Here is a 72,089-nt window from a genome sequence, read left to right as displayed (position 1 = left end):
AAGATAAAACACCTCCATGGGCTCATGGCCCACACGGCTACCCTATTGTGGGAGTATCACTGCTGTCGCTATTATCACCCTGTGCAGCTGCATCCGGAGGTGGTTGCACTATGGGAGGCAGCCCACGCAAGGCCCTAGTCTGCTCCTCCATGGCTGCAAGCATGCGGGTGTGGTAGGTCTGGTTCTGGAGGATGAGTGTGCGGAGGTCCCCATGCAACAACTCACGGGATGCCCGGACCTCCGCCCTCGTTGCCTGCATCTCAGCTGAGAGCGTACGGGTGAGACGCTCCAGCTGCTGTTCTGTCCTTTGGTGTGTTGAAGCCTCAAGCTCAACAAGAGTCGTCCTGAGGTGAAGGAGCTCCTGCCTCAGGGCTTCCCTGTGGCCCTGGGACTCAATGAAGATGGCCTCCTGCAGAGTCGCCAGTGCCGCCCGCCTGTCCCTGTTGGACCCCAACATGTCCTCCCTGTGTGACTGGCAGATGGAGTCGGTTGCCTGCTCTAGTCGCTCCATCAGCCTTTCTGGGGGGACAATGGAAGTGGCCACCCTAACAATGGCCTGAGCCATCATCTCGGATGATGCAGCCTGTTGGGTTGCCATACCGTAAATGGATTGCTCCCATGCGGTATTGCCGGGTGGCGTACGGCCACCACGTCGGCGGGCACCACACCTGTCTGGGGCAAGGCGAACTGCGCCTTGCTGTGCCGGCACTGCCTGAGGCTGCAGGACTGCATTCCCCCTCTGATCTGCTGGCCCAGGAACAGGATCAGATGTCGCGGAGTGTGACCCTGCATCCGTAACCACCGAAGGCGTAGCTGCCAACACTGACATCCCCATGGAGGGTTCTCACCCTGGTGCAGGTGGGTGAGACAGAACAGAATCCCTCCCTGGAACACTCACCTGCGACGGCACGTAGGTCTCATCCGAATCAACACCTGAGTACAGCTCGGGGGAGGTGCAGCCAGAGACACCCCTTGAGAGCACGACCTGCAGCACTTGTGGGTTCTCCCCCACCACCACACCACGTCCCTCACTGGTGGTTGGTCGGCCCTCGGACCCCTCCTGGGTCTGCACCATCTCCACAACCCCAGCAGTATCAGGTGCGTCTTCCCCTGCAAAGACATGAAAACAAAGAAATGGAAACAGGCATTAGCACCATGGCACACATTGAGGGCTGAGAAGCAAGAGAACCAGTACTTGATTGACACATGTCCCACATGACTAAAACCCTCCCATGCATGCACCCTCACTGCGTATGAAGTGCAGGCAAATGGCACACACTGATGACACCAAGATGGAAGATGAACACATTTTCTGCATGCTGCCTGGCAGTGGCATCACACATTGGCCTGTGATTGGCAGGTGAAAAACACATGCCATCACACAGATGGCATGTACCATTGCTATTGATTGAAGATGGAGAGGAGGGCAGCACCTATTCATTCAGTCCAGTTCCCGCATGTAATTGCTTTTCTAATTCTAACAGGTCAGATTTTTCACCTGGAGCTGCCAGTCTGAAATGGTCCAATTGCACAGGGACATGTGTGTACAAATGATATCCAGGTAACAAAGTCACTCCACTTTACCATACCCATGTCAGACATGTGACTAGTGGACAGCGACATGCCTAGTGAAAGTGGTGGAATGCAAACAAACTGACTGAATGAACAGTGAAAAAGAAGCAAATATGTTGTGGCAAGGTGACACTTCAAGGGCAACTGGCGTGCAGTTGGGCTAGATGTCTACTGTTGGCAGAAGGGATACTGCTATGGCCAAATGCAGCTGTGCAGGAAGGATTGCATGAAGCACATGGCTGACCCATACGACTCAGGCGCACACACTCTCACCTGGCACCCGAACAGAAGCCCTCACACACACACCATGCACATGGATGACACACACATGCATGTGCACTCACCGGACAATGCCTCGTAATCAGCCAGATCTCCCACGCCTTGGATCTGTTCCTCCGTGACGTAGGTCCCAGCGACTGACTCATGTGGAGTGAGTTCCATGTCTACTACTGGAGACCAACCTCCAGTCACTAGAGTTGCGGCATGACTTGAGGCCAGCTTACTCTTTGCCCTGCGCTTTAGGTCATTCCAGCGCTTATAGCAATCATTGGCTGTGCGCCTCACGATTCCAAGGGCACTTACGATGTCCGCAACGGTCTGCCAGTGTGCCTGGCGTTGTGCAGGTGTGGTCTTGGATCCTGCAACAATGACCATCTCGTTGTCATGTCCGGACACATACTCGACAAGTGCATTCAGTTCGTCATCCGTGAAGCTGGGCTTCCTGGACGGGCCGGACTGTGTAGCCGTGTCTGGGGCATCAGCCTGTGCCGGACGAGCACTCTTCCTCTTCCGCTTGGAAGGTGATGGTGATCCTGAGTGTCCTGCGCCGCTCTGGACACTAGGGGCAGGAGCCCTGGTGGACTCTGTATCAGGAGTGTGGGATTGCACACTCAGCATGGGAGTTGGTGCAGGCATTGGCTCTAGTGTGATGGTGTCAGGGGGAATGTCAGCAGCATGGACTAGGACCGACACTGTCCTGGCTGGGTGTGTGAGGGCTGGGGTGGATGGAGCCGCAGCTGCCCCTGCAGCCTCTCCGCCCTGCCTCCTTGGTGCAGCAGATGACCTTGCTGCCCCAGATCCACGTGGCATGATGGCATCAACGTGCACCAGCGCACGTGTCGTAGCCCTGCTGACCTGGAAGTCAGCCATGGAGTCAGCCAGGTCTGGTGCCACAATGGGCTGGTCCAACAAGGGCTGAGCATGGATGGTGTCAGCCACATCAGCCTCAATGGGAGGGGGGGAGTGGGGGGGGGATTATGGGTGCCCGTGACTGGTCCTCCACACATGGGGGGACAGGCTCACCCTGCAAGTTACGACCACGTCCCCTACCGGATCCACCACGGCCACCACTTGTGGCTCTTCCACCTTTGCCACCCTTACGGAATCCTCGCCTCCCAGCCATGGCACTGATGTTAATGTGCATATGGGAGTGGATGTAGACTATTGTCCTGGGCAATTGGGGGTCAAAGGGGTTGGGTACCAGATGGTAATTGTACCCTAGTGCTCTAGCAAGGCTGAATGTAACCCCTGGGGAAAGATGACGGGTCACGCAACGCACAGTAGGCCCAAAAAAGGGAGATGACGTGCACGCAACCCCTCCTAGACCACATGTGCAGAAAGAAAAACCTGCACTACGCTGTGGCACCCAGAAACACAAGAATGAACGTATGCGTGTCACACGCAGCCTAGAATGACCTCTGAAGGGGTAGGCTACACACGGTGCAAGCACAGATGTTAGATACGTGCGTGACTCACCGTCTGCCTGGTAAACGAGCGTGTAAAAGGAGCACGTTTGGTTGGCAACACCCCCGCCAAAAGAAGATTTGTCCGCTGTCTGAGGAGACAGGACAACAGTAGAAGGGAACACTGTTTGAGGGAACAGGCCCAGGTAAACCAGTAAAAGAGAAAAAAGAGAAAAAGCTGTCAGAGGTAACAGGGAATACGAACTTGAAACGCCGTGAAGTAAATCGCGTGTGAAACGACAAGAAGTACAGAATTCACCCACTCGCTCTCCACGAAAAGCACGTACAAGGAAAACGTGTTCTACACGTACCTTTTATACAGGCCCACACGTCCAGCGTCACTTACGCGGCGTGTACGCGCTAGGGCCATTTCCACCTATTACATGCTTTGTCACTTCTGCGTGTAGGGCCGTTTCCACCAATTACACGCTTTGTCACTTCTGCGTGTAGGGCCATTTCCACCAATCACACGCGATTACACTCTGACGTGCAGTCTTTCCACGTGTGCTCTGTCATCACGTGCTGTGTGGGAAACACCTGTGCGGGTCACGTCACAGACGCGCTTACGCGCTGAGGGCCTTTCCTCAGTTTTCACGCTGACGTGCAGGATTTTCACGTGCAAAATCACTCCGTACCAAGCTGGCCACCCGTACGCACACGGAACACCACGCTCCTGCCCGGAAGGCCGAACTACTGCCCCCCAGAGCCCGAGCACGCTCCCACCTGCTGCTGCCTGACTGCCTGCTGCCCCTGCACTGCTGGGGGGTGGGGGTGATAGGGGACATGAGTGGGGGCCTGGTGGGGGCTGCCCCTGGTGACTGGGGGGGTGGGGGTGATAGGGGACATGAGTGGGGGCCTGGTGGGGGCTTCCCCTGGTGACTGGGGGGGTGGGGGTGATAGGGGACATGAGTGGGGGCCTGGTGGGGTCTGCCCCTGCACTGCTGGGGGGTGGGGGTGGTGGGAGACATGGGTGGGGGCCTGGTGGAGGCTGCCCCTGCACTGCTGGGGGGTGGGGGTGGTGGGTGACATGGGTTGGGGCCTGCTGGCAGGTGCCCCACAGTGCTGGGGGGTGGGGGTGGTGGGAGACATGAGTCGGGCATGAGTGGGGGCCTGGTGGAGGGTGCCCCTGGATGGTGGGGGGTGGGGGTGGTAGGTGACATGAGCAGGTGTGCAGGGTAGTCCCCTGTTTTGTGGGCTGCCTGCAGGGGCCGTGGAGGGTGTACAGGGAACACCTGTGAGGACCCACCCAGCCTAATCGCGTGTGTAACTTCCCACGCACCCCTGTAATACACGTACCAAGCTAAATCGCGTGTGAGAATTCCCGCGCATACCTGAAATACACGTACCCTGCTGAAGTCGCGTGTAAAACTTCCCGCGCACCCCTGAAATGCATGCGCCCAGGCTATTCGCGTGTGGAACTTCCCGCGCACCCCTGAAATACACCCGCGCACCCCTGAAATACACGTAGCACGCTGGGAGACATGAGTGGGGGCCTGGTGGAGGGTGCCCCTGGTGGCTGGGGGGTGGGGGTGGTGGTAGACATGAGTGGGGGCCTGGTGGAGGCTGCCCCTGCACTGCTGGGGGGTGGGGGTGGTGGGAGACATGGGTGGGGGCCTGGTGGAGGGTGCCCCTGGTGGCTGGGGGGTGGGGGTGGTGGTAGACATGAGTGGGGGCCTGGTGGAGGGTGCCCCTGCACTGCTGGGGGGTGGGAGGGGTGGTAGACATGGGTGGGGGCCTGGTGGAGGCTTCCCCTGGTGACTGGGGGGTGGGGTGGTGGTAGACATGGGTGGGGGCCTGGTGGAGGTTGCCCCTGCACTGCTGGGGGGTGGGGTGGTGGGAGACATGAGTGGGGGCCTGGTGGAGGCTGCCCCTGCACTGCTGGGGGGTGGGGGTGCTGGGAGACATGGGTGGGGGCCTGGTGGAGGGTGCCCCTGGTGGCTGGGGGGTGGGGGTGATAGGGGACATGAGTGGGGGCCTGGTGGAGGTTGCCCCTGCACTGCTGGGGGGTGGGGGTGATAGGGGACATGAGTGGGGGCCTGGTGGAGGCTGCCCCTGCACTGCTGGGGGTGGGGGTGGTGGGAGACATGAGTGGGGGCCTGGTGGAGGCTGCCCCTGGTGGCTGGGGGTTGGGGGTGATAGGGGACATGAGTGGGGGCCTGGTGGAGGCTGCCCCTGCACTGCTGGGGGGTGGGGGTGGTGGGAGACACTGGTGGGGGCCTGGTGGAGGCTGCCCCTGGTGGCTGGGGGGTGGGGATGCAGGGGGACATGAGTGGGGGCCTGGTGGAGGCTGCCCCTGGTGGCTGGGGGATGGGGGTGCAGGGAGACATGAGTGGGGGCCTGGTGGAGGCTGCCCCTGGTGGCTGGGGGGTGGGGGTGCAGGGGGACATGAGTGGGGGCCTGGTGGGGGCTGCCCCTGGTGACTGGGGGGGTGGGGGTGATAGGGGACATGAGTGGGGGCCTGGTGGGGGCTGCCCCTGCACTGCTGGGGGGTGGGGGTGATAGGGGACATGAGTGGGGGCCTGGTGGAGGTTGCCCCTGCACTGCTGGGGGGTGGGGGTGATAGGGGACATGCGTGGGGGCCTGGTGGAGGCTGCCCCTGCACTGCTGGGGGGTGGGGTGGTGGGAGACATGAGTGGGGGCCTGGTGGAGGCTGCCCCTGGTGGCTGGGGGGGTGGGGGTGATAGGGGACATGAGTGGGGGCCTGGTGGGGGCTGCCCCTGGTGACTGGGGGGTGGGGGTGATAGGGGACATGAGTGGAGGCCTGGTGGGGGCTGCCCCTGCACTGCTGGGGGGTGGGGGTGGTGGGAGACATGGGTGGGGGCCTGGTGGAGGCTGCCCCTGCACTGCTGGGGGGTGGGGGGGGGTGACATGGGTTGGGGCCTGCTGGCAGGTGCCCCACAGTGCTGGGGGGTGGGGGTGGTGGGAGACATGAGTCAGGCATGAGTGGGGGCCTGGTGGAGGGTGCCCCTGGATGGTGGGTGGTGGGGGTGGTGGGTGACATGAGCAGGTGTGCAGGGTAGTCCCCTGTTTCGTGGGCTGCCTGCAGGGGCCGTGGAGGGTGTACAGGGAACACCTGTGAGGACCCACCCAGCCTAATCGCGTGTGTAACTTCCCACGCACCCCTGTAATACACGTACCAAGCCAAATCGCGTGTGAGAATTCCCGCGCATACCTGAAATACACGTACCCTGCTGAAGTCGCGTGTAAAACTTCCCGCGCACCCCTGAAATGCATGCGCCCAGGCTATTCGCGTGTGGAACTTCCCGCGCACCCCTGAAATACACCCGCGCACCCCTGAAATACACGTAGCACGCTGGGAGACATGAGTGGGGGCCTGGTGGAGGGTGCCCCTGCACTGCTGGGGGGTGGGAAGGGTGGTAGACATGGGTGGGGGCCTGGTGGAGGCTTCCCCTGGTGGCTGGGGGGTGGGGGTGCAGGGGGACATGGGTGGGCGCCTGGTGGAGGCTTCCCCTGGTGGCTGGGGGGTGGGGGTGATAGGGGACATGAGTGGGGGCCTGGTGGAGGGTGCCCCTGCACTGCTGGGGGGTGGGGTGATAGGGGACATGAGTGGGGGCCTGGTGGAGGGTGCCCCTGCACTGCTGGGGGGTGGGGGTGGTGGGAGACATGAGTGGGGGCCTGGTGGAGGCTGCCCCTGTTGGCTGGGGGGTGGTGGTAGACATGAGTGGGGGCCTGGTGGAGGGTGCCCCTGCACTGCTGGGGGGTGGGAGGGGTGGTAGACATGGGTGGGGGCCTGGTGGAGGCTTCCCCTGGTGACTGGGGGGTGGGGGTGGTGGTAGACATGGGTGGGGGCCTGGTGGAGGCTGCCCCTGGTGGCTGGGGGGGTGGGGGTGGTGGGAGACATGAGTGGGGGCCTGGTGGAGGCTGCGCCTGGTGGCTGGGGGTGGGGGTGGTGGGAGACATGAGTGGGGGCCTGGTGGAGGCTGCCCCTGCACTGCTGGGGGGTGGGGGTGGTGGGAGACATGGGTGGGGTCCTGGTTGAGGGTGCCCTTGGTGGCTGAGGGGTGGGGGTGGTGGTAGACATGAGTGGGGGCCTGGTGGAGGGTGCCCCTGCACTGCTGGGGGGTGGGAGGGGTGGTAGACATGGGTGGGGGCCTGGTGGAGGCTTCCCATGGTGACTGGGGGGTGGGGGTGGTGGTAGACATGGGTGGGGGCCTGGTGGAGGCTGCCCCTGGTGGCTGGGGGGGTGGGGGTGGTGGGAGACATGAGTGGGGGCCTGGTGGAGGCTGCGCCTGGTGGCTGGGGGTGGGGGTGGTGGGAGACATGAGTGGGGGCCTGGTGGAGGCTGCCCCTGCACTGCTGGGGGGGTGGGGGTGGTGGGAGACATGGGTGGGGGCCTGGTGGAGGCTGCCCCTGGTGGCTGGGGGGTGGGGGTGGTGGGAGACATGAGTGGGGGCCTGGTGGAGGGTGCCCCTGCACTGCTGGGGGGTGGGGGTGGGGTGGTAGACATGAGTGGGGGCCTGGTGGAGGCTGCCCCTGTTGGCTGGGGGATGGGGGTGCAGGGAGACATGAGTGGGGGCCTGGTGGAGGCTGCCCCTGGTGGCTGGGGGGTGGGGGTGCAGGGGACATGGGTGGGGGCCTGGTGGAGGCTGCCCCTGGTGGCTGGGGGGCGGGGGTGGTGGTAGACATGGGTGGGGGCCTGGTGGAGGCTGCCCCTGGTGGCTGGGGGGTGGGGGTGGTGGTAGACATGGGTGGGGGCCTGGTGGAGGGTGCCCCTGGTGGCTGGGGGGTGGGGGTGCAGGGGGACATGAGCAGGTGTGCAGGGTAGTCCCCTGTTTGTGGGCTGCCTGCAGGGGCCGTGGAGGGTGTACAGGGAACACCTGTGAGGACCCACCCAGCCTAATCGCGTGTGTAACTTCCCACGCACCCCTGTAATACACGCACCCAGCCAAATCGCGTGTGATAATTCCCGCGCACCCCTGTAATACACGTACCTGGCCAAATCGCGTGTGATAATTCCAGCGCACCCCTGTAATACACGTACCCAGCCAAATCGCGTGTAAAACTTCCCGTGTACCCCTGTAATACACCTACCCAGCCAAATCGCGTGTGATAATTCCCGCGTACCCCTGTAATACACGTGCCCTGGCTAATCGCGTGTAAAACTTCACGCGTACCCCTCTAATACACGTACCCTGGCCAATCGCGTGTTAAACTTCCCGCGTACCCCTGTAATACACCTACCCTGGCTAATCGCGTGTAAAACTTCCCGCGTACCCCTGATATGAACGTTACCCACTTTGCGTTCCTTGTTTGGCAGCCCTGTAAACTGGTCCAGGGTTAGCGCAGCCCTTTGCGATGATTTAGCGATTTTGATGGCTTTTCCTTGCGCGAGGGCGTTCTTGGGGGCGTTACTGGCACTGCTGCAGGGTCGCTGCGATACTCTGCGCCACGGCTGGTTTGGGAGCCTAAAATCCATGAATACGCTGTGCACGGAAATCGGTTTTAGCGCACGTGCCTGGCGCAGACAATCGCACGCGGACACTCTGCGCCAGCCGCTTGCGACACTTTTCTGCGAAATTCTATGAATTACCCTGCATATATGTTGGATATTTTGTCTTTGGAGCAAATTTCAGATTTGGTGGTAATTCAGCACCATGATATTTTGGCGGTATTTTTGGTGGTACATTAGCCTTACCATTATTGGTAGTTCAGTATTACCCTATTTTGGTAATAGTCTAGCACTATCATATTTTGGTGGTAATTTAGTGTCAGCTTATCTTGGCAGTATTTTAGAGGTATCTTATTTTTGTGGTATAGTGGTGAGCATGTCTTTTCTAATACCGCCCCATAGCACTACACACTTTCCCTCTTTATAATTATGATAGACCTTGGACTGACGATAAGCAAACCCTGGATTTAGCACACTTTTAGGGAACCCAGTAAAATTACATAGAATGTAATTTATTGCATGTAGCTCATGTTACTTATTTATTTACATACAGTAACCTACGTGCCTTAGAAAACACTGCTACCTATCCAGTATGCAGAGGAAAGCCCATCCACACACATACACTCTACCTGGCTCATCTGCATGTATTTACTCTTGTTCCTAACATTGTCCCAGGTGGTAAATGAGGTAACACATTTTTATCACAGTGGTATAACACTAGGATCACCCCCTGACTTTCCCACTGACACAGTGATCATCAGAGGCAGAAAATAAAACACAAAAACCAAGCAATAGCCTCGTTCTGTTTTCTCTTTTTTTATGCTGTTACTGTTTGATTACCACTATTAAGTTGCACTAAAAGAAAAATAAGAAAAATACATTACATGATATCACAGTTACATATTCTTACCAACAGCGAGCCCAGCTCCGACTCTCTGAGAGATAAAAAGGAAACAACACATGGCAACATGGGAGAGATCGCGGCAGGGAGTCAGAAACCAGACCGCTCGCCGTAGCCCAGCAGACTGGATTTAGAGGATTCTATACCTTACCTCTACAAGGCTCGTTCGTCCAGGAAAAAGAAACCCGCAAACTCCAAGAAGAGATCCACAAGAAACAAACAGGTGAGTCACGAATCCGAAGACTGTTTGAGATGCTGCTCAATTACTACCATTTCCACTATGGAGGCAGCCATGCAAGACCTAATGAGAGGTATGCAGGAATTTACTACAGAAGTACAGAACCTCAAGGCTGAAAATGCGGCCTTAAAACAGCCTGTTTTGTCCAGGGATTTGGCATATCAAGAAAGTGCGTCGGTAGGAGGCATTGTGGATAAATACGATGGTAACCCAAAGACCTTACACCCCTTCCTGGACTCATGCCTGTTTCATTTCACCTTCAAACCTTACTACTTCTCCACACCCAGAGCTAAGGTGGGGTTTATGATCTCTCATGTATCCGGCAATGCGCTGGCCTGGGCTACCCCTTTAGCGTCTGCTGGGGTGTCAAATGAGAAAGTATATCGTGCCTCCTATTGCAATGAATATATGTATATTGGGCTACGCCAAGCTGCTTATAAGTCACTTGCGAAAAGTGCGTGTTGCAAGGTCCTGACCTTAAAATCAATGTAAGCCGCCATTCTAGGTCAAATCCGCTATTTTAGGTTTGCGTTGTAAAGTCACCCTATGAGTTAAAATGGTGGACGATGTCATTCCAGAATACAACATGGCTGTCTTGACCTCTGCATGTAGCTAATATGTAACTTGCCTGCAGCCCACTTGTTGAGGTCGTGAACTGAGACCTTGTCCTTCGTTGACCTGTGTGTAAAGGATTACTTGTGCAATGAAACTAATCCACAAGCATATGTTAAGAACAATGTATTCAAATATTGAACTAAGAACACTTGTTTAACTACATTGTATTAATGTTTGAGAAGATTTGTATGAAGAATCTAGGAACACACAGTTCCCGTGTAGGCTTGTTGATATATGTATTAAAAGCAAACCAGTTACATGTGGATATGCGGACTCGGCATGAACCCTAGATCAGTAACGGATTAGAGGAATATTAACCTGAAGTAGGGTTGGACATCGTGTTCACAAATAGTATAAAAGAGCAATGAATTCTAATGTACAGCATCTCTTACTGAATACACCGCACCACGCTGCAGTTCGCTGTGTTGCACTGAGGGCCGATAGCTATCTGATTTTGTTCTGTTCTTTGTAACTGAATTCAGTATAGATTCAAGTACTTTGTATGTTCCTTTGTAACCCGTGTCCGGCGTATTTCTTTTGGGGTACTCAGCCTCGATATTTTGATTTTGTTTTCACAGTTGGCGCCCGAATAGGGACCCTCAAGATTGAGGCCGGATTGTCGAAGGTTGACGCAGGCTATCGGACCGGGATCGGATGGTGTGACAAAAAGGAGCCCCACTGAACGAGACGCAACACCTCAGCAGCGCTGCACGACCCGATCCCTGGACGATTAGCTTGTGGTCTGAGACGGCATCTTGACGAGGGTCCACTTATCGAGGCGGGCAGATTTGCCGAAATCACCATACACGAGGTAAGATTAGTTAGGTAAGATTCTTTGAAATCCGATCGGACCTCCTTAGGCTTGATCAGGTGAGTCTTGACCCGACTCTAAATATAATCCTGATAATTTGATTTTGGCGTATTGTATCTGCATACACAATTATTGACCAGGTAACACCAATAATTTGATATGCCTGGGAAATTGTCTACCTGCTTCAGGGTGTTGTTCGGCAGCGATAGACAATCTTTGGAATTTAGCCGTCCCGCACCACAGGAGGGGTCGCCGGCGTGTACTATGTACTGTAAGCATGGCATTGGAAGTATAGTATTTAATGATATTTGGCACAGACAGACCAGACATGCCTCTGAACTTCAGTGGCCAATCAATGGTAGTTTTGAAATCCCTCATATTGAGTATTTAGAGTCAATTCCATTAAAGAAAAAGGCTAGACCTGCAGCATTCGATGTTTTGCAGAATTGGAAAAAAGAAGCGGTACAGCAACTTAAAAGTAGAGAAAAACATGCGCGCCGTCATAAGACGAACGCCGAAAAAGCATTATTGTATGACCAAGATAAACATTCTGAATTGACTAGGAATATGGATAGGGCTTTCTCACTTGGAATTCAGAAAATCTATCTTTCCAGAGACCTCCATGCTTCCGAAAAATTCATAGACAAATTGTTAAATGAACGAAGGCCTGGTGCCTCTGCGCCACCTCCGTATGTTCCTCTTCCTGCTGCTTTGCCTCTTCCTCCTGCTATTCCTGCTCTACCTGCTGTTGTTTCCGTTGTTCCTGCTCCTCCTAATGTTCCTCTTCCTCCAGCTCCTCCACCTCTTCTTATCGCACCAGTAACAGTATCTCTACTGAATTTGCCTGCTTCCTCTCTTCCAAGTGGTCCTGAGCCGCTTGTAGTTGATCGAGGTGCAGGGTCGAAGGTTGTCACTCGCAATACTGTACCACCAGAGAAGAAACGTGATTTGATTGCATGGGCTAAGCATTGTGTGGAGAGGGATGATCAAGCTAATGTTTTTGCCACACTTAATAATATGGATAATTTTCCTGAGAAAAATGTTTTTATTGAAGGTTTAGGGATTCATTTATGTGTAATGTGGGGAAAATTAAATAATACAGATCTCCCGCAAGGGTTAAGGGATCTAAATACTTTAGCGTTTTCTAGAGACACTGTTGAGAAAGTAAATGAGCGTGTCGATAGGTTATTTGGGTACAGAAAGGAGTTGGAAAGGTTACAGAATGAGGATGACGAGGGGAAAGTATGTATGTACAAAAACGGTTCCTTCCTTGTCGTAAATCGATATCTGAGGAAGCATGAATTTGTATGAAGGACGCGCTTAGATGGATTTCAGATATGTCGATAACTCCAGCTGAAGTATATGACACATATAGTCAGTATACGCCAGAAATGCAGAGGAAAGTGATACAGATAATGATAGAGTACCTACAGGATGATTGTGTAAAAAGAAAGATTAGTTGTCCCACAGAGTTATTGAGTATTTATAAGAGAGCTTTTTCACTTGACACTTCTTCGACTGCTTTAGCGCTCTGCTTAGCTCTGTTGCTTAGGAAGCGTTCGGAGTTGCCTACTTTTCAGTTGCCTATGAGAGAGGTTCCTCCGACATTTGTCCCGAAGGTTGAGATTGCGACTGATCCTGCAACGAATGCAGTTGCTGTGAACATTCCCGCACATTATGCATCGCAGTTTGTTCACGTCCCGTTCTCGAGACAGGAAGTGAACACTATTAGACAATCTATTCCTGATATTAGGAAAAATCCGACAGGATTCTATAAAGAAATAGAGTCCGTCTTGCAGTCCTCAGTGTTCACCTTAGGGGATATTGATTTGTTATTTCCTGTACTCCTGCCCGTAGATTTGTGGAAACAAGTTAGAACTATAGACGACGTGCCAGGGTTGGGAGGTACATGGGCGAATATAACTAGACTCGATGGAGAAAGGCCAGCTGGTGAAAGACCGCCTCAGGTGATACTAACTTTGCCTGATAGAATCATTGCAAAATTGAAAACCATAATTCCAGAGAAAAGAATTATTTGGGACAAATTACGGCCTGTGTCCAAGGGAAGTCTGAGGGTGCTACCGAGTTTTTTAATCGGTTCGAACAGGTATTCTCTAATTTCAGCGGACAAGACCTAGGCACAGAGTCTGGGAAAAGGTTATTTGTGGACAAATTTGTGCGTGGATTGCTGCCTGACATCCAGTCACAAATTATGTCTTCTGAGAGCGCTTGGCAGGCGAAGTCCCAATCAGAAGTGCTGCATATGGCTCAGTACTACGAGAACCGTGTCAATAATGAAAAAGATAGAGTCGAGAAACAAAAAGGTAATTTAAAGACTAAAGTGCTATTACAGCAAATTGTTAGAGGCCCCAGAGGGTTAGTTCGCAGATTAGAGGTCAGTATGTCCCACAAGGGAATGTGCCCTTGGGTCCTGTGAACAATAACCAGTGCGCCTATTGTCGTCAAGAGGGTCATTGGCGTGCACAATGCCCCGTCCTTCGACAAAGGTCGAATAACACATTTGGGAATATGGGTAGACGATCCAGAGGTCGCCCGGGTGTAGGGGGCCCTGGTAGAGGTCACTTTACACAGGATCCTCAGCAACCTTTTTCACAGGATAATCAGACTCTGAGTGTGGATAATAGGAACATATTTGATCATCCTTCTGCTGCATATTTATCTGAAGAGCTTCCTTTTGATGACATTCTGTTTCGTTAGGATTGCCCGAAGCAGGGTTTGGAACCTACACCTATTCCCGTCAATCAGAAAGGTCCCTACGTTGAAATGGTGGTGGGAAATAGGAAACATCAATTGTTGATAGATACTGGAGCACAGAACTGTTCCATTGATCATTCACGGGTTCCAAACATTACACTGTCAGGGCAAACCAATGTTTCTGTAGGGTTTTCTGGCACACCACTTGTTTGTCCGGTTTCTTCGCCGGTACCTATTTCTTTGGGTCCCTTTACAGACCACTGTCCATTTCTGTTCACTTCGAATTATGGAGCGAACTAGCTGGGGTTGAATCTGTTAAAAGAATTAAATGCAGTAATTTATTGTTCTTCTGATGGAGTGCGCTTGACGATTTCACCACAGCAATTTTCTGTCTCGCAATTCTTGACTAGACCTTTGCCGCCAGAATTCATTAATGTACCAGAGAGCTTATGGGCTGTTGACGACAATGATGTCGGTGTTTTACAGATTGAGCCTGTTAAGATAGTTTTGAAACATGGAATTGAGCTGCCACGCATTCCCCAGTAAAAGATTTCAGTTGAGGGCGAGCGAGCTTTGAAATGCATTGTTTCCGATTTTGTGCATCGCGGGGTGATTGGAGAAATTTCAGGAAGTTTGTGCAATAGTGTGATTTTACCCGTGTACAAGAAAGGCGAGAATGCAATTCCATTCCGTTTCATAATTGATCTACGTGCCATTAATAAAGTCGTCGCTCCACAATTTCCAATTGAGCCTGATGTGACAACAATCTTAACCATGATTCCAGCTACAGCTACTTACTTTAGTGTTGTGGATCTAAAGAATGCTTTCGTTAGTATTCCTATACACAAGGATAATAGATACTTGTTTGCATACGGCCTGGAAGTTGGGTGCTCATCAAGGCATTTGAGCGCTCTTCCTGCCTTGCACTTCGCTGGCGGGGCCCGTTCCAAGTGCTGCTGGTCACCCAAACAGCAGTGCGAATTTCTGGAAGAAAGAATTGGATCCACATGTCCCACGTCAATAAACTTCCTCACCCTGTGCCACACGATACAGAAGAAACAGAACCCCTCGCTAACGCTGCAACCAATGATCCCAAAGCAGTAAATAGTGCCGAGAGTGTGTCAGAGAATCTTTCTGAGCTCGTGAGTCTTGGGGAAGCAGCCATTTTTTCTCCACACTCTCCGAAGGTTTTGCATCCGGAAACTGTTGTTTCAAATTCGGCATTGTCACTTGTTTCTGATACGTTGCTTCCAACAGGTAGTGATGACACATTGTTTCCGCATCAATCAGTACCGGGAAAAGCAAGGTACAATCTGCGTCCAAGAAAATAGAATTAAGGCACGGTTTTGCTGTGCATCTGATAGACTTACAGCACGGTTCGGCTGTGCATTTGGACAAGGAGAAAATCATCGAGGGCTTCTTTTTGCCCAAATTTGAGAAAGGGGATTCTGTTGGCTAGGGTTGTGGAAGGACTACGAAGTCGCGCGGCTGGGAGGTCACCAGCAACGAACATTGGGGTTTCCGTTTGAAGACTACAATGCCTGCCACCGCTACCGCTCGTATGGGACTTGTAAATGATGGGGTGACCAACCGGGACAATAGACAATGCACCGGGGCCCCAAAAACATATTGCTGTATTTTTTTAATAATATTTGGGTTTATAATAGTCACTATCTTAGGTTTGTGGTACCTTGAGGAAACTCATCCTTTAGAGTCCTTGTTACCTACTGAAAGTGTACCTACTGTTCCTACTCCATTTGTACATTTGCATACTCTGTCCCCTAGGGACTCTCAGCATAGACAAAGGTACCGCAATAATACTCTGCTGCTTATCATGAATGCTACACATGCCATTTTTAATAAGTCTAACTGTTGGGTCTGCTCACATTTACCTTAACACAGGGATAAGGGGCTAGGTTGGTATATTCATCCTTTACCTTTGACAACCGCTTGTTATGCTTCTCTTAGAGCACTGTTCTTTGGCCGTTGGAATGATAGCATCTCAGGGAACTTTGACGGCACTAATTTGAATAGTTTTGAGAAACGTGTTTTGACTCCCCTGGGATGCTCGCTTTCGCAAACAGGAGTAAACCTAACGTTGCTTCTATTAGGCCTTCCGACAGACTATCCTGTCCTTTCCAATCTTTGATTTCCTTTAAGATAGCTCCGATAGGCAATAAGGATGCCATGCCTCCTTCTTACACTGTTAACCATAGCCCCGATTCAGTTTCTTTTTGCATACAGAGGAATGGTACTCAGTCAATGGGAGATTTTCTCGGTTGTGCCAACGTTGCAGATTTGACTGGGGAAAACAGACCTATGTATGTAGGCGAACCTGTCTACTTAGTCTGCGGTAATGTAGCATTCCCATGGTTGCCCACGGATTGGCAGGGAACCTGTTATTTAGGTGTTTATAGCTAATACAATAGAAGTTTTAAAGGCTCGTCCACGGTGGGACGAGAATGGTTACACTCCAGAACCACCAACTGGACCACGGACATACTCTATAATATGACATTAGAACAGAAGGCGATAAGACTAGTAGCGCTTCAAAACCGGATGGCATTAGATGTCATTCTGGCTGAACGCGGTGGAGCGTGTAAATTAGTGGGGTCCGCTTGCTGTGTTTTCGTACCAGATTCCTCCCCAACCATCTTCAAGGCAATACAGAATCTGCACGTCCTTAGTTCAGAAGTGCATGTTCCCGAGGGAAACTGGGATCTTAGCGCTTGGTTCTGGGACTTCTTGTGATCTTGGGGTTGGAAGGTACTTTCGGTCTGACTGATCATTTTGGGAATTCTGTTGTTCCTTTGTTGTTGTATTCAGTGTCTACCTAGTATATGTTCGATGCTAGGCGGTTGTTGCGCACAAACGATAGGTACGATAGGACATAAAGTGTATGCCTCAGATAAAACTTCCAAAGAATATGTGTTAAAAGAAATTTTAGCGAATGACCTAATGGCAGTACATATTTCTGACAGTCATTCAGGATGCATGGACGATGATGCATGGAGTTATTTGCAAAGAGATCCAAAGTAGTTTAGCACTTGGCATAGGCCAAAAGGAGGGTTTGTCAAATGAGAAAGTATATTGTGCCTCGTATTGCAATGAATATATGTATATTGGCCTACGCCAAGCTGCTTTTAAGTCACTTGCGAAAAGTCTGTGTTGCAAAGTCCTGACCTTAAAATCAATGTAAGCCACCATTTTAGGTCAAATCCGCCATTTTAGGTTTGCGTTGTAAAGTCACCCTATGAGTTAAAATGGTGGACGATGTCATTCCAGAATACAACACGGCCGTCTTGACCTTTGCATGTAGCTAATATGTAACTTGCCTGCAGGTCACTTGTTGAGGTCGTGAATTGAGACCTTGTCCTTCTTTGACCTGTGTTTAAAGGATTACTTGTGCAATGAAACTAATCCACGAGCATATGTTAAGAACAATGTATTCAAATGCTGAACTAAGAACACTTGTTTAACTTCATTGTATTAATGTTTGAGAAGATTTGTATGAAGAATCCCAGAACACACAGTTGCCGTGTAGGCTTGTTGATATATGTATTAAAAGCAAACCAGTTACATGTGGATATGCGGACTCTGCATGAACCCTAGATCAGTAACGTATTAGAGGAATATTAACCTGAAGTAGGGTTGGACATTGTGTTCGCAAATAGTATAAAAGAGCAATGAATTCTAATGTACAGCGTCTCTCACTGAATACACCGAACCAGGCTGGAGTTCGCTGTGTTGCACTGAGGGCAGATAGCTATCTGATTTTGTTCTGTTCTTTGTAACTGAAATCAGTATAAATTAAAATACTTTGCATGTTCCTTTGTAATCTATGTCCGGTGTATTTCCTTTTGGGGTACTCAGCCTCGATATTTTGATTTTGTTTTCACAGGGGATCCGGTACTCGACAATTACGATTAATTTGTTTCTGCCTTCACGGCCATGTTCGACTGTCCTGAACAGGTGTATTCCGCCCAGGAAAAGATTCTGGAATTCCAGCAGGAAAACCAGGACATGCTAATATATGTTACACGTTTCAAACAATTAGCTAAAGACGCTAACTGGAACCCATAAGCCTGCTTTACCTTGTTTAGACGCGGATTAAGCAAAGAAGTCAAGGATGAATTGCCCACATCCTTCCAGGCCTTCTTAGACCTGTCCCTACAGTTCAATTTCAGGATACAAGAGAGAAAGGCAGAGAAGAAGAAGACATGGAACCCGCCACCCAAATCTCCACCTGAATATATCAGTCCCAGGGAAAAAGAAACACCAACCCAAGGTCCGTCTGAGCCAGAACCCATGCAGCTTGGTTCCTTGAGAGGCCCCATCACTTTCCAGGAAAGGACTCGACGGATCAATAGCAGTCTCTGTATGTATTGTGCTTCAGACAAACATTTAGTGTGTAATTGCCCGATAGCCCCTCCACGATGCTCGGGAAACACCAGCTCCCGATCCTGAACGGAGCCCAGTTTTGGGAAAAAGAATCACACTCCGACGTTTCACTTACACTGGACTGTTCTCCAAAAGATACCTTAGTGCTACTCCAAGTGAATCTTTCAACACCCAACAAGGAAATATCTTCCACCCTGGCCTTGGTGGATTGCGGGGCCATGGATCTTTTCCTCGATGACGAATGGGCACAGAGACATCATATTCCTCAAGAAGTCAAGGAGGTCTTCCAGGCAGTGGAAGGAATTGACGGAAGACCCTTATCTTACGGAACCATAACTCAACAAACCTCTGAGCTCATGCTCACTATTCACAACCATCAAGAGTTTTTGCGTTTTGACATAATCAAGGCAGCTCACTACCCCATAGTGCTTGGCATGCGATGGTTGCGAAAACACAATCCATATATCAACTGGGTGGCAGGCTCTTTGTTCTTGGGTTCTGAATTTTGTTTCACAAATTGTCTATCCGGGAAACCTAAACAGTCCTCCGGAGACAAGCTTCCTCATCCGCAACACATCACTGTTTCTGCCATCACACAGGTACCCAAGGTGTACCATAAATCTCCAGATGTATTCTCTTTTGTCATTTTTCAGTCACTTCCTCCTGTTCGCCCAGAAGATTGTGCTATTGACACAGAAGAGAATGCAGTCATTGACTTCGGAAGGATGTTCATTCTGTCTGAGCCTGAGAAAGCTGCCCTACGTGAGTATCTAGATACCAACCTATCCAATGGGACAAATCATCCATCCAACTCCCCTGTTGGAGATTCTCTCTTTTTCGTACCAAAAAAGGATACAAAGGAACTCCGTCCATGCCTGGACTACCAGGGCCTGAACAAATGCACCTTAAAAGAAAGATATCCCTTGCCACTCATTTAAGACATCCTGGAGGCGTTAGGTGGAGCAGTGATCATCACCAACCTGGATTTGAGAGGAGCTTACCACCTGATTCGCATCAAAGAGGGCGATGAATGGAAGACGGCTTTTCGGTCCCCCTTTGGCCACTATGAATATCTGATTGGATAAGCAAACGCTCCTGCTGTATTCCAACATTTTATGGACCAAGTTTTTTCTGACATGCTGTTTCTATTCGTTATTGTCTACCTAGATGACATATTGATTTACTCACAAGACCCGACCATGCATCAGAAATACATCTCTTTGGTCTTACAACGACAATGCAAACAACAGCTGCTGGCCAAACCTGAGAAGTGTATCTTTCACGTATCCACAGTCAAATACTTAGGATTCGTTCTGAGCCCTGAAGGGGTGGCCATGGATCCAACCAAAGTCAAAGCAATCCTCTCTTGGCCGGCTCCAACCTGAGTGAAACAAGTGCAGTCATTCATAGGACTCACTAATTCTTACAGGAAATTCATCCCTACGTTCTCAGCTATTGTACAACCCATTGTTCGTTTGCCAAAGAAAGATACCCCCTTTCAATGGACAGCAATCCAGGAAGCTGCTTTTCAGAAACTCAAACATCAGTTTATTATTGAACCCATCCTGGCTCAACCGGACACCACTAAACCCTTCCTGGTAGAAACTTATGCTTCAGAATATGCAATTGGGGCAGTCCTCAAACAAGAAGCTGAAGACGGACAGGAGCACCCCATTGCTTATCTGTCATGAACACTACATCCTAGCGAAACTCATTACTCTGTCCTGGAGAAGGAACTACTCGCCATCAGACAAGCCTTCACAGATTGGCGTCATCTCCTTTTGGGCGCAAGTTATCCGGTTGTAGTAAGGACCGATCACCGGAACCTCCAGGTTCTACAGTCTATGGAGTGCCGAAACCGTCACCAAGCATGATGGGCCTATTTTGTGCCCAATATCAGTTCAGCATTCAACCCGTTCCTGGTCCATCTAATGTAATAGCAGATGTTCTCTCCAGAAGACCGGATTACATGAAAGGAGAAACACTAACCTTTCCCAAAATGTTTCCTGACAAGGTGTTCATAGCCCAGGCCAACTCACTCTTAGAAACGATACGAGAAGAGACTGCAACTTCGGACATTTGGAGGGAGTACACTAAGGACAATATTTGGGCTCTTTCTACCAATAATGGATATCTTTTTAAGGACAGGAGTTTGGTGATCCCTACCCAGAATATTCAAACTAAGGTCATGAGTCTCTGCCATGACACATTTCATTCCGGGCACCGTGGAATCAAGGCCACCCACCAGACGATTAGAAGGAACTTCTGGTGGCCTAAAATGCGCTCTGACATACGCGCATATATACAAGCCTGCTCAGTTTGCAACCAGAACAAGACCGACAACAGAAAGCCAGTGGGTCTGCTTCATCAACCCGAATTACCATCTCGACCCTGGTAAATCATTGCCACTGATTTCATTGTGGACCTTTCTCCCTCCAAAGGATTTACCACCACAATGGTCACTATAGACCCCTTTTCTCACGTGGCCCACTTTACTCCTCTAACTAAATTACCTTCAGCACCTGAAATGGCTGGGATCTTTGTTACCCACATATTTCGTTGCATGGGCTGCCCTCTAAAATCATATCTGACCGTGGGCCACAATACATTTCCAGGTTCTGGAAGCACCTCTGCCAACAGTTAGGTATTCAACATGCCTTGTCATCGGGTTATCATCCACAAACAAATGGCATCGCTGAAAGGGTAAATCAAACCCTTGAGCAGTATCTACGGTGTTTCGCCTCAAGGGTACAGGATGATTGGTCACTCCTGATTCCTGTGGCTGAATTTTCCTACAACAATTCAGACCATTCCATGACAAAGACCAGTCCCTTTTCATGTAACCAAGGGTTCCATCCATCAGTATTGCCCACACTCTTACCACAAACCACGTTAACTCCTTCAGTGGATGCTTGGATTGCACAGCTGGTCTCCATTCACAAGCAAGTGAAGGAACACCTAGAAAAGGGCAGGATGGACATGAAAAGGTTTGCGGATACCAAAAGGTGACCCGGGCCTTCCTATGTTGTTGGAGATAAAGTTTGTCTCTCATCTCGATATCTACCCAGGCACCTGAGACCCAACAAGCTGGCACCTCTTTTTTACGGACCCTTCACAGTGATTAAAATCATCAATCCGGTTGCCTTCCGACTCCAATTACAAGCCACCTGGAACAAGATCCACCCAGTTTCTCATATGTCACTGTTGAAACCCTTCCACTACTCAACAAAGTCTATTCCTCGACCTCCCCCACTTATTGTCGATAACCAAATCGAATTTGAGGTTTCTAGGATCTGCGATTCCAGCTACAGAAGAGGTTGTCTCCAATATTTGGTGGAATGAAAGGGCTATCCACCAAGTGAACGGACATTGGAACCAGTCTCCAACATGAATGCCCCCCTCCTATTGCAATGTTTTCATCGGACTCATCCAGGCAAGCCGGGTGGACTGGGGTTTAGGAGGAGGCAAGCTGTCATGAATCGGCGATATTGACCCTTCTGGTCTGCCTGGTCCCTCAGTCAATAACCATTTACTCCGCTCCCTTTCAACATGGCCGACACCAAGAAACGGCACGGTCTAGTCTTTCTGTTTTCATGCACATGTTTCCTTGAAAACAGACACGCCCCTGTGCTTCTGCACATCTCAACGCTCCGCTTGCCTCCACCTTCTTTCCGGCAAGTTTTGTGCTAAGTTCCCAGTCCTTTATCTTCATGACCCCTGGTGCCCGTCCTCTTATTCCTTCCCGGTCTCCCTTCCTCTTCCCTTTGCGACCTCCATATTTGGCGACTTGTTACCTTTTCCTTCCAGTGCTGGTTCCGTCCCGGATCCTCCCAGGAACATTGAACGCCTTCCACATCCCGCAGCTGGCGCTGCCGGGAGTCAGAACCCAGAGCTCTCGCCGTAGCCCAGCAGACTGGATTCAGACGATTCTAGACCTTACCTCTACAAGGCTCGCTCGTCCAGGAAAAAGAAACCTGCAAACTCCAAGAAGAGATCTGTAACGCTCACCTGATTCTCGCAGAGGCGTCGGTCTTGACTGGGCGACTACCGTATCTTCAAAGGTGATGTGTAGCACCCGGTTGGCTCTTTGGGCTGGACCTCTGTGCACTGTATGCCTGACGTGTAGAGTAAGATGTCTGCAGATAGAAAATATGGGGTTAATGAACTGGGGTTATTGGGGTGTCCCTATCTCTTTCCTCTTCTCCATTCCTGTAGACCCCCAAAGGTTAACGCTCTCACCTTAGGTAAGTGAATGCCGAGCTCTCCATCTGCCTCGGTTTCTTCACTGGATAGGTAGCGCAGGCCTCTTGACTTCAGAGGACTGCTGTCCGTCGTTTACTGCACGAACGGTAAGTTTTGAGTCATTCAAATGTCTTTAAAGTCTTTAGTAATGATGTCTCTTGTTTTGCAGGGTTCCGGCGATGGCGGATGACGGGCTGAAGTGAGTTGAAGATGGAGCCAGTTTGATGAATAGAAGCGCCTGGAAGCACGTAAGTAAGCGCTTGTTGCCTGCTTCACTATGCGCTCTAACTGTCTTTTTATTTTGCAGGTACGAGTTCGGAGCGGCTGCAGGGTGCCGGAATACCCACTGGATTAGATGTGGAAAGGAGTAATGGCACGTGAGTATTAAAGTTCCCCAATGTCTTTAAACGCACCTTGTTTTGTCTTTCAGATGCCGGAATGCAGTGTGAAGACCTCCGGAGCGCACGAAGAGTAGGTAAGCCTTTGCCTTTCAGATGCCGGAATGCTAACCTGTTCTTTCTTGTCTTTATAGGTGTTGCTGAAGACTGGATTCAGGATGGTAAGCCTTTTTCCTTAGGCCCAGGACCGGATGCAGAAGACACGATGAACGTTCTGCTGCAGAGGTTGCAGAATAACGCAAAGCAAGATTCATCCACCGGGTGTGGTTTAAATAGCATCCTGTAGTGCTTAGGTGTCTCCTTCCACAGCCACGCCTAAGTAAGAAAAGAGTTCCTGGTAAGAAAAGAGTTCCTGCCTTCCAGAAGAGTTCCAGTGTTCTGAATCTAGGGAGTGGCTCCAGCCCCACCCAACAGGAAAAGTAGTTCCAAACAGAAGAGGATCAGAGGCTCAACTGGCAGGCAAGTAAGCAGCATGGTCTGCTGAAGGTAAGTCCACCCAAGCATTATGAGCCCAGTGCTTCCAGCGCTGGGACTGGGCATATTTATGAGCCTGGTGCCACTGGCGCCAGGACTGGGTCCAAAAGGTCCCAATTGGGACTGGTTGGCACCCGGAACCTGTGTTATGGATCTGCTTCCAAGGGAGTTGGGAAAACCCTGACCTTTTGGAAGCAGAGATCATGACAGTACCCCCCCTCAAGGCCCCTCCCAAACCAGGCTTCTCCGGGGGTTTTGGCTTTTCAGGAAATGTTCGGTGAAATCTTTTGATTAGGCGAGGAGCGTGGACATATTCAGCAGGTTCCCAGGATCTCTCTTGGGGGCCGTAGCCTTTCCAGTCAATTAGGTAGAATAGTTTAGATTTGGAGATCTTGGAGTCCAGAATGCTTTTGACTTCAACCTCGAGTTCTCCATCCACTAGGATAGGTTTTGGAGATTTGGTTAGTCGGGTTTGAGGTTGCACGGGTTTTAATAGAGAGACGTGGAAGACCGGATGTATCTTCATGTGCGGGGGCAAGTCCAACTTGACCGCTACTGGGTTTACTATGGTAGTGATGGAATAGGGACCAAGGTATCTTGGGTTGAATGTGCGTGGCCCTTTTAGAGATAGATATTTGGTGGATAACCAGACTTGATCCCCTACTTGATAGTGAGGGGCTTCCTTCCGATGTTGACCTGCTCCTTTCTTGTATTGTTCTTTAGCCCTTTGAAGGTGAGAAACAGCTTCCTTAAAGGCTTGGGTGATTGTAGAATGCAGGTAGTCTACTGCTGGTGTTTCAAGATCTTGGAGGGGATCCAACTCCGAGGTTCGAGGGTGACTGCCGTACAAAAGAAAAAACGGGGTTTTCCCAGTTCCCGAATGGACAGAGTTATTGTAGGCATACTCGGCTATCCAAAGGATATCTTTCCAAGTTTTTTCAGTTTGTTGCAGCATGCACCGTAAATACTGTTCCAGAATTTGATTGGTCCTCTCGGTTTGTCCGTCGGTCTGAGGGTGGTGACTGGTCGATAGTCTCACATCAATTTGAGCCGACCGACAGCAACTTCGCCAAAAATGAGAAATAAATTGACTACCTCGATCCGAAATTAGAACCGAAGGAAAACCGTGCAGTCGGACGATGTTTTCGAGAAATTCTTGGGCCAGAGTTGCTGCTGTTGGCAAGCCTTTGAGCGGAATGAAATGCGCCATCTTGGAGAATAAGTCCACGATTACTAGAATCGTATTGTATCCGGAGCATGGAGGTAGATCGGTGATGAAGTCCATAGAAAGCGTATGCCAAGGGCGAGGTGGGATGTCAATAGGGCGTAAGAGGCCTGCTGGTCTTTCCTTTTGACTCTTGTTTTGGGCGCATACTCCACAGGACATTATAAAGTCTCTGATATCTTTTTTCCAAGACGGCCACCAGAAGTAGCGCTTGATCTTTTCTGAGGTCTTGGCTATACCGGGATGACCTTCCATTAAAGAGTCGTGATAACAAGAGATTACTTTTTTCTGTAAATCTGTGCTGGGTAGGTATAATCGTTCTTGGAAATACAATAAGTTGTCCTTTACTGCAAAGTCCTTTCCCTGCAGATGCCAATTCTGTATGTCTGCTGGAGTTACAAGTTGCCTGGCTTTATCCTTAACTTCCTCTATGGATTCTGTGGGGATTACACCCAGAATTCTTTGTTCGGGAATGATTGGTACAGGTTTAGGGTTGACCAAGTGTTCTTCCACTCCCATCCGAGAAAGGGCATCGGCTTTACCGTTCTTTGTACCAGGTCGATAGGTAATTAAGAAGTCAAACTCGGCAAAGAATAATGCCCAACGGAGTTGTCTAGAGGATTGGGCTTTTGCGGTCTTCAAATATTGCAGGTTTCGGTGATCCGTAATCACAGTAATGGTGTGTCGGGCCCCCAGCAGATAATGCCGCCAAGCCTTAAAGGCAGACTTGATAGCCAGAAGTTCCTTGTCAGTAATCGTGTAATTGATTTCAGGAGGCGAGAATTTGCGGGACCAAAATGCCACGGGATGCAACTGATTGGTTACCGGGTCCTTTTGTGATAGAACTGCCCCCATGGCAAGGCTTGAAGCATCAGTTTCCACGATGTAGGGGAGTTCGGGGCGAGGGTGTTTTAAGATTGGTGCAGAGATAAATTTAGTCTTCAAATCCTGGAAAGCTTGTTCCGCCTCGGTAGACCATTCAAAACATTTGTTTTTCTTTAACAAGGCAGTGATGGGCTGGACTATTCGAGAGAATTCGGGGATAAACCTGCGGTAAAAGTTAGCGAAGCCTAACATGCTTTGCACACCTTTTACGGAGGATGGTGATGGCCATTTGAGAACTGCATCGACCTTCTTTGAATCCATACGCACTCCGCCAGGTGATAATATGAATCCCAAGAATTCAACTTCAGTCACGTTGAAAACACATTTTTCCAACTTAGCGAAAAGTTTGTGTTGACGCAATCTTTCCAGGACCATTTTCACGTGTTTCCGATGTTCAGATTCCGATGAAGAATAAACGAGGATGTTGTCAATGTAAACAACAACACATACATCTATGAGCTCTCTGAGGACATCGTTCATAAAATATTGAAAGGCGGCCGGGGCATTGCAAAGTCCGAAGGGCATGACCTGATATTCAAATAGCCCATACTTGGTGCGGAAGGCCGTCTTCCATTCATCGCCCTCTTTTACTCGTACCAAGTGGTAAGCTCCTCTAAGATCCAGCTTTGTATATATGCATGTTTTTCTGACTTGGTCCAGGAGTTCAGGGATCAAAGGTAACGGATATCTATTCTTAACAGTGATCTGGTTCAGGGAGCGATAATCGATACAAGTTCTAAGGTCTCCTTCCTTTTTTGGAACGAAGAACAAAGCTGAAGAAGCAGGGGACTTGGAAGGACGAATAAACCCATTTGCCAGGTATTGATCCAGGTATTGTCGAAGGTGAAGGTTCTCAGGCTCGGTGAGGGCATAAATTCTACTACAAGGAGGAGTAGATCCAGGTATCAGGTCTATCTGGCAGTCATAAGACCTATGAGGAGGTAGAGAGTTAGCCTGATCCTTCCGGAAAACATCTTGGTATTCTAGGTATTCGGGAGGTAACTGGGGAGTCTCTGAAGAAATTGCAGCCAGTGCAACACCAGGTGGAGGGTGACAAGTAGAGACACATTCTGAAAACTGGACCGTTCTTGCTCGCCAATCGATCAGAGGATTGTGTTTCTCTAACCAAGGTATTCCTAGAATAATCTGAAACTGAGGGGCCTTGATCACATCGAACACAATCTTCTCATGGTGTCCATCTTGACTTACTAGCGTCACCTCTTGAGTGGTATGCGTTACTGGCCCGGAGGCTATCTCCGTACCATCCACCGTAGTAATGACGTCCTTTACAGCCTTGGGACAAAGAGTTAGATTCATCCTCAAAACCATTTCATGATCCACATAATTGCCGATGGCACCGCTGTCGACGTAAGCTTCAATTGGATGTAATCGATCTGGATTATCAGGGCTAATGAGGACCATAGGTATCACGAAATGCGAGGTCACGGAACTGGTTTTCACGCTCGGCAAGAGGACCTCTATTCTTGTCGGGCGAGGTCGTTTCCCTGCTCAGAGTTTGTAACTTTGGTAGCTGCAGCTCCTACTGCCTTCTTGGCAGGTTTCACCGGACAGTCTCGAAGAAAGTGCCCTGAGTTTCCGCAATATAGGCATAATTGCAACTGTTTCCTCCTTTCCCGCTCCCTTTGTGTTAGAGGACCTTTCAGACACCCTATTTGCATGGGTTCCCCGGAGTCTACTCCTTTGGAAGGAGTTGGCGGTTTGGAAAATACTCGAGCATCAAACTTGGAACGATCGGCCTTCCTGTTCTGCAGCCTGTGATCTATTTGAACGACCAAGTCTATATAATCCAAACAGTCTTGTGGGGGATTCACTACTTGGGCTAAAACGTCTTTGAGCTCTCCACGTAGACCTCTATAAAACAGCGTAATCCTTTTGTCCTCAGGCCATTGAGTTTCCACTATTAGTCTATTGAAAGATGCAATATAAGCCAAAAGGTCTTGATTACCCTGTCGCAACGAAAGAAGCTCATTGTCCAAGGCCTGCCCCTGTGAATGTCTTGCGAACAGTTTTTCCATACTAAGCTGAAAGGCTTGAAAATCATGGAGAACCGGATCATCTTGATTAACTAGAGGAATCGACCAGTCTGCCGCATTGCCACTAAGGTACGAAAGTACAAAAGCTACTTTTGCTTGATCAGTTGGAAAGGCTGCTGGCCGGCATAAGAAGTGCAACCGGCACTGATTGATAAATACTGCAAACCTCTTTGGGTCACCAGAAAATCGTTCGGGCGGAGCCAGAGGTACATTCCCAGGTAGGTTGATCTGCACTGGATTCATAGAGGATGTTGAAGGAAGATTTGCCCCTGATGCGGGTAACGGGGTCTGTCCGGCTTGTGACTGTAGCACTTGTCTAGCAAGATTGTCTGTTCTCTCCTTGGAAATAATTAGTTCCCTTCTTAGAGCATTCGTTTCCTGACGAGCTGCATGCACTTCTGCCCTTAGTTCCCCAAGTAACCGGGCTAGGGGGTCAGTATCCGAGGTTTCCATAGCGCCTGGGCGAGAGTTTTGCGGTAGGCTTTGCGTTCTGTAACGCTCACCTGATTCTCGCAGAGGCGCCGGTCTTGACTGGGCGACTACCGTATCTTCAAAGGTGATGTGTAGCACCCGGTTGGCTCTTTGGGCTGGACCTCTGTGCACTGTATGCCTGACGTGTAGAGTAAGATGTCTGCAGATAGAAAATATGGGGTTAATGAACTGGGGTTATTGGGGTGTCCCTATCTCTTTCCTCTTCTCCTCTCCTGTAGACCCCCAAAGGTTAACGCTCTCACCTTAGGTAAGTGAATGCCGAGCTCTCCATCTGCCTCGTGGCAGGGTGCTGTAACCAGTTTCTTCACTGGATAGGTAGCGCAGGCCTCTTGACTTCAGAGGACTGCTGTCCGTCGTTTACTGCACGAACGGTAAGTTTCGAGTCATTCAAATGTCTTTAAAGTCTTTAGTAATGATGTCTCTTGTTTTGCAGGGTTCCGGCGATGGCGGATGACGGGCTGAAGTGAGTTGAAGATGGAGCCAGTGTGATGAATAGAAGCGCCTGGAAGCACGTAAGTAAGCGCTTGTTGCCTGCTTCACTATGCGCTCTAACTGTCTTTTTATTTTGCAGGTACGAGTTCGGAGCGGCTGCAGGGTGCCGGAATACCCACTGGATTAGATGTGGAAAGGAGTAATGGCACGTGAGTATTAAAGTTCCCCAATGTCTTTAAACGCACCTTGTTTTGTCTTTCAGATGCCGGAATGCAGTGTGAAGACCTCCGGAGCGCACGAAGAGTAGGTAAGCTTTTGCCTTTCAGATGCCGGAATGCTAACCTGTTCTTTCTTGTCTTTATAGGTGTTGCTGAAGACTGGATTCAGGATGGTAAGCCTTTTTCCTTAGGCCCAGGACCGGATGCAGAAGACACGATGAGCGTTCTGCTGCAGAGGTTGCAGAATAACGCAAAGCAGGATTCATCCACCGGGTGTGGTTTAAATAGCCTCCTGTAGTGCTTAGGTGTCTCCTTCCACAGCCACGCCTAAGTAAGAAAAGAGTTCCTGGTAAGAAAAGAGTTCCTGCCTTCCAGAAGAGTTCCAGTGTTCTGAATCTAGGGAGTGGCTCCAGCCCCACCCAACAGGAAAAGTAGTTCCAAACAGAAGAGGATCAGAGGCTCAACTGGCAGGCAAGTAAGCAGCATGGTCTGCTGAAGGTAAGTCCACCCAAGCATTATGAGCCCAGCGCTTCCAGCGCTGGGACTGGGCATATTTATGAGCCTGGTGCCACTGGCGCCAGGACTGGGTCCAAAAGGTCCCAATTGGGACTGGTTGGCACTCGGAACCTGGGTTATGGATCTGCTTCCAAGGGAGTTGGGAAAACCCTGACCTTTTGGAAGCAGAGATCATGACAAGATCCACAAGAAACAAACAGGTGAGTCACAAATCCGAAGACTCGGATTCTGACAATAACTTTATGCTGACTGATATCATGTCATCCATCCCACATGCTCCTCACTTGGAAATAGCACTTAAAAAAATATACAAGGCTCCTGTCTTTTGCCTGGTTTATCTCTTGCTGTAGTCGCTATCCGCGCGGGAGTCACCAGCCTTGCACTGCCTCGGGAATGCTTCAAAGCCAGGTGCCACCCCTTCTGTCCTGTCTTTAAGACTGCAGCCATGGAGCTCAAATCCCCTGGAGGCACCGATCACATTCAAATCTCAGGAAGCTCTGACTACACCCCTCTCTCAGCTGCTTAAATTTCCTCTGGCTGTCCATCAACATTAGATCAGCCTCCCCCTGATGTGGTTGTGACACCTCCAGAACTGCCGACCACATTAGCCAATCACCTTACACGGGCATACATGTAACAAGTTTTTTTCCTACGAGGACAACAGAAGTTTTCAGCCTGCGCAAACAGCCCTTCTGTATTTTTTTACTGTGCTTCTCCCCATGGAAAAACACAAAATGAAATTAATTTCAAACTGTGCCTACCGAACTGCATTATAAAGTTAATTGGGACAGTTAATTGGTTACTGGGCTTTTATTAGTAAGGTTAGTTGGTCATATATTTCCAATGCAGTTCCACACAGATAGAAAAGCATTCAATTTGTGAATATGCACGTTTCTGCATTTTAAAGTGACTGCACACTCTGCTGGGTATTTTTGAAATAATCATCCCTTTTCTGGCTTTAATGCTTTTAAAACAACACTCATTTTACTGGCTTGTTGCTGCGAAAAGCTGTCCCTTGCACCCATTTTGAAATGACTGCTTTTAAACAATGCCAATGGACTCCCATTTTGCTTCCTTTGGAATCTGTACACGTGCTGTTATTTGCACAAATATATCATGCATGAATATATCCCTACATGTACGAATTGACAGCAAAACAAAAAGTTACACATTATTTTTCACTTGGCATATGCAACTGATCTACTTTTGATACATTCCTTATAAGTATAAGTTGTTTTACTCCCTGTAAATGTGTGATTTTCTCCATCCGGGTTTCCATTCTTTACTTTTATTCTTCAGATGGTTCCTGGGCTCTACCCTCACTGGGTTCTTCAATCAGTTGCAAAGTCTATCTGGGATGATAGCTTTTTAACTGATTGATATGGACCCATTTTTCTTCTGTCTGTTCTTCTTTAGGGATGCAGATCTTATAGGCGACAGGTCAGATTTTATCGATAATTTCAAAAGCACAGTGCCAGGAGGGGAGGAACTTCCGCTCTTTGGTCTGGTTCCTTTGGAAATTGTACAGGTAGACCATGTCTCCTACTTTGTACTGCTTCTTGGTGGTTTTTAAGATGTAGTAGGTTTTCATCCCCTCTGCCAACTTTTCTAAATTTCGCTGAACGTAAGCAAAATTGTGCTGAAGGTGTTTTCATAAATGTTCAATGTACTCATGGGTGGTGGACACATTTATCAGGGTCTGCTGTTTAGTTATGTAGAGCGAATGCCGAGGTAGCATCATTTTTCCTCCTGTCATGAGCTCAATTAGAGACATTTTTGTTGCAGAAGATGGCGTGGATCTAATGCCCACCAGGACAAGCGGTAATCGGATGTGTCAACTAGATCCAGAGTACACCACAAACTTCTTCAAGATGCCCACAATTGTTTTATTGTACCTCTCTCAACTCCCTCGCTCGAGGCTGAGTGGTAGGCAATATGGAGTTTTCTCTTTACACCTAGTATTTCCCAAATCTTTGTCATCACCTCACTGGTGAAATGACTTCCTCGGTCCGACTCAATCCTTTGGGGAAGTCTGAAAGGAGAGAAGATATGATTTATCATTAGCGCAGCAGCTGTCTCTGACGTGCAATTTGGGGCCGGAAGACATTCCAGTCACTTGGTAAACAAGCATATCACGGTCATCATGTATTTGTTTCCTCTAGAGGAGTGAATCACTGGACCGAAGAATCGACTTGCAAATCCGACCAAGGCAGATCATTCCCTTTTTCTGTAGGGGAGATCTGTGTGTGAGGGAACTTGCCTGGAACTGAGCACACACAAGACACCCCTTTAAGTATAGGCCGAGGTCCTGACCCATGTGGCACCAGTATGCGACCTCTCACAAGATTTTTAATGTAGTATGAAACCCTATATGACCGACAGTGGCCGCGTCAAGGGCGTGACTTAGTATCAGGCTTCTGAATAATGTAGGTACCACCCACTGGTCACATCCAGATGTGGATCTCTGTACCAACAAACCATCTTTGATTCAGAACATTTTGGAAAACTCCATCAACACCCAGAGATTCTCGTTCCTGATATAATCGGTTTCTGTCAGAGGAAAATTCACGGGATCCTCAATATGTTGACAAAACTTCCCAATAATTAGGTCCTCCTTTTGCGCAGTAATCATATCTGTATCTGGGGTTTCTTTACTCCACTGGGCAGTTGAGAATTCATTTTTGACATGGGTTTCAGACCTGGTGATAGATTTACCCTAACAGGGATTTGGTTTCTAGTAGATCCCTATGAATGGCTCTGGTTTTGGCAAACTGGTCCGCCAAGTCATTACCAATTTTGTCTGGTCCCTCTATTTTGGAGTGACCTCTGCTCTTTTTCCAATAGATGGTTATCTCATTCGGGGTGATCAGATCATCAATTGATTGGATTAAGTTCCCGTGCTTGAGCTGTTTTTTATTCGCACACAGCATGCCTCATTTTTTTCAATTAATCAGGTGCTCCACGAACCCATTTCTGACATAATCTGAATCAGTGATTGTGACCAGTTCTTTAAGTTGGGGTTGCAAGGCAGTGAGGATGGCTTGATGTACCGCCATCAACTCTGCCACCTGACTACTTCGGGGGCCTATTTTGCACCCAGAAGAGGGTTCTGTGGCATTATTCACCCAGGCATTCCCAATGCCAGCCACTAGTACTTTTTCCCCGTGATTGTCAACATGGTAGGAGCACCGATCCACATAAACTGTGGGTATCCCCTGACACATGTCTTCCTGATAGACTTTGTGTGGGAAAGTAAGGTACGCCTCCAGATTGTCCTTGGTCCTTAGACTTTTGTCCCAGAGATAGTTTTCTCGAGCACAGTCATGCAAGTCAACCAATCCTTGCGCTAGAGGACTCTTCTTGTTTTGGCCATATCTGACCTGCACAGGAAAGCCTTGTATGTACAGAATCCAGGAAGTAGGTCTGGAATTACTCACATTCCCTTTTTGGATTCGGTCACTTTGGAGATATTGCAAGGGTTGGTGAGGTGTCTTCACGATGATGTTCTCCCCCTGGATGAATGGGTGTTCTTCAACACCCAGACCGTTGCCAGGAGTGCCTTTTTGCAATCATTGAATTTTTCCTCCACAGAGGACAAAGTCTTGCTCGCGTATGAGATTACTTTGTTGACTATGTCATGCTTTTGGCATAATACTGCCATTAAGCAGGTATCTGAGAACCTTGTCTCCAAGAAGAATTCCTTGTTCTTTTTGGGGTAAGCCAAACAAGGAACTTGGGAAAGGCATCTCTTTAGTTGTTTTACTGCCTTGGATTGTTTTGCACCCCACTCCCACTTGATCCCAGCTTTTAATAAATAGACCAAGGGTTGTGTGACCTTTGCGTAGTCTTCAACAAACTTTCTACTCTAATTAGTGAGTCCAAGAGGGCTTCTTAGTTCTCGCAGAGTAGTGGGGTCTTTCAATTTCAATAATGCTTCCACCTTTTTCGCCTGTGAATTGAGACCCTTATGGGTGATTTCATGCCCTAAGAAGTTCACGCAGATCTTACACCACTGTGCCTTCTGAATGGACAGTTTTTCTCTGGATTTCTGCAACTGTGTCTGAACATAACATATTTCAGCTAGGTTTTCCTCCACAGTTGAGCTCTTGATTAAGACTTCATCTACGTAGGCGATGCCAAAGTTGGGCATGGCCTATGTAGGAAGTGTTGGATATATTTTCTGAAGGAGATACATCTAATGTTATGACATTTTTTTGTTATTGCAGTTAATTGTGGTATATTTTATTATGGTAGTGCATTGGTGGCTTCCCTATCTTTAGTGTTAACGCTCCCTTCAGAATATACCCTAATACCTGTCCTTTATTCCAGGGTCTTCCAAAAGACTATGTACTGGACTTATTACACTTATATGTGACAGCATCCCTTTTTTTCCCAGCAACTTATCTACGATGCTGAGCTATGCCTTAGCAGCCAAATCACAAAATATCTTACACTATCAACAAGTCATTGGATACACATACATCACACACTTCTAAACTCACTTACTATGAAAAACAAAAGTTAATTTCAGATTTCACCACCTGTGGTAAAATGAATTACCACCTACAGTAAAATGAAGCTAGTCCCTGTGAACTCTCAACCTCTGTGTCAGTGAGCGCATTCAAGCAATGAATATCCGACTTAATGTTTTTTAGCATTATGATTTTATATGATAATGATGTTCAGAATTGCTCATATGAAATTATCATGCGTATAAGCCATGTGTACAAAAGAAAAGAAAATAGGAGATTATATATTACATTACACAGTTTGCACTCATCAAAAGTATTCCCCAGTCATATCTTACCAATGTCCTGTACACAAACAAAATTGGCAGGACATGCCGCTTGAGGAAAAAAAGAAATACAACAGCAGAGCGATTTTCTTTTCTATGAACTTTCAAAACTGTGTCCGTTTTAAACTTTAATGAACATTATATATGAAAGCAATCTGCTAACTCTGACTAGCTACTAAACATGCATCTGTGCAGCCAAACCTCACTTAGGACCCATATTCACCTAAAAAATTGTTGTGGTTCCTGCGCAGCTGGTTGTAGAAAACCCCTCTTTCTTGGCTCGACACCGATAGGAATGTCACAACCTCAGCAATTCATCAGCACTGCCTCAGCCAGCAAAGCATCTCAGACTGTCTGTCAGAGCCCAGCACTCTGGCACCCAACTCCCAGCACAGGATCCCTGCACATCTCCTCGTAAATCAGCCTGCCCGTCTGCCTGCCAGTCTGAACTCACACCCTCTCTCAGCTACTTTTAAAAGCTACTGCTGTCATTCAAACGGACCTGCCTCTATTCCTGAAAATGCCCACATTAACCGACTTGCTCAGTATTTTTGCAACGCCTGCTAAACTATAAATGTTTCATCTCTCTTCCTTTTGCTTCCTGCGAAAACACAATGGCCTTTTAAACAGTGCATATTTCATGTTTTTCAGCTCGCCACAGAAACTGCTGTTATTCTGAATTAAGCCACACAGCTGATCTGCCTGCATGTTTAATTCAATTGCAGAAGAACACTTTACCAAACTCATTTTCAGGTTATTTCATCTGAAGCTAATTTGTTAATGGCAGGTTATAAGTTATTGGGAAGGGATTGTTAGTTCATATTAGTACTTATATGTATATAGTGCAAACCAGACAGATGAAATGTTACGCTGAACTAGACCATTTTAAACACATGCTCACTGCAAGAATGTGCATTTCATTTATTATGCGCGCTGGCCATTTATGATGTTCCCCTATCTCTACATAAGCCCACTACCCCTACATATGCATTAACCCCTTTAACTCACAGCCCCTACATATCCCTGCAGAAGATATTACATTCACTGCCAGAGTTTATATATCCAAAGGGGGTTTGGGTACATGTGTATTGCTACCCTGTGAAGGTAAAGACAAGCTTGTAGTGGTCTTCCCTACTCAAAAGTACTGTCCAGTAACCGTTGGCCAGGTCAATGGCTGTATACAACTTTGACCCCTGGATCTGGGCCAGTCCCTGATCGATGTAGGGAAGGGGCCATCTTGACATGTGGACCCATTTATTTAACTCCCTAAAATCTGTGCAAAGTCTCCATTGGCTATTGGGTTTGAGTATTCCCAGTATCGGGTTGTTAAAGATACTGTGGATTGGACAAATTATCCCACATGATTCTAAGTTTTTAATAATCTCTGTGAGTGACTCCATAGACATGAGAGGTAACCAGTACTACTTCACAAATACTGGAGCCATCTCAGGGTCCATAGGTATGGAGGTTGAATGTATCTCTGTGCGTCCACAATCATAAGAATCCACTGCAAAGATATCCTGAAAATCCCAAAACACATTTTTCAGCTTCTGCTTTTGCTCCTCAGTTTCACAGGCATCAGTAAGATTGATTTGTTCTTCGAACATCTGCTCAAAGCCTGGAAAGACTTTAGGTTTGGCAATTTCAGCAGTATCCTCCAGCTGGGTGGAGAGATCGCTTGTTATGGTGTTGGTCCTGAGGTTTCAAGGATGGGAGGTAGTCATTGTTGACTTGAAATACCAACTCATCCTTCCTGATGTCACAGGTCACCTCTAACCCACCATAAGGGCAGAAAGAATACACCAGGATATGTCCCCCGTTCCCGGTGAAAATATTTTCCAGAGGGATATCATCGTTAGAATTGTAGCAGTCATTTGGAATTGGTACAAATGTGTCATCATCTAAATCAATAGAATAATGTTGGGCATCAACTGCCATTACAACAATGTAGTCTGCACCGAAAGTGATACTTCTAGGGTCACTGTTATCCACCAATATTCAAATGATGTTGTGTTCTAGGTCACCCAGGGGTGTCGGATGTAAATACAAGTCTTGTTGTTGGAGATTATATTTTAGATTTATGTAGCCGTCCTTGTTTTTGAGGTTCTATCCTCACTTAATTTTTAGGGGAATTATAAATTGTTGCACCTCTTGTGGGATGGTAACCTCTTTTCACACTTAAACATCAACTGCATACAGCAGCAATTGAGCTGACCAAAATGCTTTCTCAGTGTTGTCAAAGCTCATGTGGCTACCCCCCATTCAGGACCCGGTCTTGTGAGTAATTAGGTCCAAATAATTGCAAATCAATTCAGAATGTCACTGCCTGAGTAAAAGGTAGAGAGGACATCCATCACAATCCAATAATCATGTTAGATGCTTTTGTTGCCAATGGACTTTTTAGTACACCTTTTAGGCAGGAGATATTTAGAATTTGGGATTTCCAGGCCATTTCCCACTTATCAATCAATTTAAATGTGGGAATGGTCTGTTCTTTTAGGAGTTTCCTGAATAATGCTTCACTGATAACGCTTCTTCCATTATTCAAGCATACTTTGTCGCGAAGACGCTCCTCTCCCTCATTTACCTGAATGGGGACAAACAGCTGTTCACGATTTATCTGGTTGTCGGTCAAACATTGAGCAGTTTATTTTTATTTTTAAAAAACTTTATTTTAGTGCAGTGCAAGACATACATCCTCGTTTACAGACTTCAACAATGTTACAGCACTTACAACATACAGGGGTTTTAGTGCCCGCCCTTATAAGTATTGTTCAAACAGCATATCTTAATACATCACTCTCTGCATGGTTTTCACTGTACAGTTCTTTGTTTACTTAAGTATTCACAAAGAGGCCCCCAAATGTCGTTAGGCCTGAAGCTTGGTGTTACAAGTGAAACATAGGCATCCTCGCATTCATTGACATACGTCATTTCTCTAAGCCACATTTTAATGTCCGGAGTAGTCTTTGACTTCCAATTGAGTAATATTCATTCTTTTGGCAACCAAGCACCCAAGGTTGAAAAGGTGTCACAATTTAACCGTTACCTTTCTAATATCTCCATTTGAGCTTGTTTTTCATCATCTTTTCTCATGGGATTTGGGTTTTCTTCTGATTGTGGATAGTTATAACATTTCAGAGTATTTCCTTCCAGTGTGGAATGCCACTTTAAACTGGGAGGGAGGTTAATTTTCAAAAATGGAAAAGGGTCCCCCATCACTAGTTTGTTTTCCTACAGAGATGACAGTGATGTCTGAGACTTGATTGTTCCTAAAGAGGAATTTTATTTTGTCGGACTGTTGTTCAATCATGTGGCATGTGCCCTTTAAGCTCATATAGTTGATGCTTTGTTTCAATTTGATTGGTCAGAGGACCTTGTTCACGCAGTCAATCAGGGGTGATAAGGAGGTAATTCCCTCGTAGACAAGGTGTGCCCTCTGGAGTGACAACTATCACCGGGTCATTCAACCTATGTTGCCTAAGTGTGGCTGCGGACTCTCGAGTGGGTACCTTCCCAAAGAACAGGTCAATGGGCCATGGTCATTCTCTCAGAGGGGCGCCTATGGACTATTTTCTGATTATTTAAGGGACTTAGGATTAGTCGCCATAGGTTTTGTAGCAACATTGAGACATGGAGCCCTTGCTCACTGTGCTCAGAGAGGCACAGCTCCACCTCAGTGATGAGGCCCAACAAGGCTGAAACATGTTTATGGGGTTGCTGTTGGTACTCTTGTTCAGAAGGGAATTGCCATAGCATTTCGGTGCTGGACTGCCCATGTGGGCGGGACACAGAATTATATGCAAATGAATATTTCCCATCTATGAAAAATACAGTGAGCTAAAGTGTGGCTGCGGCCTCTCGAGTGGGTACCTTCCCAAATAACGGGTCAATGGGCCATGTTAGTTCTTGTAGATGGGTGCCTGTGGACTATATTTTGATTGTTTAAGGGAATTAGGTTTAGCCACCTAAGTTTCCTAGGGTCATCCAGACGTGGACCCCTTGCTCACTGTGCTCAGAGAAGCACAGCTCTACCTCACTGATGAGGCCCAACAAGGTTGAAACCTGTGTATGGGGTTGCTGTTGGTACTCTTGTTCAGAAGGAAATTGCCATAGCATTTTGGTGCTGGACTGCCCATGTCGGCGGGAAAAGACTGATATGCAAATGGATATTTCCCATCTGTGAAAGGTATGGTGAGCTAAAGTGTGGCTGCGGACTCTTGAGTGGGTAGCTTCCCAAAGAACAGGTCAATGTGCCATGTTCATTCTCACAAAGGGGCGCCTATGAACTATATTTTGATTGTTTAAGGGACTTAGGTTTAGCGACCCTAAGTTTCATAGGGTCATCCAGACGTGAACCCCTTGCTCACTGTGCTCAGAGAGGCACACCTCCACCTCACTGATGAGGCCCAACGAGGCTGAAACACGTGAATGGGGTTGCTGTTGGTACTCGTGTTCAGAAGGGAATTGCCATAGCATTTCTGTGCTGGACTGCCCATGTGGGCGGTACAAAGACTGATTTGCAAATGGATATTTCCCGTCTGTGAAAGTGTTACGCTCACCAGCTCTCTGCGGAGGAGTTGAGGCACGGTTGCAGCCCTCCCAGTAATGTGATCACAACCCGTCGGATCTCTCCCCCTGTGGATAGGCTGTGGACTACAACAATTGGTGACTCTGCTCCTGCTTGGATATGAGAAAAGGTGAGTGCGCTGCTCGGTGACTATGGTACCTCTCAAACCCTTCTACCCAAGGTGCGATTTCTGTGGGCATGTACCGGCCCATAAGGATGGTGTGCTCTCTGTCCTGCTGCTTCTAGCAGGGGCGCCTGTTGATGGGATGTAGTTCCTTCACTGATCCCTGGCGAGTAGCAGTCTAGTCCAGCTGCGACTATTCTTCTTTTGATGGGTAGTAAGTATTTCTCAATGTCTCTGGTCTTTTCCTCTTTCTGTTTTTCCCCTTTCCGCTTTCTGTCTTATCTTTCTGTATTATTGCTCTCGATTTTGTTATTTCCTGAATAACGTTTTCTCTTCTGCTCTCTTCCCAATAGATGGAATTGCGGCCCAACAACAGCTGTGGAGGTGCGGAACGCGGCCGGGAGAAAGAAAGATGAAACCGCAATGTCGGACAACAGGTGAGTGATGGTTTAAGGGAAAGCACGAGATGGAATGGGAGTGCAACCTTAAACTCAATGTCTTTTTAATGTCTAACCTTGCTTTTGGCATTTGTCTTGCAGGTGCTGCGGTCGCGGATGAAGCGCGTAATTCTGCGGTGTCAAGATGAAGAGTATGGCGCTCTGGAAGATGTGAAGGTGTACTGCGGTGTCAAGAAGAAGAGTACGGCACTCGGGAATATGTGAAGGTGAGCTGATTCCCCAGATGGTAAGTATGGAGGCAGGAAGCAGGATTTCCAAGCTAAGTTCAGATCCCAGGCAGCGGTGAGCATTATGCTGCATGGATGTGCAGAATAACGCAAAGCATCTGCCTCGTGGATTGTAGCAGTTTATATAGCTGTGAGTGTGGGCACGCCCACTAGGCCTGGCTTGCCTGCCATACCCTGCTACTCCTAGTGAGTCAGCACATGCAAGGCAACCCAGGGAATAGCAACCCCACCTCAGAGTACACGTGGGGCTGCTTTGAAATTATCCATGTTAAATGTATTTTGCACCCGGAATGAGGTGCTATGCCTTCAATAAAAGCATTTAGTGACCAATAAGTGTCTCATGTTGTCAGTTATTTATGAGTCTGGCACCAAAGGCACCAGGAGTGTGTCCAACAGGGCCCTGTCTGTGTTCGTGGTCCGAGGTCCGTGACATCGCGGACTCTTGAGTGGGTACCTTCCCAAAGAACAGGTCAATGTTGTTACGCTCACCTGGTATCCACAGGGATGCCACCCAGCCGGGTTACTCGCTGGTATGCTTCTCAGCTTTGCCCTAATGTGGTCTGCGGGGAAGGTTCTGCCTGAAAATACAGGAGGACTGTGTTGAAGACTGACCGACTGGGGTAAGTATCCTCCCTCCACCCCCTTATGATTTCAGTCCCTCTGGCGCCCTCTCCTCACCTTGTGGTAGAATTAGGCATGCTCTCCGTCCTGCCTTCTTTGCAGGGGCGCGTTGTCTTTCATGGGCGAGTGCGGTCCAATTACTTCACTGACGCCGGCTCGTTTGATATTGTTCAGGTAGGTCTTATTGTTGTTCTTTAGTTTTGTTGCTATCCTGCATGCCTTTCTTTGTTTAAAATGTCTCTTTTTTCTCCCTTAGGTATGTGGAGCTTCAGCGCGGCGAACTGCCTTGGTTGTGCCCCGCTGGTAAATGTTGGCGCATTAAGAGCGCTATGACGCGGTGAGTAAGCGCTATGCGCAACACTGCAAAGTCTTGCCTTTGCTAACCTGTGCTTTCCTTCCTTGTAGGTCGCGGTGTTCTTCAGCGCAAGTGGAATGTCCAGAGTGGTGCCAGCCGAGAGGCGACCAGCCAGGTAAGCCTTTTGAGCAGTTCGTAATTTGTAAATGTCTCTACTGCTTTTTTTAATGTTGCCTCTATCTTCCTCTTTCAGGTCGTTCTGTCCGGGAAGCGTGCAGATTCGAGGAAGCTGTTATCAGTAGCTGCGAGTGTTTAAAGATGAAGACTGCAGGTAAGATGCTGCTGCTAATGATGTTCTTTTTGTCTCCTTGCAGGTTCTGCTTCTCCGAGGTTCGAGGGAATAGCTGGACACGGTGAGCATCACGTTGCAAGCTGCAAAGTAACGCGAAGAATGTTGTCTTGCTCGGGTGTGGTTTAAATAGCCCCAACAAAATAGTCCAGGTAAAGTAGTGCCTAGGCTACCACACCCAAAACACTAGACCGCATAGCTTGGTTTTTAGGAACCAAGCTATGTGGATTCCTCTATGTTGGCTGACAATACAATAAAGTTTTTCCCAAGCACATTGTTTTTCATGGTGTATGAGCCTGGCACCCTAGGCACCAGGACTGGCCCCATGAAGGCTTTTGAAGAGGATGCCAGGTTCTAGAGGCACGAGTCCTGTCTCCACCTGGCCAATGGGTTTGCCAGAGGGGGTTTTGGGCGAGGGTTGTGACAAATGTGCCATGTTCGTTCTCATAGAGGGGCGCCTATGGACTATATTTTGATTGTTTAAGGGACATAGGTTTAGCCACCCTAGGTTTCCTAGGGTCATCCAGACGTGGACCCCTTGCTCACTGTGCTCAGAGAGGCACAGCTCTACCTCACTGATGAGGCCCAACAAGGGTGAAACCTGTGTATGGGGTTGCTGTTGGTACTCTTGTTCAGAAGGGAATTGCCATAGCATTTCGGTGCTGGACTGCCCATGTGGGTGGGACAAAGACTGAAATGCAAATGGATATTTCCCATCTGTGAAAGGTATGGTGAGCTAAAGTGTGGCTGCGGACTCTTGAGTGGGTACCTTCCCAAAGAACAGGTCAATGTGCCATGTTCGTTGTTGCAGAGGGGCGCCTATGGACTATATTTTGATTGTTTAAGGGACTTAGTTTAAGCCACCCTAAGTTTCCTAGGGTTATCCAGACTTGGGCCCCTTGCTCACTGTGCTCATAGAGGCACAGCTCCACCTCACTGATGAGGCCCAACGAGGTTGAAACACGTGTATGGGGTTGCTGTTGGTACTTTTGTTCAGAAGGGAATTGACATAGCATTTCGGTGCTGGACTGCCCATGTGGGTGGGACAAAGACTGATATGCAAATGGTTATTTCCCCTCTGTGAAAGGTATGGTGAGCTAAAGTGTGGTTACGGACTCTTGAGTGGGTACCTTCCCAAAGAACAGGTCAATGTGCCATGTTCGTTGTTGCAGAGGGGACCCTAAGGACCATATTTTGAATGTTTAAGGGACTTAGGTTAAGCCACCTTAAGTTTCCTAGGGTCATCCAGATGTGGACCCCTTGCTCACTGTGCTCATAGAGGCACAGCTCCACCTCACTGATGAGGCCCAACGAGGCTGAAACACGTGTGTGGGGTTGCTGTTGGTACTCTTGTTCAGAAGTGAATTGCCATAGCGTTTTGATGCTGGACTGCCCACGTGGGCGGGACAAAGCCTGATATGCAAATGGCTATTTCCCAACTCTGAAAGGTACAGTGAGCTAAAGTGTGGCTGTGGACTCTTGACTGGGTACCTTCCCAAAGAACCGGGCAATTGGGCGTGTTAGTTCTTGAAGAGGGGCGGCTATGGACTATATTTTGATTGTTTAAGGGACCTAGGTTTAGCCATCCTATGTTTCCTAGGGTCATCCAGACGTGGACCCCTTGCTCACTGTGATCATAGAGGCACAGCTCCACCTCACTGATGAGGCCCAATGAGGCTGAAAAATGTGTATGGGTTGCTGTTGGTACTCTTGTTCAGAAGGGAATTTCCATAGCATTTCGGTGCTGGACTGCCCACGTGGGCGGGACAAAGACTGATATGCAAATAGATATTTCCCAACTCTGAAAGGTACAGTGAGCTAAAGTGTGGCTGTGGACTCTCGAGTGGGCACAGTGGGCACATTCCCAAAGAACCGGTCAATGGGCCGTGTTAGTTCTTCCAGAGGGGCGGCTATGGACCATATTTTGATTGTTTAAGGGACCTAGGTTTAGCCATCCTATGTTTCCTAGGGTCATCCAGACGTGGACCCCTTGCTCACTGTGCTCATAGAGGCACATCTCTACCTCACTGATGAGGCCCAACAAGGTTGAAACCTGTGTATGGGGTTGCTGTTGGTACTCTTGTTCAGAAGGGAATTTTTCTAGTATTCGGTGCTTGACTGCCCATGTGGGCGGGACAAAGACTGATATGCAAATGGTTATTTCCCATCTGTGAAGGGTATGGTGAGCTAAAGTGTGGCTGCAGACTTTTCAGTGGGTACCTTCCCAAAGAACAGGTCAATGTGCCATGTTCATTCTCGCTGAGGGGCGCATATGGACTATTTTTTGATTGTTTAAGGGACTTAGATTTAGCCACCCTAAGTTTCCTAGGGTCATCCAGACTTGGGCACCTTGCTCACTGTGCTCGGAGAAGCACAGCTCCACCTCACTGATGAGGCCCAACGAGGCTGAAACAGCGTATTGGATTGCTGTTGGAACTCTTGTTCAGAAGGGAATTGCCATACCATTCCGTTGCTGGACTGCCCATGTGGGTGGGACAAAGACTGATATGCAAATGGATATTTCCCCTCTGTGAAAGGTACAGTAAGCTAAAGTGTGGTTGTGGACTCTTGAGTGGGTACCCTCCCAAAGAACAGGTCAATGTGCCATGTTCGTTGTTGCAGAGGGGCGCCTATGGACTATCTTTTGTTTGTTTAAGGGACTTAGGTTTAGTGACCCTAAGTATCCTAGGGACACACAGACATGGACCCCTTGCTCACTGTGCTCAGTGAGGTACAGCTCCACTCCACTGATGAGGCCCAACAAGGTTGAAACACGTGTATGGGGTTGATGTTGGTACTCTTGTTCAGATGGCCTATATTTTGATTGTTTAAGGGACTTGGCTTTAGCCACCCTAAGTTTCCTAGGGTCACCGAGGCATGGACCTCTTGCTCACTGTGCTCAGAGAAGCACAGCTCCACCTCACTGATGAGGCCCAACGAGGCTGAAACATATGTATGGGGTTGCTATTGGTACTCTTGTTCAGAAGGGAATCGGCATAGCATTTTGGTGCTGGACTGCCCATGTGGGCGGGACAAAGACTGATATGCAAATGTATATTTCCCAATTGTGAAAGTTACAGTGAGCTAAAGTGTGGCTGCGGACTCTCGAGTGGGTACCTTCCCAAAGAACCGGTCAATGGGCCATGTTCGTTCTCGCAGAGTGGCGCCTATGACTATATTTTGATTGCTTAAGGGACTTAGGTTTAGTCACCCCAAGTTTCCTGGGGTCTTTCGGACATGGACCCCTGGTTCACTGTGCTCAGAGAGGCACAGCTCCACCTCACTGATGAGGCCCAACAAGGCTGAAACACATGTATCAGGTTGCTGTAAGCACTCTTGTTCAGAAGGGAATTGCCAAAGCATTTCAGTTCTGGACTGCCCATGTGGGCGGGACAAAGACTGATATCCAAATGGATATTTCCCATCTGTGAAAGGTAAAGTGAGCTGAAGTGTGGCTGCGGACTCTTCAGTGGGTACCTGCCCGAAGAACAGGTCAATGGGCCATGTTTGTTCTCGCAGAGGGGCACCTATGGACTATCTTTTGTTTGTTTAAGGGACTTAGGTTTAGTGACCCTAAGTTTCCTATGGTCATACAGACATGGACCCCTTGCTCACTGTGCTCAGTGAGGCACAGCTCCACTCCACTGATGAGGCCCAACAAGGCTGAAACACGTGTGTGGGGTTGTTGGTACTCTTGTTCAGATGGGCTATATTTTGATTGTTTAATGGACTTGGGTTTAGTCACCCTAAGTTTCCTAGGGTCATCCAGGCATGGACCCCTTGCTCACTGTGCTCAAAGAGGCACAGCTCCACCTCACTGATGAGGCCCAACGAGGCTGAAACAGCGTATTGGATTGCTGTTGGAACTCTTGTTCAGAAGGGAATTGCCATACCATTCCGTTGCTGGACTGCCCATGTGGGTGGGACAAAGACTGATATGCAAATGGATATTTCCCCTCTGTGAAAGGTACAGTAAGCTAAAGTGTGGTTGTGGACTCTTGAGTGGGTACCCTCCCAAAGAACAGGTCAATTTCCCATCTGTGAAAAGTACAGTGAGCTAAAGTATGGCTGCAGACTCTCAAGTGGGTACCTTCCCAAAGAACAGGTCAATGGGCCGTGTTCGTTCTCGCAGATGGGCACCTTTTTTGATAATTTCCATTGAATCCCGCTTTTTGCACGGGGACGTACTTATCCTCCTCATCCCTTCTTCCGGTATGGTGGAGAATTCCACCCACCTCCCTGAATGTGTGAAGGTTTTTAAAATACTCTTTTGAGGTCTGGACTCTGGTTCTTCTCTGTATGCAAAGTGTTCCCTTTGTAACTTCAGTTTCTGCCAGTCCAACTCACTGATCCTTTCATCATAGGAGCCCTCCTGGTCAGAAGACCATATTAGGGTATTTTTAAAACTGGGTAGAGATGAATATTCGTCAATATCTGATAAGGACTGCCCCTCTGGCTCAGTTGGACTAGGTCTGGTTGGGTCCAGCTTTCTCATGTTTCCCAGTTCTTGAAAACTGGCAGGTATGAGGTTATCTGCACCTTGTACATATGAGGTGGTGAACTGGCTTGAGGTCCCTGGTAAAGAGGTCATCACTCCGTGATCGGGCGGTGCTTTTCCATACTCTAACTGGTCGGGGTGCCTCAAAGCCTTTTTGTATTTGGATATCTCATTTTCCAACCTCTCACGTTTGTTTTTCTCAGCCCCTATCTCTTGGTGATATATAGAGGCCTGAGCTTTCAACTCTGACACCAGTGCTTGAGTAGCTTGTAGCACTTTATTTTGTGCCAATACTCAGTCTCTGAGTCCATTGTGCTCCTCAAAAAGGGACACATTTTCCTTCTGTGAGGCTTGTATTGTCTGGGCATATGCACACCTCTTCTTTTTCAGGAGAGTAATCTCCTCTCCGTGTGCAATGTTGGCCTGTGTTGCCTGCTCTATGTCAACCTATGTTTGCCTCACATGTTCCCTTAATTTTTCATTTTAAAGCCTCATGTCAGTCAGTTCCTGAGAACATAACTCACTTTTCTCCATGTCTGTCCTTAACTGATGCACTTCCTGAAACAGGGTACTAATCGCTTGACACACTTTGCTGTTTTCTTCCCTCAACTGCTCCCTCTGTTGTTTCAAAGTGTTCAGATCTTGCCAAACTTGATCGAATCCCCTCTGAGAATTGACATCCCTAATGACTAACTGGCTGCTTTCATTTGTTTAATCTGTGCTTGAAATGTGAAAATATCCTCTAGGCAGGCTCTATTGTGAACAACCTGCTCACCTAATTTGTTTTGACTCACGCTCAGGTTTTCAACACATTGTTGATACTGCCCTTGCAGTACAGAAAATTGAACCTCTCTCCCTGCATTTGCTAGATGTTGTGTTGCAAACTTATTTTTAAGCTGCTGAATAATATTTTTAAATTTTGACTCTGAATTGTGGCTATGTTGCACTTTTCCACTCTCTTTGTGCTTGATTCAAAAGCTCAGACTGGTTTTTCACAGAGTCTACACTATCCTGGTATTTTTCTTCCATGATTATCATATGGAAGTACATACATGCTGTGAGCTGAGCCATTTTAATTTGCTCATCTCTGCTGGTCTTTGTCATATAAAAGTTTGTCAGGGCCTAATGTAACAGCCATTATCCTGACACATATCAACATTTGCAGAGGTAACCTCCTGCATCATTCTAGCATGTCACATTGCATGCTCCTGTTCTACCCATCCACCTTTAATAAACAATAAACAAGCCTACAGTTTTGTGGCGGTTTATTATGCGGTCACACTCAACTCAGGGAGTTCCTTTCCCCCCAAGGAAGTTCACGCACAATAAAGCTCTGTTTATTCAAGTTCCCTTTGGTGAGGCCTTGAACCCTTCTCTCACCCAACCCCAACAAACTCCGTTTGTCACCAATGAACTAGTAACCAGGGCGATGTGGTGTAAGAATATATATTTATTAATTTATTGAATCAAGATTTGACAAACAGACTAACATCAGCCACCAATGCTGTGGCAACAGCCAAAATCACAACTATGAATCAGTTATATAAAACAACACGGGTGACATTTTGAAACATGCAATAACAACTTACACCAGATTGAATTTCGATTTAACCAATGAAAAACATTTGCAATACAATACAAAATCCACAGAACTGATTTAATTTGAAACAATACTTTTCCAGCAACCCGTCTCCAGGCCTGACTTAAATATGACCCCTTTGATAGAAAGGCAAGGTGCAAGGAGTGTGAGCACAATCAAAAAATAGTATTGCTGTTGATTTAAAAAGGCACTGTATGGGAAAAGAATTTAATGGGAAAAATCTTTTGGATTTGTTATTTAAAAGGCACGGTTGGGAAAAAGGAACTCAAATGAACATTGTTTTTCAACACACTTGAAAATAAAAGGCAGTACTTGATAACTTGGTGTCAGAGAAAAATGGGAACCAAAAGGCAAATTTCGTATTTGTACCCACAGACAGATGAGATGCAATTTTTTCTAATTATAAATTAAAAGGAATGGGGAATTTTGTTTTACACCCTCCACACTCACTTGAAAGGAAGTCTTTTGTGGATTACTTCCTTTTGGGATTATGGACACCCCTCAACCCCCATTTCTATGTGGAAGTCAAGGATTTCAGAAACAGTCAACCAAGTCTTTATGGGCTATGCCAGCTATAACACACTGAGCATGAGCTTTGTTAGTTTTGAATTCTAACAACACTCATCCCATGATTTTCTATATGGGAATAAATTGATTTACTTTACTCAAATGTGCTCAGGGTCTACACATTTTCCCTCCTCTCCACACTTTAATGGAACGGTTTAAGGATGGCTGCTCCCAACACAATGCAATTTCAACAGAGAGGGTGGTTTTCTACGGGGAAATACGTTTGATTGAGATTGAATGATTTGTGCAAAGGTCCTACCCAGTTTCACCCGCCTCTACCCACTAATGGAAAGAGATAAATCGGGTATCTGCGCCCACAAGTGATGGCGTTTGGGTGGGTCTACTTACATGGGAGGCTGTGGTCAGGGAAAACAGCAGGGCTCCTTTGAGGACAGCACATGTCTGGTCAAGGGCCCTCAGTCAAGGATTTCCCTGCACAGAGACTCCTTCTTTCCCTCTGGTTTGGGTCCCCGCTAGCTTCTTTATTTCTCAGCTACTGTCTCAAATGCAAGGATTGAGGCCTCTCTGCTAGTTTTTCCTCATAAGAGTCCTGCAGCAGCTCTCCCCCAGAATCATTCACAAAAGCCCAGTTGTGATGCAAACCTGGCCTTTTCTAGGGCCAGTGACACAGCAACCTTCTCATAATTCCTGCTGTCAGGATTGACTTGCATGTTCCCTTCACCTCACACCAGAATGCCCACTGGATAATGATAGCACCAGAAGTAGGGAGATATGTATGATCTAGGCTGAGGGAGGGGAATAGATACATCTTTTCAAATTGACAAGGATTTGTGTATCTTTTGTTCTGAAAAATCGAATTCTGCTATAACTCCTTTGGTCTTTCAAAGAATCCCATGATGATGATGAGATATATATATATATATATATATATATATATATATATATATTCACTACAAAAAAAACTTTGTTAAAGGGATGTTATGGTTAAGTTGCCCTATGCCATTCTGTACAAAAACATTGTACAAAAGGACGTTATGATTAGAAGTAAAATGTAAAAAACCCTGAAATTCGGGAGTTATGGTAGGCTAATCACCCATTTTCCCATCAGCACTCTCCACAGCTACCACTACCACCCCAAACATAAAAGATGCCAAAATACATGCAATTGATGCAATCAGTGACACCATCACATCTTTAGCCCCTTTCTTTTATGTCAGCTAAGCAACCATAACTCGCACCACCACCATGCACTGCTAAGACTAACACCCACGATATCAAAGATGACATGACAAATGCCATTGATGACATCACATGTCGGGCTTACTTACATTGTGTCATTGAAAAATGTAGGCCAGGTGGTTTTCTGCACTAACAATCACAATATAAAAATCCACAAGGTGCTGTACATGAAAACGTTAACCTTCTCATATGTTCTTAAAGTACATGCCTTAGTGTTTGCTCGCAGATCATGGTACACATGCATGGGGCAATTGGAGGCATCCAACACAGACTAAATTTGCACACAGGAAGATAAACTTTAATGCCATTAACATTTTGTGACGAGACTGTTTATTTCTTCCTTCATTTAGCTTCCCTATGTGTGCCGCTAATTTGTATGAATTGTGGGTCCTCACATGTATTGTTTCTACTACCACAAGTTTATATGCAGTCTTGCATTGTTAGCTAGTTAATGCACATTTACCATTACATACACACCCCTCACATCTTGCTGCCAACATAAGACACAAAACCCCTTGCAGGTAGGCATTTTAAAGTGGCATTATTTTCGCATGTGATATCATCAGTGATGTCATCAGAATGGCATAGGTTTTTAATAGGGCAACTTAAACGTCCCTTTAACAAAGTTTTTTTTGTAGTGAATTTAGGACGTTTTTAGTAGGGCAACATAACCGTAATGTCCCTTTGAGAAACGTTTTTTGAATGATTTGCATAGGTTGTCAGTACTGTAAGTGATTAATAACATTAGGTGACCAAAATGTGTATTGAGTATTTAGAAGGGTTCCAATAGTAACACATAAGCATACTGTAAAGCAACATTTGACTTCACTGCCCATCTTTCTATGAATTTCACAGTAGCATATGCAGTTGCACAGCATGGCCACATGGTGCAGAACTCATACACACTTCACAATGGTGCGGGTGAGTCGTTGATAGTGCGGAAAGACATTGTATATTGTTGTACGAACTTGTAACTGAAACAATTCCCGGTCACAACTGAACAGAGCAAGTTTACATGACAATAGAAGCAAGAGTGCATACCGAGGTATTTTATTCAGTGAACCCCATTGCACCCTAATAAAATGGGGGCTGAATGCCATTGCCAATACAGATTTTACGGCACTAACCCATTGCACCAAAAAAAAAGGATTTTTTATCTTCAACCAAAACAAATCCTTTTCCAAGATGACGACCATTGAAAGGGAAGGCGGCTGTTGCATACAAAGTCTTTTTCCGCTTTCCATTACAGCTGCCAGAAAGTAAAAAAGGGAAACGTGTGACCGTAGTGGCCGAAGAAGATTTGTATTTGTTCTAAAATGTGTGGTTATCAGCAACACCTGTAACAGAAAGCCAGTGCCTGGTGGACATGGAGACTGCAAAGCAATGTTTTAACCCAACCAGTAAATGGCAGTATTTACCTCCCCGACATTGTGGTCAGTAAGCAGACCTACAGCTAGCTTCAGAGACGAAAGGCGTACCGTTGATTTCTTATGTACATGACGACACTTGGGAAATATGAAAACAGTACCACATGCAAAACACAAAAGGTGTTTTTTCGTGCGCAATGACCTTTACATAAATGTGTGAAAAATACAGGGATTATGTTTGGCAAAAATGCACTAATGGCAGAAATATTGCAAGCAACACCATTACCACTGACCTTTGCACACATTTTGTGTAAGTGTCACAAGGTGAAATGGGTGAAGAAAGGTGTACTGAGAAAGTATAAGGAAGCATTGCTTTTGAAACGTTTCTGTACAGCAAACACTTTCACTACACCTGATCTCATTTTTCCACTTATAGAAAGATAGCAAATCTGACAACATAGCGTCTTCATGCAGAACTGATCTCGGTAATTGGGGCATCTGGGTTTCAGAAAGTAGCCTAACGGCACGAAAGCATAATAGATGGCCCTGAGCATAACGTTGCCAAAGCAAGTGGTGTCCAATAGCGCTCTGGATAATGTACCTTGGCAGCGTAAAAAAATGATTCGATAAAGGCTTACGTAGCGTGATACACCACCTATGAAAGAACATACTACAACCTGCAATGTAGCATGGCAGATTATGAAGGGCAACATGAAATGGTTAAAAAACACACTAACGTGTGAGCAGTAGTAAGGGAATTTTATTTCACAATGCACACTGTTAAATCATCGCCCTGTTCTCAGTTGCAAACAAATTGGAAGTTTGTGTCTCTGCTGCACAATTAAAATGTTAGTTTTGACGGTCACGTAGATGTTTTCCCCACAGTCACCATGCGTTGGCGCCACAGTTTTTGACACATACACAGAATGCAGTGGCGACACAGTAGTCGGTTTCCTCTCACATTCATTGTGAAGACGACGTCAATCGCTGTGATGTAGTCCATCAGAAAGTATGGTATGTTACTTATAATGTTACTGGCAATGGTGACGTTTTTGTTTAACCACACTGAAATTATGCGTTGTTGACACAGAAGGCGTATTCCTGTCACAGTGATTTACAAGGCGACGTGAATGGCTGCGAACTATGACACCAGAAAGGATGGTATGTTGCTTCTTACTGCAACAACCGCGTACGGACATAGAGGTCCGATGCGGTCATCCCATTCAATGATGACGCACATACAACCGGAGACAAAAAGCTGCACTTGACGATTAAAGAAACTGTCAGTCGGACGCTGAAGCCCATGACATTCACACTACTGAAGGAAGTAGCTGAGGGTAAAATGACAAAAAAAATCTATCAATACAAAGCCTTTGCGGAAATGTAAAGGGTAACACATCACATTTCTATAAACAATTATTTTTATATGGGGAAATCTATTGACTCCTTAGAAAAGGCGACAATGTACAATCTGCATAGTAGTTAAAAAAATATGATTGTCACATAAATGTCGTAGGTAATAGTGGAAATTGTAGTAACATTGTACAGACAGCGCTAATGTGCGATATGAAATTTGAACGGCACACAAACTTCCAAAAGGGCGGTAATGTGCAATATGAAATTTCAACGGCACACAAACTTCCAAAAGCATTACTAGTAACATTGGTTTTTTTTCAGACTAAGTAAATAATGGCAGGTTGGTGTACAGGCCTCTAAAATAAGCTTACATGATATGCACCGGCTCCATTTCGACCTCCGCAGTCACACAGTAGTTCTTTGCTAGAACACTTCCACAGGAACTGATATTTCATGTGCCTCACAAACCTTTGTGAAGCATAAGTTATCAAAGGGAATGTTTCACAAACTGTGACTCCCTACATTCTTTCTGTCTCTGTTCCCTGTACGTCAAGGTCAAAAAACAATTGACCCTTATGAGGTTTGGTGCGTGCGCGACCATATTGAGCGCCTACTGAAAAAATGAAATGAGATGAACTGACCTTCACTCCGAACGCAAATAAATTCTCTTTTTTCTACTACATATCAGCAGTCACTCATGAGAACCGTTACTCCCGACCACGTGCAGTCGCGCTCTGTTTACGAAACCGTGCTGGTGGCTGCCTCACATTCCAAAATGTAGGACACCAGTCTAACCGGAGTAATTTTGGTGTTGGCTTCTTACATAGACGCAGTAAAGAATTGTAGTACATTGTCTACCAAGTTGCAGTGCACGTACGATAGTGGTAACAAGAATAAAGTACTGTTTCACTTTCTACTGCCACTTATAAGTATTATATGACCTTTCGACACAAGGTTCCATAAGGGTTTCTTTGTGGTGATTTCAGCGTACAACTCAAAAACTAAGTGACCATGGCGGCCTTATCAAAAGAATGCTACGCACTTGACTCTGCGGCAGACCCAATCGGTGAAAGCACAACATCTTGACGTACAGCATGCCATGGATTAGCCAATAGAAATATTCTCCACTGAGCGAACAGGGAAGTGGGACCGTGGAGCGGACATAGATATCACTAATTCTTAGAGTGCTTTTTTAAAATCATTTTAAAGGAAACCACAATAAAATTTCTCACAAAATTTACAAAAGCACGCTTTGGGGAACAAGCCCCTGCCCCTGCCGCAAAATCGATGACAATCCATCCATTGGTTTGGCCTGTAGCCGTGCGCAAAGTTTTTGCCCAATTCAGTCTATGGAAAAAAAGACATTTTGGGACCACCCCTATAACTTTGGCCTCCCTTGACGAATCCTTACCAAACTTTGAAAAGAAATTCAGAGTGGCCCATATACTTTCTTTGCAAACGTTGGTAATGATTCGTCCAGTGGGAGCCGAGTTATAAGCCGCCCAAAAAGTGCTCTTCCTATGGAAACAGCAACTTAATAACCATAACTACATGGATACTAATGTGGCCATGTAATATATATATATATATATATATAATATATACATATATATATATATATATATTATATATATATATATATATTATATATATATATATATATATATATATATATATATGTATATATATGTATCTTGAGACTGTTTTTTCTTAACAGTCTGATTGAGAGGCACTCCCCCGTTCCTTGAGAAATCACCAGGAAATCAGTTTTCTTTTGGAAAAAATGTCCTCTTTATTATACAGACCATCCACCCTAGAATAAACCTACTCTCACCAACCAACAAAGTAAGCACCGTACCATCGTAGTGTTTTACATCTTAGTAAAAGAGTGCAGTATTCTTGCTTTGTATTTGAATTGCATGAACCAGCCGGTATGTGCTTCATTCTTACTCATGACACCTATACAGTTCCTCACTGTATATTGTCAGCACACCACCTTAATACTAACCCCCAGATAGTAATATAGTGTTCCAAACTGAAGGTTAGAGCCCATTACACAGTGACATACTTGCATTTATATGCCTACCCTCATATTCAACCACTCATGCACATTGCACACATATACATTTCAAAATCAGCACACTCACACTTTCCTTTTTTGTCCAACAGCTACTACAGAATGTCTACCAAACAGCAACTCCTTAGAAAACAACGCAGAAATAGATCAGTGCAACCTAAAAGCATAGAAAGTAGCCATCCACCCCTAGCTGAATTTGAACAGAAAGTTCAAACAGAAGAGCTCATACAGTCACTAACGAAAAGGGAATCAGCTACCAGTAAGTAAAAATGTAGAAATGAAAAGAAATGCACTAAAAAGAGTGCATCTCGCACTACTGTTAACAAAACACATACAAATAGTAATGTCACCACAATAAACCATTCCAAAAAATGTATTTTACAAAACAATTTTCACCACACCACAGAATCCTTCAGAACCTTATAAATAGAGGGGAGAAATCACGCTCAACCCTTAAAGCCTACTGCAGAAAAGTAATCCTTGAAGTTCTTTTAGACAGTGCAATGGTCCTGATACAGATATTTTTCTATTAATATTAAACAGAATGAAACCACTAACAAAATTAATTGATAAACTACAACCACTACTTCGAAACAAACGCAATGTCAGCATAGATACCGTTGGCACCATCTGTTTAGGTGAGTGGAGTCACACCACCAGCACAGAGCCATACTTCAATGAAGAATCATACAAACAAGAGCAAACAAACAAAATTGCCATACCTAGCAGTGGGCGAGGGTATGAAAAGGTACACAATACCATAATGGAAGAAGAAACACTGCTCTCACAAATATCTCATCAAACTTAGATGGCACTGTCCATTCCACCAAACGAATATGCCTCACCTACAAATGGCCTTGCACATGAATGTGTGACGTTCGGTAATACTCTATCAAATCTTTGCAGCAGTTCCTGAATCACTATGTGAAAGCCAACGACAAAGGAAAAATGAAAATACTACAGACTATGGACTCCTGTCCAGTTTGCAAATACACAGGACTACAAGGAGATTCTTTGGCCTGTATTTGTGGACCTACTTGCAAAAGCACCTTCCACCATATCAAAATATGAGTGACACACCATTCTACTGTAAGAAATCGAGTTTACAAACTGTACTATGCAAAAACTCCAGCTTTAGCACTGCAACAGTTAAATGATATTCTCCTGCATGGTACAGCCAAAGAACTGTTCGAAGAAATAGAGCACATCCAAAGGAAATATTTTGGAACTGAAGAGCACTTACAAACTCCAGCACTTTCAGACAACAGTAGTGACAACTTTGCAGATGTCAACTTTCTATGTCACACATACAAAAAAGAAATATGAAACTTCTAAAGCACATCTGCTGAAGTGCCAAACCAAGTATGTGTGTGTTGTCGCAGAACTTTCTATAAAAAGAGCATCAAAACTATAGCCATAATGCACAAAATAGAAGACAATGAGGAATCCCAATGGTTTCAATTAGCTCTGTACCTTATAGCTGAAAACAAATATGAAATTACTAACACCTCCATACTGTGCACATACTGCACTGCAAAACTTGAGAATAAGCAAATGCCTTCACAGGCGATCAGTAATAATTTAGAATTATTTCCCCTCCCAAACACACTCCAGCTGCTTAATTTGTATTAGAGCATTATAATCCAAAGAGTACACCCATTTCAAGCAACAATACGACTTCAACCAAAAACTGCAAAAATGCCTCCCACCGAATTACTAAGAGACATTTGTGGGAAAATAGTTCATTTACCATTAGATCTGAAACAAAATGTAGACACTCTACGAGTGCAAAGGCCAATAGAACAATATTTTATTATCCTGGTAAATGGTGTACCTACAAAAGATGAAAAAAAATTCAGCAACTAGTGGACTTAAACAAAGTTAGGGAAGCATTGCAATACCTTAAAGAAAACAACGAATACTACAAAGAAATAAACATTGAAGAAAACCTAAGAGAAACCACCGAAATAATTCAGGACTCCTGAACAACTTGCCAATTTGAACTTCTGGATCCTACTGCAGCCTCCAAAATTTTAGATCACTATACAATTCACCGACTGCACTCCAAAGACACCATAGACGATGCACTAGAAACATATCAAATGCGGCAAGTCAAAGGATCCCCAATTAGTATATGGGAAAAAAGTGTAGAGGCACAAGCCTTCTCTCTACTCTTCCCAAATGGAAAAGGTGGAAGATACGATGAAAGATGCAAACAAATAACAGCATCAGAACACTGCTCTTTACGAATGTATTCTGAAGACCCTAGATTTAGACAAAACGTGGAATACATATTTCACCTCGATTTTGAAAGTGAACTAGCAACACTATGTTATGGAGTAGCGCACACATTGAAAACCATTTCTCATTTTCAAAACATGTCTGCTACACAGCTACTTCAAAAGGTGCAAGACAAAGACGAAGCTTTACAGGCAAGTATTACAAATCTCTGGGCAAACATGCATGGTAAGAAAGTGTACTGGTTCCGACGGCACACAGATATACGGTGTATGCTACACAACCTTGGCCCACCCACATGTTTTGTCATTTTAAGTTGAGCAGAGTATGCATGGGAAGACTTGCACACTTTCCTAAGCAAAGCAAACAAAAACAAAACAGTTGTAGACATGAAAACACCAGGAGAATTTTCTCTTTAGATCCTGTATATGTATCAAGGTACTTCCATCATTACTTCATTGCCATGCTGCACTTAATTGCACTTAAAAGTGCAATAAAGCACTCCCCCCCCTCAGAGAAGTGGGACGCTTCTTTTGGAGAAAAGAATATCAAGCCAGAGGAGCACCACACATCCACATGCTTTTGTGGATTAAAAATGCTCTGAAATTTGGTGAGGACAGTGATGCAACTGTTTTGCAGTTCATTCACAAATATGTCACTTGCGACATTCCTTCAGAAAGTACACATACATGCACAAATTTTGCAGTTTCAAAGACATAAGTGTGGCATGTAGTGTCGGTGCAAATACAAGAACAAAGGCAGATACTACACCAAATGCCGCTTTGGTTTCCCTAGACCAGTTTCAGCAACAGGCCAAGTGAAGAGTTTCAGCAACAGGCCAAGTGAAGAGTTCGACACAGTGTGAAAGGGAAATCTCCTAAGAACACATACTGCAAAAAAAGAACCGAAGAATCAAAGTACATCAATGATTACAATGCAATAATTGCCCTCCTATGGAATGCAAATGTAAATGTACAGTAGATTGCAGACAATTCCACTGCAGTTGCACGATATGTCACAGCCTACTTAACCAAAGCAGAGAAAACAGAGCTGAAAGAGCTCTGGGAAGACATATCATTTGACAAAACACTGTAAAGCTTTGACATAAAAATGCTGTTCCATAGAGAAAACGGCAGCTATAAAGCCTCCGCCTGTTTAACCGGCACCGCCTTATATGGGAAATCTGAAAACATAGTGTGGCTAAGCCTTGGTCCTACTGCATCCAGAAAAAGAGTTCTGAAATTGTACGAAGACATAGAGACAATAGCCAAAAACGATCCTAACAGCCAGGACATTTTGAAAAACAACTTATTGGACACATACTACCCAAAAGAGGAGTATTACTTTAGAAACCATGTGCCTGTACCAGATAGCCCAAAACTTCTCATACAAAAATAACATTATACCAGAAGAGAAAAAAGGTAGATACAGAGTTGAAAGTTGTGAAGGCAGCCTGGTAAAACTTACCAAACGCAGCCTAATTAATCATATGAAATTATCATTAAAAACTCCTCAGCACAAAGAACTGTACTACATGGCTCTACTGCAAGTTTTCAAACGATGGAGAATAGAAGAAGAGTTATTAGCCACCCATGCCTATATGAAGATGCTTTCAATGCAAGTGAAAGTACCATAACAGATTTAAACTACACATGGTACAAAACAATATTGGGCAGCAAATGCCATCAAGAAGAATAACTTCAGGCACAACTAAATGTAGACACTCCTGAGAGCAGTGAACCTTCTGTGACAGGTAGCCAAGAACCACTTGGACATCCACTCATAGCAAATGTGGCAGAATTGGCCATGACAGAAGTAAAGACCACCATGTGTCAGTATAAACAATCTGCAGAAGAGTTTTCTGTACTGAAATGCCAACTAAACAATGAGCAGCACACCATTTTCTAGAAGTAAGTAAATAAATTGAACATGGTATACAGCATGAAACTAAAACTTGTACCTCTGAAAACGACAAGCTGCTAATGCTATATGTAAGTTGTGAAGCTCATTCAGGAAAAACATTCTTAATAAAAATTATCAGTAAATTCCTCCAACAATTAACAAACAACAACCTTTCAGCTGTTGTAACCGCCCCCACAGGTTTAGCTGCCTACAACATAGGTGGTGTCACGTTACACAGATTGCTACTGCTTCCAGTAGAACACCAATACAAATTAGAGTATTACAAACTTTCAGCAGAAGCTGCTATGGAACTATGCAGAGTTTTGAAACAAATGAAAATGCTCCTAATAGATGAGGTATGGATGGTTTCCAACCAAATGTTAGCTTTGATTCACCTCAGAATGCAAGAGGTCCCCGAAACAGACTACGAAGAACTCTTGGAGGAAAACAGTTCATTGTTTTCAGAGATCTCCTTCAATTAACATCAGTGAAAGGTGAACCTATCTTTAAAACCTTAGGACACAAACTGTGCCGTAAAAGTCTTTGAAGCATTGGGAATTTAATTCTCTGGCAACATTTGCATTACAGAGAACTAAATGAAAACATGCGTCAGTGTGCAGACCTTACCTACGCCAACATTTAGAAAACATGCGGATTGGTGTACTATCAAAGGAAGTGCAGTCTACCCTATATACCAGATGCATCCATGAGCTGTACGGGCATAACACATGTGCTACTGGTGTCATGGAACAATGAGCTCACAAAAATGGCAGCTGTATGTCCTTAATGCCAACTCTAGCAAGTTGTGCACAATTCAATGCAACAATGCTGAAAAATGAGATACAACCACCAGTGGAAAATCACTTCACAGACAAACTGAACGTGCATGGTATGACAATACCTATGTTTCAACAAGCCATGGCATGACTAAATACCTTATCAAACTCTATCTCCAACACAGCTAGTTTGGAGAAAATGTTAAGATTATGTGTTAACTGTAGAGTAATGCTAAAACGTAACATTGATGTAGAGCAAGGTTGAGTGAAAGGAGCACTTGGAACAGTTGTTGGCTTTCAGACATACCCACGTGACAACAGCATTCAGTTTGTTAATATCCAGTTTGACAAACTTTCAGAAGTTAAAAGGATAGGACACACAACAGCTCGATTTCTTCTTTTCAAAGACATGTATGTATGCAGAGAACGGTTTTCTCCGTTGCTAGCATCTGCAGTGACTATTCATAAATCGCAAGGTCTAACTTTAGATCAAGCATTAATTGATATTTTCAGCACAGTCTTTGAAGAAGGCATGATTTACGTAGCACGGTCACGCCTACGTATACTTGCAGGACTAAATCTAGTCAATTTTGATGCAAGTGCAGTCAGCGCTGACATTCCTTGTATCATAGAGTACAATAGACTACGTGCAGTCTACACACCCCATCTCAAAATGTAGCCTCTTCCTCAAAAACGGAAAGGTTTTAAAAGAAACACATTAAATCAGAAGTGCTACAACAGTACCACCAAAGAAATTAAAATCAGCTCATACTTCATCAACTACCAAAAACACAGAAAAATTGACTGAAAAGGACAACACATACCCAACTCCACAGAAAACGAAAAGTACCTCTTCAAAGAAAGCTCGTGCACATCCATCAAAGCACTCAAACACAGAACTACCTGGTCCCTTCAAATGTTCCAATGCAAATGTAGCAATTAATGTTCTATTCCAAATGCTAGTAATTGTTGAAAACATTTACTTAAATGGTCCGGACAAGTTGTGTTTACAAATGCTAATCCTTCACAGAAATGCAGCAAATAATCCTGACAACACTTACAGTGTCTCAGGAATAAGGCAGCAATTGGACTACTGTGCGGGAATGGTGAAATTCACATTAAACAGACATGAAGATCCACAGGAATTTCTAATGTACTTACTGCAAATCCTGGAAAGCAAAAACATACCCATGAATAACATTTTTCAGATTTCCTACATGTGGAAAGATGCATCCACTCTCTGCAACCATGTCATTCAGGAACAAGTCCCTAATGAGCGCTTTGTCTATGTATCAATTCCTAATTGTGAATCGATTCCATTTCAATAACTGGTGAAAAATGCCAACCATAGCATATTGTGTACTTCTGGCAATTCCGATAATCGTTCCACATTACATATACAATCACAGTCAATATGTAATATTAATGTTTTTAAGCAATGCTCATGGTGGGAATGCAATGATACTTCCATTATTCCAAAACAGAGATTACTGGCAAATCTTACAAATGCCTACTTATTATTCTTGAAACAAAAATGTACTCATTGATGTACAAAATTAGAATACCCTACTCCCCAGCACCCACCAGTACCTACGTAATTGCAGAAAAAAAGCAATTACCTTCTACACTGTGGAACCACCAACTATGCAAATGCGTCACCACCTGTCTAACAATACCCATATACAATCCATTCATATGCAAATATCAGTACTTAAACCCATAATGGTGCACCACCATTTCAAAATGTGGATAGATGTGAAACTACCAACAGGAGTGCACAAGCTTCGAAACGTACCCTATAGAAATGGGACACTGCAAACAGTTAGAATACGGCAACTGGTATCTAACTGCAACCAGAATACTGCAATATTACTTGCAGCATTGAAACAGGTCAACCAACCTTCAGCATCCACTGTGCTACAAACATATCCTCAAACACGTTCAAAGTATGAACAGTTACAGTACACCAACAGGTATGTAACTGCCCTCACAATTCTGCAGTAGCACAGTGCAATGGCACAATACTTGCAAAACATCAGAGGCAACCAAACGCATAAAGAAACAGTGCTAACAAAAGGAAGCAGGTAAACAGTTACAATACACCAACTGCTATATAACTGCAACCATACTACCAACACGTACAAAACAGAAATGGTACACCATTGCAATTCCTCCTACTAAAACACTACACCTTAAACATTTCTATAATGAGTGCACATGTTACTGTAATTGACTGTGCAACGTAACAGCAAATACATTTGAAAGTTTTTTTTAATCCAGCATGTATTTTCTTTCCCCACAGACCCAATTATTATGCAAAGAAACACAGGAACTGCACACATTGCAGTGGACACTTGTTTAAAGCATAGTACTTATGAAGTACTCATTTTGATGGTCCACAAAGTGTAAACATTTCTGCAATGTAATGAACTGCAAAATAACGACATACCTGCTCTAACATATTATGTTCTCTTTTTCTACAGATAATGAAGCAGCAATTACTACAACATTTCACATCCCATAAACAAAAAACTTCACAGGCTCTCCACAATAGAAACAGTAAGTATGAAATTATTGGTATCATATTTCTTCACAATCTGCAAAGGGTAATGTGTCCACATATTTCTGCAATCCACATACAAATGCCACAATCTTCAATGTAGAGCTACATTACAGTGTTCTGCTTGTGCACCCGGCGTACATGCTTCACTACACACCATAAAGTGTATGGGCTCCAGCCATGCCTCACTATTGTAGACCCTGGCCACAACTACCACAACACAGTACAACCATACATAGAAACATCTATTCACTTACCACAAATCTAACACATAACACAGCCACCTACCCCTTAGGCACTTCAGTTCACATTGTATGACACTACTTCCACACAATGGACAACTGTGTGCTGAATACCCTCTTTACCTAAGCCTGTAATAAGTGGACACATTCAATGCACTATAGTACAGTAACCTACCCAATAATGTGCACATTTACAACAACCCAAACAGAAAAATGCATCCATATGTCTTACGTTATTGACCCATGTGCTTTAAGATTTGCCTCCTCGCATGCCACTGGCACCTTTCAGGGCATTAGTTCATCTTTGTTGTTATGTACACCATTTCCCTGGAAGGTATAGAACACAGAAGAGAGTACAACACTTGGTGCACAACTCGTCAACCATATTGAAAAGTCTACGCTACTCCCTAAAATTTCAAACTTCTACTTCTCTTTTTTAATGTGTAATGGAGACACAATTTGAAAACCATACCCCTCTTACAATGTTTGAAGGAGGTGTTAAGTAATTCTTTTTGTTTGATGAACGAGAGTCCCAAATATCTTCCTGCTACAAGACATCAAACTGCCTAAAATGGCCCTGCCACCCAAGTATGTGGAGCCATCGCACACCGTTGCTTCGTAAGACACTGCACATATAAATAGTACATAGGGCCTATAAATTTACATGTATGTATTTTGTCATCTCTGCATTCAGTGCACCATGTGTAAGGTACCATCACTTCTCCATGTACGTTATACTAACGCCAAACCTATCATACATCTCTGTCAACAGGAGAAAAGCTCATTGTAAAACAGTCTTGAGTCGGAAGCATGGTTTGCTCCAACGGCAGACCATGTACGAAATGTAAAAAACAATCAAAGATAATATACAATATAGTTGCTGCGCACATGTTCTGCAAAGTTAGTCTGCAACTGTGAAATACGCCACACAGAGCCATTTCCCATCCACACAGTATAAACATGGAATTTGCAGAAGTTATGTAAGTACAACTTTACGATACATGTGTAGTAGGATTGAAATTTAGTAGTATACAGTTCTGTATGCATAATTATGAAGTTACCAGACCATGGCCTTTGTCCGTGTGCACTGTACGGGGTTTGTAACAGCAGTGGTCACGCTGCGTTACAGTGCCATGTCTCCACCATTCTACAGAAATGGCAGATATGAGTGTTCTTTGTTTTTTTGACACGCTTCTCCAGCCCATGCAACTGTATACATAAAGCACAACACTGAAAGTGAACGCACCTCGTGCACTGAAACAGCACACCATATGCTCAATCGTGTGCTGCTAGATTGCTGGTATTGCCCTTACAATGACCTTTCAAACACTTAAGAGTTGTACGCGCCTTCATTGTATTAAAATTAATAACGCCCAGAAGTCCAAATAACACTCGACCGGCACACAAACGACGACTGGTAACATTGAAGTGTTGCATGTTTTAGCAAAAACGCTCCTACATAGTCCTGCGATTGGGAGCCCCATGAAGATTTCCTTTTTTAATATTTCAGAGAGACAGTGTGCCGTGGGTCTGACGACACTCGCTGCAACATACTTCTTTTGCGAAAAGCAAACACATAAAAGGAGCTTGTGTTGGCAACATTTCAAAGACGATTCACATGTGTATAGCCGTAGAAGCAGAGTGGCACCTATAAAACAGAGAGCAAGGCAGTGGGTGAACATATGACACTACTCAATAACACACAGTAGATCACCCAAAGGTCCATAACCCGGCCACCTAGTGCCCGTTTAAGACATACTTCCCGAAGACCCTTATCCTTTACAATGCCACTGATAACGGCTACTTAAGTGTATTCTTATTCATGTTTGTTCGCAGATATCTTGCACCTTACTGCCTGTGCCACGCCTTTCACATTCCAAGAGACGGGTGGTGGTGGAGCAATCATTGCAAGATTACCATAAGTGGCGTGTTTTTTTTTTGCTCATTCTTATCTGGGATGACTGCTATGGGCCTGTATGTCCATTTGCGTTTCTGGCAATAAGAAGCAACCTGCAAACCTTTATGATGTGAGGCATCACAGAGACAACAGCTGGTACCTTTCCTAAATTACAAGGAAAGTGTTTCTCCCACAAGAACCAGCAAGAACCACCAAGTAATCCTTTTCTACTTTGCCAGACGACAATAGAAGTGCAGAAAAGCACAGACAGCATTCTACGCTGGGATGTATCTGCAAAATGAAAAAAAGTGGTGGTTGCAGGCATCTTATACTTTCTTGTGAACATTGTATGAAAAATCATAGTGTTATCTGTAAATTATTCACATGTTCTCTGAAAAACCACTGTATACAAGAACACAGCTACTGTACGCTCTGTGTGCGCATGTCTGCTTTAGCTTCTGTTTATGTTGCTGGTTTCCGGACCTAGCTCCTTTAATGACAGGTTGGACTATGCTGGGCACGCACATTATGAAATACCTGCAGTGCATGGTTTGAGCAACTACTGCCAACAAGTAATGTCAGCTATGAAGGTAAGTGTGGTGATCTTGAGGCACGCCCACACATACAGTTAGTGCAAGTGATGCAAACATAACAATAGCACAGAATGGCAACACTGACTGTGTTGTTTGTGCATCTCAAAAAGTACACAAAAGAAAGCTAACAGTACATACTTTCCAACCCTACCGATTCATGCGGTAGGCTACCATATTTCAAGCAGTCCTACCGCCTACAGATTTTGCTGTCCAAACCTACCGATTTGTGGCTGCAGTAGGCCTAGCTGCCCAGTGGGAGCAAGGAACAGCATCCACCAGTGTACGGTGGGTGTGTTAGATGGCCCATTAATTTGATTCATGTACTGCTTGCCTTGTATGACCCGTGAAACAGACACACCCTCTCTGCACTGAGCACCATAAATTAAATTGTCAAGTTCTTGCCTGCGCTTTGTAGAGTTGGATGAAGGATTTCATTGCAAGTGTGACAGTCTCTAGTCAGTCTGGAAAATGGCATCGCTGTTGCTGCTTGGTTACTCCCATACAACTAAATCTAAGGACAGAACTAAGTAAACAGCAGAATCTTCAGATCTCAAAGAATATCAGTGGTGGTTTCAAATGTACTGTGGCCACTTGGGGCTGCCTGAATAATTATCTTCTTGCTCCACTTAATGAGTCTGTATTTCTCCTAGTTGAAAGCATTCTCGTATTTCAAAATTTACTCATCTCTGGGAATGCTGGTGCTACGGCTAATTCCGTGCCCTCAAGTGACCATACTTTGCCTTCGATCCACATACTGCTATATTTGAAGACTTACAATTAACAGTTTTTTGGCGTCACAGATGTCATAAATTATGCTGCAGTTCAATATCTGCGAGAACCCGTTTCCCATGTTGACAGATTCAGAGATATGGCAGCGCCACTGCACAAGTTCTTTGTGAATCCTGCATCAGACATTGGATATATACATTCCATTTAGTATTGTACTGTATAGCAACCTGTTTTCAGTCGCTTTATTGACAGGCAAAAAGGAGGCAACAGAGAGGGTATTGGGAGTGAGTTAAACTCATGGGCTTTCATTCCCAATGCGTGTCCAAATCCCTGCCCACGCTTTGCAATAGCTATTGTAATTACCTGGTAGCAAGAATATATACATTGCTATAATGTTGGATTTTTGACAAAGTTTACATTCACTGTTGATTTTTCAATGCCCCCCGAAAAATGGAAAAGTGAAGTAGGAATGCTTATGTTTTGGGACAGATTTGTTTACATGACAGAGCAGTCTAAAATGCATTTGAAAAGTAGATTTAGCTTGAGACATGGAAAGCGATAGAACGCTAGTACCACAAAAAGTGTACTATACTGTCTTACTGCCTTATCCTGTTTTATTATTAACACATTGTAAATTGTAACTTTTGTAACCCTTGTAAGCTTCACATATTCTGTACTGCTGCGCCCTCTTACCCTCGGGTCTGGTGCGCATTATACATGAATAAAACAAACAAACAAACAAGTAATTTTTTAACAAGTCTAAAAATATTCCAGATACCTGTTTACGTAATGTCAGACAGCATTTTCCTTTCAACTCCTCTTACCGTTTAATCAGAACTTGGAGCCTGATTCATTGACATTTTGCACGGTTCAAAGTGACTTTGTACTGCTTAAAAATGACTTTGCACTGCCGACACAAACTCTGAATCATGGAACTGATTTTTGCAGTGTAAAGTCAGTGCAAAGTCATTTAGTACTGCAAAAATAACCACATGGACTGACTTTGAACTGTGCAAATATTCCATGAAGTGGGCCCTTGGTGTGTTGTGGTGTTTTTGCAATGTCACACTCACTATTGAGAAGCTTTCTCTAACACTTTTCCCATGTCTCTCATTTTCAGTAGCTCAGCAGGTAAGGATTTGTACATGAGGAGGACATGACAGAGCACATGTTGTTGTTCCCTCTAAAAAGAACAAAGAGCAGAAAAGTATAATGACAACGGCAAACCAGAAAAGAACGCTTTACGATTTCTTTTTAAACACCATCTAATGCAATGGCTCCCAGCTCCAGGGCACAGTAACAAAGAGTCTGTCTTTAAAACCAATTTCTAGAAATTGTTTCACATAGAATACAATAGCGTTGAAGTCTGCAACCTTTGGCGCTCCAGATGTTTTGGACTACAGCTCTCATATGCCCTAGCTATCACTGTCAATGCAGAGGAATATTAGGATTTGGAGGCCAAAACATCTGGAGATCCAAAAGTTCAAGACTCCTCTAGCAGCTCTGGCCACAAACATCCTGTGCATCTCAGAGCTGCCTATCTGAGCTCTTCCATGCATACTGTTTGTTCAGAGCTCTGAGCCAGTGCTCTGTTGCACTACAGCATAAGGGCCTTTCAACTCTTTCAGTCATAAGTACTGATCACCAATACATCAAAATATAGTAAACTACTCAGTCATCTGGGCAATGGGCACAACCCAAACACATAATCCATCCACTGGAATCCTATGCACTTCTATGCACACAGTATTGCAACACTTGCCCCAGTGGACACACTACAGGACTAATGACTCTATAACCTCCAGGCATGGACTGAAAACTGTAGTACATGCTAACAATCACTACAGCCATGCAACCAACAATGTGTACACAGCGCACAAACTACATACACAAGCCAACAGTGTCAAACATACTTGCAACCAGTGGGCATACTTTTCAGTGCAAGGACTCTGCCCATGCACCCAAGGCGCTAGGTGCTTACCAGAGTCAACACAGCACACAACACCCAATGAAAGTATCCTGATATCATCTGCAATGCCACCTCTGGTGCTCTACCAAGTCTAAAATGTCCTCTTCAAACAATCTCTAATGGTGACCCCCCATGGGAGAGATGCATATTTGAAAGGTTGTACAATGGAGCAATGTATGGTTATAACAACTTACCCAAATGAGCAAAGGAAAAAAGATGCACTCCACAAACCTATTTGTGGAATCCATATACCAGTATGACAGTGTTTGCATGCATGGCTGCATGAAGTTGGGGTGGGTGTGGCCAAGGCCTAGCCTCTTGGGTGTATGCAGAGGCCTATGGCCTCTGGCCATGCACCAAAGAGGCTAGGCCTTGGCCACAACCACTGCAACACAATGACGCCATGCATGGAAACATGTGGCCACTTACCACCCCCACAAACGTAACACAGGCACCGACACCCCTACCCAACCCTGCAACATAATACAGCCATGCAGGCAATCAGGTAGCCACTTACCAGAACCACAAACATAGCACAACCTCCGGAACCCCTACCCACTTACGATCACATACTATTATTTTACTTCCAACCAAACCACAAAATCTTGGCAACATTGCCCCGGCATCCCCGACTGTACTAAGTACTGATAACCAATACATCATAATACAGTAGAGCACTCAGTCATTTGGCCAATGGGCACAACCCAAACACCTAATCCATCCACTGGAACCCTATCCATTTCTAAACAGACAGTACTGTAACACTTCAACCAGTGGACACACTACAGGACTATTGACACCTTCACCTCCATGCATGGACCGAAAACTGTAGGACCTGCTAACAATCAAAAGAATGCTACGCACTTGACTCTGTGGCAGACCCAATCGGTGAAAGCACAACATCTTGACGTACAGCATGCCATGGATTAGCCAATAGAAATATTCTCCACTGAGCGAACAGGGAAGTGGGACCGCAGAGCGGACATAGATATCACTAATTCTTAGAGTGCTTTTTTAAAATCATTTTAAAGGAAACCACAATAAAATTTCTCACAAAATTTACAAAAGCACGCTTTGGGGAACAAGACCCTGCCCCTGCCACAAAATCGATGACAATCCGTCCAGTGGTTTGGCCTGTAGCCGTGCGCAAGTTTTTGCCCAATTCACTCTATGGAAAAAAAGACATTTTGGGACCACCCCTATAACTTTGGCCCCCCTTGACGAATCCCTATCAAACTTTGGAAAGAAATTCAGAGTGGCCCATATACTTTTTTTGCAAACGTTGGTAATGATTCGTCCAGGGGGAGCCGAGTTATAAGCCGCCCTAAAAGTGCTCTTCCTATGGAAACAGCAACTTAATAACCATAACTACATGCCACCTATACAGTTCCTCACTGGATATTGTCAGCACTCCCCCGTTCCTTGAGAAATCACCAGGAAATCAGTTTTCTTTTGGAAAAAATGTCCTCTTTATTATACAGACCATCCACCCTAGAATAAACCTACTCTCACCAACCAACAAAGTAAGCACCGTACCATCGTAGTGTTTTACATCTTAGTAAAAGAGTGCAGTATTCTTGCTTTGTAAGCTACAGAATTGCATGAACCAGCCGGTATGTGCTTCATTCTTACTCATGACACCTATACAGTTCCTCACTGTATATTGTTCGCACGCCACCTTAATACTAACCCCCAGATAGTAATATAGTGTTCCCAACTGAAAGTTAGAGCCCATTACACAGTGACATACTTGCATTTATATGCCTACCCTCATATTCAACCACTCATGCACATTGCACACATATACATTTCAAAATCAGCACACTCACACTTTCCTTTTTTCTCCAACAGCTACTACAGAATGTCTACCAAACAGCAACTCTGTAGAAAACAACACAGAAATAGATCAGTGCAACCTAAAAGCATAGAAAGTAGCCATCCACCCCTAGCAGAATTTGAACAGAAAGTTCAAACAGAAGAGCTCATACAGTCACTAACGAAAAGGGAATCACCTACCAGTAAGGAAACTGGAATTCCTCTGTCAAAATGTAGAAATGAAAAGAAATGCACTAAAAAGAGTGCATCTCGCACTACTGTTAACAGAGCACATACAAATAGTAATGTCACCACAATGAACCATTCCAAAAAATGTATTTTACAAAACAATTTTCACCACACCACAGAATCCTTCAGAACCTTATAAATAGAGGGGAGAAATCACGCTCAACCCTTAAATCCTACTGCAGAAAAGTAATCCTTGAAGTTCTTTTAGACAGTGGAATGGTCCTGATACAGATATTTTTCTATTAATATTAAACAGAATGAAACCACTAACAAAATTAATTGATAAACTACAACCACTACTTCGAAACAAACGCAATGTCAGCATAGATACCGTTGGCACCATCTGTCTAGGTGAGTGGAGTCACACCACCAGCACAGAACCATACTTCAATGAAGAATCATACAAACAAGAGCAAACAAACCAAATTGCCATACATAGCAGTGGACAAGGGTATGAAAAGGTACACAATACCATAATGGAAGAAGAAACACTGCTCTCACAAATATCTCATCAAACTTAGATGGCACTGTCGATTCCACCAAATGAATACGCCTCACCTACAAATGGCCTTGCACATGAATGTGTGACATTCGGCAATACTCTATCAAATCTTTGCAGCAGTTCCTGAATCACTATGTGAAAGCCAACGACAAAGGAAAAATGAAAATACTATAAACTATGGACTCATGTCCAGTTTGCAAATACACAGGACTACGAGGACATTCCTTGGCCTGTATTTGTGGACCTACTTGCAAAAGCACCTTCCACCATATCAAAATATGAGTGACACACCATTCTACTGTAAGAAATCGAGTTTACAAACTGTACTATGCAAAAACTCCAGCTTTAGCACTACAACAGTTAAATGATATTCTCCTGCATGGTACAGCCAAAGAACTGCTAGAAGAAATAGAGCACATCCAAAGGAAATATTTTGGAACTGAAGAGCACTTACAAACGCCAGCACTTTCAGACAACAGTAGTGACAACTTTGCAGATGTCAACTTGCTATGTCACACATACAAAAAAGAAATATGAAACTTCCAAAGCACATCTGCTGAAGTGCCAAACCAAGTATGAGTGTGTTGTCGCAGAACTTTCTATAAAAAGAGCATCAAAACTATAGACATAATGCACAAAATAGAAGACCATGAGGAATCCCAATGGTTTCAATTAGCTCTGTACCTTATAGCTGAAAACAAATATGAAATTACTAACACCTCCATACTGTGCACATACTGCACTGCAAAACTTGACAATAAGCAAATGCCTTCACAGGCGATCAGTAATAATTTAGAATTATTTCCACTGCCAAACACACTCCAGCAGCTTAATTTGTATTAGAGCATTATAATCCAAAGAGTACACCAATTTCAAGCAACAATACGACTTCAACCAAAAAACTGCAAAATTGCCTCCCACCGAATTACTAACAGACATTTGTGGGAAAATAGTTAATTTACCATTAGATCTGAAACAAAATGTAGACACTCTACGAGTGCAAAGGCCAATAGAACAATCTTTGATTATCCTGGTAAATGGTGTACCTACAAAAGATTAAAAAAATTCAGCAACTAGTGGACTTAAACAAAGTTAGGGAAGCATTGCAATACCTTAAAGAAAACAACGAATACTACAAAGAAATAAACATTAAAGAAAACCTAAGAGAAACCACCGAAATAATTCAGGACTCCTCAACAACTTGCCAATTTGAACTTCTAGATCCTACTGCAGCCTCCAAAATTTTAGATCACTATATAATTCACCGACTGCACTCCAAAGACACCATAGACAATGCACTAGAAACATATCAAATGCGGCAAGTCAAAGGATCCCCAATTAGTATATGGGAAAAAAGTGTAGAAGCACAAGCCTTCCCTCTACTCTTCCCAAATGGAAAAGATGGAAGATACGATGAAAGATGCACACAAATAACAGCATCAGAACACTGCTCTTTACGAATGTATTCTGAAGACCGTAGATTTAGACAAAATGTGGAATACATATTTCACCTCGTTTTTGAAAGTGAACTAGCAACACTATGTTATGGAGTAGCGCAACATTGAAAACCGTTTCTCATTTTCAAAACATGTCTGCTACACAGCTACTTCAAAAGGTGCAAGACAAAGACGAAGTTTTACGGGCAAGTATTAAAATCTCTGGGCAAACATGCATGGTAAGAAACTGTACTGGTTCCGACGGCACGCAGATATACGGTGTATGCTACACAACCTTGGCCCACCCACATGGTTTGTCATTTTAAGTTGAGCAGAGTATGCATGGGAAGACTTGCACACTTTCCTAAGCATAGCAAACAAAAACAAAACAGTTGTAGACATGAAAACACCAGTAGAATTTTCTCTTTAGATCCTGTATATGTATCAAGGTACTTCCATCATTACTTCATTGCCATGCTGCACTTAATTGCACTTAAAAGTGCAATAAAGCACTTCCCCCCCTCAGAGAAGTGGAACGCTTCTTTTGGAGAAAAGAATATCAAGCCAGAGGAGCACCACACATCCACATGCTTTTGTGGATTAAAAATGCTCTGAAATTTGGTGAGGACAGTGATGCAACTGTTTTGCAGTTCATTCACAAATATGTCACTTGCGACATTCCTTCAGAAAGTACACATACATGCACAAATTTTGCAGTTTCAAAGACATAAGTGTGGCAAGTAGTGTCAGTGCAAATACAAGAACAAAGGCAAATACTATACCAAATGCCGCTTTGGTTTCCCTAGACCAGTTTCAGCAACAGGCCAAGTGAAGAGTTTCATGTCTTCGGTTCGACACAGTGTGAAAGGGAAATCTCCTAAGAACATACTGCAAAAAAAGAACCGAAGAATCAAAGTACATCAATGATTACAATGCAATAATTGCCCTCCTATGGAATGCAAATGTAGATGTACAGTACATTGCAGACAATTCCACTGCAGTTGCACAATATGTCACAGCCTACTTAACCAAAGCAGAGAAAACAGCTCTGGGATGACATATCATTTGACAAAACACTGTACAGCTTTAACAGAAAAATGCTGTCCCATAGACAAAAACGGCAGCTATGAAGCCGCCGCCTGTTTAACCGGCACCGCCTTATATGGGAAATCTGAAAACATAGTGTGGCTAAGCCTTGTTCCTACTGCATCCAGAAAAAGAGTTCTGAAATTGTACGAAGACATAGAGACAATAGCCAAAAACGATCCTAACAGCCAGGACATTTTGAAAAACAATTTATTGGACACATACTACCCAAAAGAGGAGTATTACTTTAGAAACCATGTGCCTGTAACAGATAGCCCAAAACTTCTCATACAAAAATAACATTATACCAGAAGAGGAAAAAGGTAGATACAGAATTGAAAGTTGTGAAGGCAGCCTGGTAAAACTTACCAAACGCAGCCTGATTAATCATATGAAATTATCATTAAAAACTCCTCAACACAAAGAACTGTACTACATGGCTCTACTGAAAGTTTTCAAACCATGGAGAATAGAAGAAGAGTTATTAGCCACCCATGCCTATATGAAGATGCTTTCAATGCAAGTGAAAGTACCATAACAGATTTGAACTACACACGGTACAAAACAATATTGGGCAGCGAATGCCATCAAGAAGAATAACTTCAAGCACAACTAAATGTAGACACTCCTGAGAGCAGTGAACCTTCTGT

Source organism: Ambystoma mexicanum, chromosome 14 (assembly GCF_040938575.1).
Source record: "Ambystoma mexicanum isolate Mex_15411 chromosome 14, UKY_AmexF1_1, whole genome shotgun sequence".
NCBI lineage: Eukaryota > Metazoa > Chordata > Amphibia > Caudata > Ambystomatidae > Ambystoma > Ambystoma mexicanum.
The sequence above is the reverse complement of the archived record's forward strand: the minus strand, read 5'-3'. Positions refer to the sequence as shown.